We start from the raw sequence: 72,089 nt of genomic DNA, 5'->3' as shown, positions 1-72,089 counted from the left end.
GTTGCCAGGGGTTCCTATCTTATACCCAAGGAAGGGGTTGGACAAACTCTAGGGACCCACCTATGGGAGGGTGAGGAAAGAGGGGTGGCTACACCCATTTCCTTTGTCCAGTTTCGTGCCAGAGCAGGAGCTGGTAGCTCCTGCAACCGGTTTGAGCTGGACTATGCACAGGGACACCAAATGTGCCCCCAGTGCTGAACTTCAAAGCACTCTTGGAGTGCACCCATCCAGCCCCAATACACTAAAGCCTGTCTGGGAGGTGGTGACACCTCCCTGTGACAGGAAACCTATTGTCCAGGCCTCCCCTGCCGGAGTTTTGTCCAGCAGCAGGAGGGCAGACTCTTGTCTGTGGCTGGCAGCATCCATTTTGTGATGCCAGGGCTCTGTTAGCTGGTACAGGGTATACCAGTGCTGTCATGTCTCTCCTTCTAGAAGGGTGGGATCATACTCCCACACCAGTTACCGGTGTGGGGGTATGATTCCAAGGTGTTTGACACCAAAACGACATGTTTCCGTGCAGCCATCCCAAAGTTAGCATTTACCGTTTGGTTGTAATGCACTTAAGAGTATATGGTTTGGCTGCATCACAAACAACCCCGGAATAAAGGTTCCGAAGGCTGCAGAGGGGCTCTGCTCACGCATGCGAACCCTCTCACACAAAACCCAGCACCCTGCCTTCAGGATTAGTAAGGCCTGCCATAGGGGTGACTGATAGGTTTATATGTGCAGTGATATGGAGAGATATAGGGAACCTATATCTCAGTAAGGGGTTTATGCACCACCTTACCCTGGCTGCAGTAGCAGTCCTGTGGTGTCATTTTGGAAGGCTTGCCCTGGGACTTATAAGGGTACCCCAGAATCCAATCTAGAGTGTACCTAAAGTACTTGTGTAGGAGAGTAGGATCTGCACCTTATGTTGCCCCCACTTTTTTTCTGATGTTTACACTGGGATCTGGCTATAGACTGGCTGGGACCCTGCTAATCAGGGCTCCAGCCTCTCTGTTCTCTCTAAACAACTTGGAGTGCATATTAGGTGCACTAGTGATTGGATACTGTTGTACCTTATGAGCCCCTAGTACATGGTACCTTAGGTACCAAGGGCATAGGTACTTCACAGGCCTACCAGGGGTTGAAGCATGTATTATGCCACCCTTGGGAAGCAGACTAAATCTGACACCACAGGCCTGCTACTGCAGCCTGGGTGAGGTAGTGTTAGCACTCCTCACTGAGATATAGGTTCACTATATCTCACCTGCACACACATTTAAACCTATCAGTCACCCCTAAGGCAGGCCCTACCAATCCTGAGGGCAGGGTGCTTTGTTTCCATGTGAGGGGGTGCCTCTGCCTGTGAAGGGCCCCTCTGCAGCTCTCAGAGTCTATTCTCTGGGGCTGTTTGTGAATGCGGTCAAGCCATATACTCTTAAGTGCATTATAACCTCGCGGTAAATTCTAACTCTGGGATGGCTGCATCAAAACATGTTGTGTTTGGTGTCAAACGCTTTGAAATCATACCCCCACACCAGTAACTGGTGTGGGAGTATGACCCCACCCTTCTAGAGGGATAGACATGTACCTACTGTGGAAACACGGTAGAATCCTGAAGAGCCCTGGCATCACAAAATGGATGCCACCAGTCACAGACACTGGGCTGCCCTCCTGCTGACGACCGAAACTCGCACTGGAGGAGGCTCAACAATAGGCATCCTGTCACAGGGAGGTGTGGTCACCTCCCAGACATGGTTTAGTGTATTGGGGCTGGGTGGGTGCACTCCTAGAGTGCTTTGAAGTCCTGCACTGGGGGAGCAGTAGGCTCCTCTGTGCATATGCCAGTTCAAACCGGCTCAGGGGCTACCTGCCCCTGCTCTGGCGCAAAACTGGACAAAGGAAAGTGGGTGTAACCACCCACTCCCCTGACCCTCCCATAGGTGGGGCCATAGAGCTAGTCCCTCCCTTCCTTCTAGTATAAGTTAGGGAACCCTTGCCATTGCAAACTAGATATCCCTGGACGACGCTCTGAAGAAGAATCCTGGACCTTCCATGTTCCACTACCTCTGGAAGACTGAAGACTCTCCCTTGGAGTCAAGGAGTTACTCCCCTGCTTGGCAGGCACCAAACTTTCCAATCAACAGTCGCAAACTTTCCCGCTCCCGCCGGAGTTCGAAGTCCCTGCATCCTAGGAAGAGGATTTCCTGACTTCTCTAAGGCCATCGTGAGTCCCCAGCGACGCTGAGGCAAGTGGACCCCACGAGTGACGAGAAACCGCAATCCCTGGGTACCGTGCACTATTTTCGAGTGCAACCCCTTCACGGCGTTCTATGAACTTGTGCTTTGGGCCACGTGTGGTCCAAGCCTCCAGCAGGATTTCCACTGAAGATCAGAGGCCTACCCCGTCCCGAGTGACCGTGGGCCCCTGTTGAGCGAATCCTCCCGAGGCGTCTTCGCGACCCCTTGCCGGTTGGCTTGTGGGTCCCCAGAAGACTTTTCTACAAAACCAAAGGGCTCCCCTGGTTGCTCCAGGCCTGTCCGGACTTACCTTCGCTGGGTGAGTCCCTCAGACCTTGCTGGTCTGCACCGCTGACTTTTTTACACTTTCCACGCCACTTGCTGTTGCCAAGGCTTGTTGGCTCCAATCTGGTCGCCGACACCGCAGTAAGCTGCAGACTTCGTAGGACACGCCAAATCCAGCTCCTGATCATCGTCTACGCCTCCTGGACCGCATGGCTGAAGAGTCAAGACAGCGGTGATCACCTGAAATCACCCGACGACTGTGGGCATCCAGCTTCCTTGCCCCGGGTCACTGCCAAGTGACTTTGAACACTGTCCCCTCTGCTTTCAGGTCTTCCTTCTTCTGAATCCAGGCTTGGATTCCACCGGACACTTCTCCTGTCTTCACAAGCAGCAAGTCTTCTTTGGCTCCCATTGAAAACGACGCCGCGACCCGACACCAAAAGACACCTATGCACGCGGATTCCCTGGGTGAGGTAACTCCGGCACTACGGTGCTCCTGTGTGTGTTGGCTCTAGAACTACTTACCCTGTAAGTGACTTGCTTGTACACTCTCCCAAAGTATCCTAAAACTCTAAATTTCCGATCGCGACTTGCTCCATTGAAGTCAATTGGGATCCACGGTTGCGTTCTCACACTGCATGCGTCTCCTGTGGGTCCTTTACTTACCTGCCTTGGGCAGATTAGTGAGGCCCCAGCACTTGTGAAGGCCCTAGGCCATGTCCCCTTGCAAGTCGTTATCTCTAAGTCTCTTTTTCAGTATATGGTCTGGTATGCCCCTAGGGCCCCAGCCATATTTGTGCTTAACTTGTGGGGAAATGTTGATTTGTGCATATGTCCTTGACTTCTAATCTCATAAAGAGATTAGTAGAGTGTGTCTAGTAACAAATACATATATATTTTATATATATACCTGTGTGGTGTCCTTTCAGTTAGTAATTCAAGAGATTATAAGGTAAAACAAGCTGCTTTACATTCCTCTAAAGACTTAGCCTGAAGGCTGCTCTCCACAGCTACCACTAGGATAGCTTTCTTTAAAAGGTTGTCTTAAACCTATCTACCATAAGAGTCGAATTGTACTGGTGCAAGGTGTCTACTTTAACTAGTGAACAGCATATACCAGGCCAACTTCTCACAACTTGTAATCAATTTAAGGGAGAAAGCAGATAGGCTGGGGTCCTAAATAGCAGGATCCCAGCCAAACTAAGTCGAAAACCAGCAAAACACCAGGAAAAAAGTGGGGGCAACCATGCAGTCAGATTCCACCTTCCTACAAGCTCCACCTAGTTACCACCCTCTAGCTAGCTTCCTTCCACTGACTAACAGATATATGTCCTTTGTGAACCACAAGTGAGCCTTTACCTGCCTCCCGTAGGCCTCCCACCAATTACAGATACAAGAACAATTACCTCCAGATTATCTAGCAACCTGTAGAGAAATCCTTGAACAATTACAGGCAAGCTCCTTGTAAATTCCAGAAAGACCACTTAACAACAGGTAAGTGTTCATCAATTATACAGCAACTATACAGCGCTCACCACCAACTGACTCAAGTCTCCCTACTAACATCAGATAAGCCCTGTACCAACTACAATCAGGTCCCCGCCAACTACTAGTGAGCCCCACCACCACCTACAAGTAATACCCCACAGCTATCTTAAAGCCTACACAAACCAAACGTTAAGCCCCCCCACTACAGATTCCTTTCTACCACCTACAAGTAACTCTATGCTCACAACAGGTGAGCTTTCATTACAACAGAACTACAGATAATACCCACCAACTACAGGTAAAAACCCCTAACCAATTCCAGGTAATAGCATATGCTTTTCAGTTTTCACCCAGGAAGCATGACCGTCCTTGAAGCAGGACCCAAAGGGGACATCAGAACTTGTTCAGGATCTACTAGTTCTGAACCTATCTTTTTCTGTCCATGAAGGTGAAGGGCACCGACCTCAATCTGGACACGGAGCCCCGCTACAGACTGGTTGGGGGCAACCTGGTGATCGAGAGCCCAATGAAAGCCACTGACACGGGCACCAACACCAAGGACACTGTGCTCAGCAGAGAAGCCATCTTCCGCTTTGTCTGTAAGTATCCTGCGTTTAAAGGGTGGCTGGGCACGGGCTCTCATGAGAGGCCAGGGCACTAGTGGCATCTTGATATAGGTATCAGTACTGTTCACTGTCAGATGTTAGTAGCCAGTCATGTTCACAGGCCCAGGTATCAACAGTGGCTACTGAGCACAGGCTTAGATATCAGCAGCGGGTGCTGTGTACAAGTCCTGATGTGAGTAACGGGTATTGTGCAGAGTCTAAGATAGCAGTAACAGGTACTGTTTACAAGTCTACAAATCACTATTGGATACTATTCACTTGTCCAAGTATCAGTAGTAAGTACAACTCACGTGCCCAAAGACCAGTAGGGAGTACTATTCACAGATCAGGGTATAAGCAGTGGGTAGTATGCGATATCAGCAGCAGTTGCTGTCAGATATCAGCAGCGGTCAATGTTCACTATCAGGTATCAGCAGTGGGTACTGTCCACAGGGCCTGGTATCAGCAGTGGGTACATATAAACCACTCTGCCACTTCTTCAGGCTGCTTCTAGGTCAGAATCAATGGCATACTTCCTGGAACTAAATATAGGAGCTTATTCTGCGCTGCCAACGCGTCACTTTTTTTATACTACAGTGCCACAGGCCTCTCAATCATCTCTATGAGGTGACGCAAAGCCACCCTGTGTGCATTGCCTTACTCTGCATCAAAGAGGCGTTCCATAGGAGTTGCGGTGGGTGTTCCCATGCAACGCACATGGATTTTGATGCTACCCCAGATTTACAAAATCCCATAAACCTGGCGTAGTGCCAAAACCTTACACCTCCCCAGAGCAGGCGTAATGAGGATAAATGTTTACATTTCTCCTTGTTTTTTCCTCTTTCCATGTGAGCTGCATTTTGCAGCACACATAGAACGAGGAAAACGCCTCCATGGATTGTTTTAGTGCAGGAAAATCCCCTTCCTGCATATGTGCCCGGCACTGGCTGAAAGGGCAGGAATGCACCGTATCTCGTAAATACAGTGCGTTCCTGCCCTTTTAAATTGGCGTAGGGCAGCGCAGCAAAAAGACTTGCTGCACTGCCCTACGACCTACTTTAATGTCAGTGGATGATTTATAAGGTGCAAATTCAACTTTCTCACTCTCCGTCACATGTGCAAATATGCTAAAATGAACTAATAAAGTGCAAAGGATTGTAGATCTATGCCTGCAAATACAATTGCAGTCAAAGTACCACAATCTAAAGTGCTGCTCAAAGAGAAGACACATTCTCTTTAACCCAGCATAAGATGACATCGATGTGGTGCCTCAACTGGGTACCTAAACTCACTACTAATATGTTTTGCTTGGCCGATGCTCTTAATTTTGCTATAATGCTTCATCAGTGCCTGTGTTTTACAATCCGCTTTGACCAGTTATTACTTCTATCTTACAACACAGCAATCTTGCTTGGTGTTTTAGTTCAGGGCACTATCCTTCTAATATAGTACTGTAAAGTAGGGTAACCAAGAAAAACAAGACCAGGCGAGCCCCCTAGATTTAATGGACAAAATAAATTCATTAAGTAAGCGGGTGAATAACTTTTTAAGCAGCATAGGTATAAGAGAGTTCAACATTTCTTCAGAGTCAGATCGGAGGCATAGGGACATAGCAGCCTTCCAGTGTCTTATATTATATTTCTTAAAAGGGGGACGAAGGTCAAGCTCCCAGTCTGGCATGAAGATAGTACAGAGCAGCACAAAATGCAGAACAGTTTCATCGCCTCCTTGCTTGCATTTGCAGGTGGTAGAACGTACACTTTTATTCTGCCAGTTTTTAGTGGAAGCCATTACTCGCAAAGTAACTGTCCCGAACCTTATATACAGTGATCTTTTTATTCCTGGAAATAATAGGTCCAAATATTTCTTGAATGTGGGGACGGTTTAATTTCCCGAAATCGCATCATTACATTGCCTCCCTTATTGGCTTTCTGATATGACCAGGTTCTGGAGTAGTCCAAAACTCAGTACTCTCTATTTTGGTTGAAGTGTTTGCAATGCGTTTGAACCAAGGCAGTTTGCATGAGTTGTTGCTTTGCCAGATTTCACACAAATATTTGAGTTACATTGCTATCTCAGGTTGAGTCTAAATTCAACACAAGCTCATTATCTGCCGCTTTTATGTGTTGTTACCTACATTTCTTATCCTGTAAGCTGCCAGGTCGAGTGTTTCTGCGTGAGGGTCCTGGAAGAGGAGAATGCATTGATGGTGAAAGGTACTATTCACTGAACATAAAAGTGTGTTTAGTAGTTACTGGTAAACACCAGAATGCAAGCCCTGAACTGTGTCCAACACCCCACCACCTTTAACAGAAAATGGCTTAGTGAATTCTATCCTGAACTGCGCTGCTCGTAATTACAAAATAGTCGTAAATGCCCCATGGAATGATACTACTAGGTGAGCATAAGTGACATCTTATATCATATATTATATGTCATTTAACAGAAAGTTTACAGTAGACAGGCTTGATGATTTTGGGGCCTACCAGTTCCTACATTCCATGTTCCCGTCGCCACACTATATGTTTTCAACTCTCTCTCGTGATTTCAGATCTGCAGGAGTTCTCATCCGAGGAGCGTGGAGCAGTCAAGGCCACGGAGGGTTGGGGGGCGGTGATCCACTGCCACCCACCACCACATTACCCAGGTGAGATAGGATTGCTGAATTTGTTTCTTGTTAGCTCTCAGCAGCGTTGCCTTACCGGGTTCCTTGCCAAGTATTCCAAATAGATCCCACTCCTGACACCAATTTTAGAATTGCTACTGTTACTCAGCAGCTCTCGGTGCTCAGCCTGTATTTTCAGAAGGGAAGACGAAACTACATACCCTGAAACAAGATTGAGACAAGCTCACTGCTCAGAGGGGCAGTTGCTTCTATAGGTCACTGGGCCTTCTGACTCAGATTAAAACTCTCTGCAGATGAGCCGAAGGAGCTTATGCACCAGTGTGCTAATGGGAGACTCTTTCACCTCACATTCATTCCTATGGTGCACCATGTAACCTCTGCTGTCCTCTGGACTTCCTTCCAAAGTGGCTGCACTAAAATGATTTCTAGCTCAGTTTAGAGTGGTGATTACCGTGCAAAGTTATATTCGTCTAGGACCCTCAGTCCTTGAAACTTTTACTGTTCACCTGGAGGGTGGGGAAGACCATACAGAATAGGTCGACCATGTTACATATAGAGCATATGAGACAGAGAACTGAAGGCATGTGATTTATAGTCAGAGGTAAAATTTCCACCCCAGTCATGTGTGATTTCAGGCATCTATGACCTGGTAGGTATTGGGATTTGACTAGGTGTTTACTAATTCTCACAGAGCACTTTGGAAGATAAGTACTTCAGGGTAAATGCACACATGCACCCATGGGGTACAGCGTTTTATTTATTTGGGTGCTTTGTCTCCCAGATGAATTTTGATAATATGAACGTGTTGAACACAGATTGGTTAAACATGGAGACCACCAGATTAGCTGATAGTTAGAGTGTCAAGAGTCTTTGGGGGAGGGAATGTTCGACGGCCCTCTGATTGGTGGTGTAAGTTTCCGCAGAAGAAAGCAAGTTACAGTCAAGAAGCTTTTGATATCCATTCTCAGAACACCAATCATTGGGGCTTTTTTAAAACTTCAAAACGGTTTTCGATACGAGCAGTGATGAAGGCTTAATTGCCACATAAAAGGAATTGTGCTTAACTGTACATGGTTTGGCGTGTTCTTGTGTTTGCGTGCATTTATGCGTGTATGTGTGTGTGTGCATGCGTGTGTATTTTGTATGCATGCATGTGTGTTTGTGCAGGTGTGTCAGCACTACACCTAGCAACACCTGTCTTGTAACTGTTGTTTCTGTTACTGTTATGTTCTGCTAAAAGGGCTTAAATAGCCCAAACAACTCACTCCCGAAGGAGTATCTCGGCACTAAGGTGGAACTAAGAGAGCAGTAGGCAGATCTTCAGAAAAGCCACGTTTTCAGTAATTTTTTAAACCTTTCAAAATCAGAGCAAGATCAAATATAAAGAGGAATACTGTTCCAGTGAAAGGGGAATAAAGAGGAAAACGAATGACTTTCGTATCTGGAGGTTTGGCTGCAGAGAGGATTTAAAAGAGCTTAATCCTTAGACCTCAGATTTCTGCTCGGACAGTACCAGAAACGTCTGGCTCGTAGGTAGGAGGGGCTGTTCCACAGGAGCGATTTGTGGGACAGACATGAGCTTAAACAAATTATACTTTCTGATTGGTAGCAAATGAAGTGTTCTTAAGGTAGGTACAGAGGGGGAGCCGGGCGGAAGTTTTCATAATAATGGAGCCGCAGTATTTTGTACCACCTATAGTTGAGAGAGGAGCGTCTCATTGGCCGCCACCAAAAGTGTATTCCCACAGTCCAAGCTGTTTGTAATGAGGGCCTAGATCAGTGTTTTTCCTGGAACTCATTGGCAGCCAAGGAAACACTTTTTTAAACAAACACAAAGTGCTTAAACAGGTACCATAAACAGAGGTAACCTGTTCCTTTGTGGAAAGATAGCCTATTAGCCACTTTAAAGCCCAACTTTTTTTTACCACACTCGTGGGATACGGTACTGGACCTAATTTTTTCGGTCACCAATATTCTGATCAGAATTCTTGCCCTTTCCCAAACAGGAGAAGTCGAGTATTTCCTTCATTCAGTTGTAGGCAGTTGAAACTCATCCAAGCGGCCACCTTTCCCATATAGTCAATAAATCTAACTTTAAGAAGTCTCAGGATCTTGCCTAATTGAAATTAACAATTGGGTGTCATCCGCATAGGATATTATTTTGAAACGACATGCCTTAACAATCTTTGCAAGAAGGTTCACGAAAATATTAAAAGAGCAGAGAACTCATTGAAGAGCCCTTAGGAACCACCTATTTTCCTCGCTGTCCATGATGTACCTGTGTTGTATGTTAGTAGAGCTTTGAGAATACATTTTGATTGTAATAAGGCAAAAGAAAGGGTCCTGTGTAGCACGACGATTTGCAAGACCAGTGCATTCTTCAAGGGGAAAAGAATAGCGTAGGGTTCCAGGGGTTGAGGGTTGGAGCAGCGCAGGGTCCCAGGAGACAGGGAGAGGGCGTAGTATCAAAGGGGTGACGCGCAGGGTAAGGGGTCAGGATTAGTTTAGGTTCATGGCAGCAGGAAGCAGCACAGGGACCAAAGAGGGTAGGGGACAGCGTAGGGCTCAAAGGGAAGGGGGACAGCACAGGGGCCACAGTATCTCTTTGACCAAATGAAATCCACCAGTCCTATCAGATAACAGTGATCAAGTGCGAACAGAGCAAGTGCAAGCTTACCGCATGGAAGGCCGCAGGGTGGGTCGCTGATGGAGCAACCATCCTGACTTCATCAGAAGTGAATCTTACATAATGACGTTTATCTTAGGAGCTGCTTGTTTGAATTCTTCTATAGATGGCCTGCACTAAGAGACGATCACGTGGGAAGTACCTACTAAATAATGATACTAATGATTATAATAATCATCTTCATCATAATTCTAATGGTAGGGAGATCAGTGCAGAGTTGAAGCAGGGAGCACCATATGGTCCCATAAGGTGTGGCACCGGTTACAGGGAAGTGGCAGATGCAGCTTCGGGGAAGGAGAGAGGGACTGAAAAGGTAAATCCTGCACCAGGTCTGAAGGGTAGTAGTAGTGCAGGGTGCAGATGGAAAGTAGTGCATTGTCTGAGACAAGTAGTGGAAGGTTCAAATGGGGAAGCAAAGAAGGGTCTGGGGAGTAAGCAGCACAGGGCCCAGAGGGGGTACAGCATACCGATGGGGGAAGAGCGCAGCTCAGGTTTTGAGGAATGTGCACACTGCCCAGCGGGAAGTGCAGGACCTTTTCCACCATTAGGCAGGTGCATGATGGAATCATAGGTGATGAGGGTACAGTTGAAGGGCAAAGATGCAAAGGAATAGGGCAAGGGAGTGCATGAGCAGGCTGGACGCTAATGAGAAATGTGCAGTCTGGACCCAGGACTCTGGTAGTAGGACTGAGGGTGAATAGAGAGCAGTGCTTTAGGCCAGGACAAAAACTGAGTGCACGTGGAGAGAACGAGGAGACCAGAGTCATCGGCTGGGCCCAGGCAGCAGTAGCAACAGCTGAAAGGGAGGAATATGATGGGAGTGCTGGACAAGCAAGAGGGCGCCCGGCAAATCACCCACAGCAAGAAAGGAACCAAGGTGTGTGAATACAACTCATGCAAGCAAGCTGGCAAACCAGAGTCAACAAGCATTGGCAATGCCAAAAGGTCTAGCTAATAACTGAAAGTGCCTCTTCAGCGACTGGTGAATTTAGGTATCCACTACCTGATCCTACATGTATTCTCACTCCTTGTACTCATGCATTCATTGACTCGCCCACAGTCTTGGTCTTATATTCATCTATTCACCCACAGTAAAACACATAAAAACTCAAAACACATTTGGTCAGGTGCGGTTGGTTCAGGCAAGAGCGGGGAGGCGGGGCGGAGGGGAAGTTGACAGATGATGGAATAGGGAAAATAAAATAAAAAAAGAAATAAAACCGAATGGGGGTTGGGAGCACACTGCCTCACAGTCCCAGCACAGTTCACTCCTTTGCATCCTGGTAAATGCAATACACAGTTCAAACATACTTCAAATTTAGCTGGAGTTTTTCACCAAAGTTGGTGCAGACATTGCTGTACATCTCTAGACACGTGTTTCTGGGTTGAGCCCGTCATCAGTAGAGAGCAGCAGTATTAGAGAGCAGGGGTTGCTGGAAATGCTGCCAAGTTCCTCTCAGGTCACAGTACCACTCACAGGCACACAGGTGCATCTACAAAGCTCCTCAGCTTGCGGGCTCAAGGGAGCCTTTTAAACAGAATGGGGGTTGGGAGCACACTCCCTCACAGTCCCAGCACAGTTCACCACTTTGCATCCTGGTAAATGCAGAAATAAAACCACTTGCCTTGCGCTCACCGCATCGTAAGCGGTTTTATTCATTTTTTAATTTTATTTTCCCTATTCCATCATCTGTCGACTTCACCCACCCCATCCCGCCCAGCCCCACCACCCCACCATTCTTACCTGAACAGGCCACGCCTGATATGGAAGATGAATAAAAAAATATGAAAAAAAATGCTACTACATAAACGTGACATGCATGTGCCTGCAATAAAAAATAGATAAAACATTAAAAATAGCAATGAGCTACCATCTGGGATGACTTTGTGTATAGTGACTACCTGCTGTACTAAGCCAAAATGGCTACCATGCCAAATCCAAAATGACAGTGGCTGTGCAGGATGAGGTGCATTGCAGATGAAATGAGGGGCAAAAATGAGCGGCCCAATGCCACTGTATGATGAGCTGCTGGGGTACAAAAAAACAAATAAATGAAAATAAGAAAAGGAAAGACAAAAAGCGGTCCGTATAAGAAGCGGAAAGGCAAATGCGATGAAGTACCATATCTGCCAGCCCCCATTTTGCCCACTGCATTTTGAGACGGTGGACCCTCAGTATTTCCGACAGTGTGCCCCACTAGCTGCGCCATTGGAAAAAGTACTCCTATGGCCCGATGGAGCATGGGCTGTCAGATTAAGAACAGCAGACTGCCATGCTATTTAGAGCAGACAGTGTGGTGTCCTTTTTTTCTGTTCATCACCGCCAGGAAGAACCTGCATGTCAAGAGCAGAAAAGCAAATAATGACTGCCGCACCTTGGTAGAAAACTCCCAGATTGTGAGGGATATTATTTATTTGTTTTTCAAAAACAAACACCTTCTTTGGGAGTTTGTTTTTGAAAAAAAAGACGTTTGGTGCGCAGCCACCTAAAGAAAGGTGACCATGCAACAAAATTTAGTGCCTTCATGTGAGCTGCCATGCAGCGTCTCCTGTGAATGCACAGAGAACACCGCGGGACCAGTGGTGATCCCTAAATAGGGTGGTCCTCTGGCCATCAGGATAGCAACATAATGTCCCATAATGTCCTCCATCACCCTGAAGGACAGCAGCTAAAATCCAATTGTTAAAATCAGGTTCTAAGACTCCATGTTACAAAGGACCTGCATATGGCTTTAACATGTGTACGATCAATCCACCCATAAAGCCCTATTATCTTTAACCAGGACCACTGGAATTATGCGACAGGGGAGTTCCAAATTATGCGGCAGGTGTGAGTAAGTTATACAGCAAGAAAAGGCAAATTATGTGGCGTATTGTGGCACATTGTGTGATAGTATTACTACAGTATTTAGTCATTTTTACACTTGTTAACTCTGTCTGGGTATTGGTTGCACCTCGTTAATACCAACTCAACACCCAAATATAGCAGTAAGCAACAGAAATATGACCAGTCAAACTTTGGAAAGGTCCTTTCACTGTGCTGTAGCATGTGTTGCTGTGCTTTTAGTAACTTTTGAGCTGTTTGAGCTAGAAACAATTATTATGTTAAAATCTGCAGATTATGCAGCAGAAGATGGATTCGTTGGCAAATGCTGCAAATCTATACGTTATTGAGTTACTGACACATTCATTTTTTTTGTTTAATTCTGTGAACAATGTAATGCCGCACAGTCACATAATTCCAGTGGCTCCATTTTTAAAACGTTTTTGACAAGAAATAAGCCAAGCCTTTTTAATGACCTTTCCTAATAAACAGTTCAGGCCTGTAGCATCTGGCATAACTTTACTCAATGAATAAATCAGGCCTATGGCCTTTGTCAATGGGTTGTTAAAATAACCAACTCGGGCCTACTGTATTAAGCAGAAGCTTTCCTGCTAGGCAACCATCAGCCAGACAGTTAGTAAATTACTAATACGCACAAAATTACAAAACAGTGGATATGACCGCCTAAAACGGCCTAACAAGGATCATCATAATGCAAATGTTCTACCCTAAGAATTTGTCAGAGGGGGTAACCAACACCAAAAACATTGCCTGTCACGGATATCTTTCAGATTTCATGTGACAAAATGCAGCGTGATAGCAATCTACCCTGAAAAGCCTACTGACTTTAACATGTATTTTACACTATAAATGAGAGAGCCCTACTGCCCGTATTGTAACTTTACACACTAAACAGATCAGATGTATGGCATCTGACTAAACTTTCCCAAATGAACCAATCAGGTCCAAAGCAGACACCAAACCTTACTCCATCCATGGGTTTTCACCACCTGCCTAGAAGCTGGCGCACCAAGACATCAGCCTCTGAGAGGGTGATATGGCTAGGACAGCACCACTGTCCCCCTAAAGAGCAGCTCTCAAACATGCAGGGCATGGTGGCATGGAAGCAGGCTAATCTATCTCTTTGGCCACTGGCTATGCCATACGCCCAGCCCACATGCTAGAATTCAGCTGGCGGTCACTCCCAGGCTTCTGAGCTAGAAGACAACATAGGGTTTGACTTATGCTGTAGCATGTGAGGAACATAGGCTCTGCGCAGTTAATAGAATGAGGATAAATTCATTTCTGGCTTTTACAGACACCTGATGCGGCTTAAGACACAACCCGCTATTGTTTATCCTTGACTCGTCTCCCCACCTCACCACCTACTCCATTCCTGGTTGAGGCTGGTGAATAACATTTTCCACTTTGAATAAAACTAAGGTCCCCCGTTTCAAGTATAATGTATGTGAATGACATACTGGGGTACAGACAATCAGGGAGACTAGGGCATCCCTGATCTTAAGGTGGACCTACTCTATAATCACACTTATGTTGTGAGGTTTACCAGTCACTGTGACCAGGCCAACAGGTTGTGGCCCAGGAATGTGGACCCCAATGAACATGAGTCCACCAGGTAGGTGAGCGTCTCTCTTGGCTGCCTCCATGGTACTTATCGACTCTCTGAGAGCTGCCAGTACCTGGAAGACTGCAGAGGGCTCCCTGGTCCAGTACAATGTGTTGGAATAAAGTTTAATGAATGCAGGGCTCTGCCATTTACAAATCCAGGCTGCCGTAGGCGGGGCCAGACTTCCAGCCATGAATCCACGTTTGTAGAAACAAACCAGCTGCGTTGAGTCAGAGTGAGGCAAACTGAATCCATGCCATCTACCATCGATCTCCAGGGCGGGCACTGAAGAATCAAATCAGTCGCCCTGGTCAGAGCATTCCATCCTCTCCTGGCAGATCACCCACGCCTTATGTGCCTCCAAGCAAAGCTATTTAATTTTCTTACTGAGCAGCCCCGACAGAACTAAAGAAACAGCCTTGAACTAAATGCAAATTTTTGGGCAAGATAATTATAGTAACAAAGGAAATGCTGCCAGGCATGGGTGCTGGAAAACTAACCTATCTGTCTACGTAACTTTCGCTTTCATGTCTCATATACAGCACTGTTCCTACAGCGAGTTGTATTTAAATATCTGATGAGGTCAGAGCCCTTAAGTAGGAGATTGCAGACTCTCCCCTTGATATAAACACAACGGTGCTTTTCAATTACTCCTAACACCCAGGAACCATCCAAACACCACGTCTTCAAATGGAATTGGACAGGATAGTAGGGGCACTGGATGCATAGAATAACGCACTGCTGTCTGAGAATCAAGACAAGGATTTCGACGGCCCAGTGGACAATCTGCTCTGTTACTGCGCCTTTTATTGCTTAGAGCGGTGGTCACCACTGTGGGTTGCAACTCCTGCTCTCATGGGTGTCGATTCATAAAAATGCCAGGGGGTAGCAGAAGTGACATTACATATCATTTGACCTTAATGACATCACACCATATGAGCCATGAACCTGATTTTTGTCAGGAAAGCATGTCACGTGTCCCTAAGATCACAACAATTAATATCACTGAAGTTCCATAATAACTGCATGATTAGCATAACAGTATAACACGGATAAATGTCTATTTTACACACCACCTACCTTATGGTGTAGACTTTATCTAGGGCACAGTGCTTGCCTTGAATTGTAGTGAGTGAGCAAAGCAAGTAAGCCAGATCTCTTCCAGGGGGTATCTCCTCCACCGAGAACATTTTTAAGAGAATGGGATGAAATTATGCATTTTAATGCACAATTTACAAATACATTTGTTAAAATTCTATAGGCGCTGAAAGGGCACTCATTAAATATTCAAATCTTGGAGGGCGCTAGAGGGCGCACGGCAAGATGGCCGCACTGTAGTGCAGCTCCGCCGGCCATCCTAACTATCCTTTGAATATCCTGCTCCCTAACAGGCATCTGAACCCCAAACTGAGAGGCAGTGTTGCTGACATCACTGAGCTGCGGCACGGAGATGAAATCTGGTCCAGCGAGTTGTACGCGCTGTTTTTGGCCACCCGACTGGAGCAGGGAACGTTGGGGCCCTGCTAAAATGGCGGCGCCGGAATCAGTGTAAGCGAAGACATCTGCTCACCGATTTGCTTCAATCCCGGATCGCGATCTACACAACTGCTGCGGTAGTGGGGATTCCCGGAGTATTATGCTGACTGGGTGTGACGTGTGCCCGAAAGCGGTAGGAGTTTGCGGACATTGCTGCCGGCCCGGCTGCGTGGGCGCGCACTACAATCTGCCCCAACAACTCCGACACATTGCGCCATTAAGGGAACTCGCGCCTGCCTACGGGCGCGGGCTGGGACCATTCCTGCTGCCGCTTGCCACATTGTGGGCGCTACGGAGTCGAGCCGCCCCATCCGTCGACCGGCAAGGCCCTGGCGCCGCGTCCCCCCTGTCTCGGGTTGGGGCATGGGTGCGCGCTGAGACCTTGCGGAACATCACAGGGGGTGGACGGCTGAGTGCCATCTACGAAGCAGTGAGTAAATATATGTTGAGAGTGAGGCTGATTTGGGGGACTGCCTCTGGGCTGCACGCGGTGGCAGAGTGCGTTTGGGTGCTACTAATGGCTTCGGATCCCCACGTGTGAGGCCCATATCGTCTGCGCCACGCTACCTAACTGAGATTGAATGCAGTGTAGTTAAACGTGTGGCAATTGCTGGACACTCCCCTTGAATATTGTGCACACACGTGGCACGTCTGCAGTGTTTGGATTGCACCTGGTTCATTCCTTGCTATTTACCACTCGCCCTTTGAGACCATAGCACGAAGTGGGATTCTGGTGTTGTACATGTGGGCTGGGTCGCTGCACTCAACTACAATGGGTAAGCCAGACAAGAACCAACCACGGCTCAACTTTGAACTGCGCAAAACTGGCAGACCGGGGCAGTCTGTGGCCTCCGACTCGGAGCTCGATACTGCTGGTGAGCAGCCAACTGCATTGGAAAAGACACTCGTCGCCATACAGGCCAGCCTGCAATCTATAGACGGCAAAATTGAAGCTCTGAATGGTCGCATGGATACTATATCTGCCAAGTTAGACAGGCATGTGGTTCGCATAGGTGAGGCGGAGCAGCGAATATCCAGCACCGAAGATGGACTGCAGCAGGTCCCCACAAAGATCTCAGACATGACAAAGATCCTGGCAGTAATCCAAGCCAAAAATGAGGACTTGGAAGCGCGTTCACGACGCAACAACGTGCACATTTTGGGGCTGCCAAAATCCACAAACATGGGCAGACTGGAGACCTATGTAAAGCAGATGTTGCGCGAAGTATGTGGCGTCGATAATCTATCCCCCATGTTGGTAGTGGAGAGGGCCCACTGCTCATTGGCCTCTCACCCACCTCCTGGCACTCCGCCCCGGCCGATAATAGCACGCCTGCTCAATTATTGAGACTGGGATGCGGTTCTACGTATCTCTCGACAAAAAGGCACCATCCCATACCAGGGCAACACCATATCTTTTTATCTGGACTTCACAGCCAATGTTCAATTTGCGCGCAAGGAATTCCAAGCGGTGAAAAAACTCCTAGCGAACGAAAACATCCAATACGCCATGTTGTATCCGGCCCGCCTACGTGTGGGAGTGGACGACAAGGCCCGGATATTTGACAGTCCCAAACATGCCATGGAGTAAGCTAAGTCGCTATGCCGCAAGAAGAAACCTCCATCAGATGCGTCGGACACCGAGGACTGATCACGAAGGATCCAGTGTGCTAATTTGGCACGCTCATGTGACTGGTAAATGCGGTGAGCAGGTATATTACCGGTGGTGGGCCAAGGTCCTATTGACATAAGGGCTCCACTGTGAAGTTGATAGCTTATTGTTTCTCTCCCACTACCTTGAATGTATGAGAAAGAGGAGTGTATAACTCACCACGTATGGTGACGACTGCTGGTTAATCTGCTATGCCGTTCTCACAAAGGGGTGTCTTTCACATACTACAATTATATCAGGGATTTTTTATTGTGAAGCGGCCACCTCCCTAGGTCAACAGGGAGTTACTGTGCCACAGTGTCCCCTAATGGGTATTCCCCACCACAAGTTTGAATCTGTTCTTTATGGGGGTTTTGTTAACATTTGGGGCTATGGCGTTGGCATATTGGGGCTGCTAACGTGGGAGGGGGCGGGGGTTAGTAGGATTTTTATTGGGGAATTGTTTTTTGTGATTGCAGCTTTATATGCTTTGATCATGAACACATTTCAGATCTGTAGTGTCCTTGGCGCCGATGGTTGATAAATATAAGTGCCTAACTTGGAACATTAGGGAGCTTAACGCTCCCAAGAAAATTCGCCAGGTTTTAGCATACCTAGACAGACACCAGGTACAGATCTCTCCTACAGGAGACACATCTTACTAAATCCTCTGAAGTTAGGATAGCGGCGAAATGGGCAGGTCACAAGGTAGCATCGTCATATTCTTCATATGCACGGGGGGTTATTATACTCTTTAAAAGAGGATTGCTTTTTACACCTATTAAAACGCACACTGACGATGAAGGTCGGTGTGCCATGATCCATGGGAAACTAGGGGTATCATTGATCAGGGTCATCAACATATATGGTCCCATACTAGATGATCCGCAGGTCTTTCATCGTATGCTCAATGTCTTACGTTCCTGGCCAGATGCTGCCATTTTATGGGGAGGGGATTTTAACACACATTGGACCCAGCTAAAGATAAGTCGAATCCACAGGGAGCAAGCACCATGAAAGTCTCTCAGTGTATACGGGATGCGATGTTGGAGCTAGGGCTAGTGGATACTTGGAGGGTGCGCAATGAAGACGCCAGAACTGGTACACATATCACACCAGCACACAATAGCTGGTCCCGATTAGATTACTGGCTCTTGAGTGACGGATATTGTTCCCCTACCGCGCACCCTATCAGACCACAACCCGGTAAAATTGTCTTTAAGTATTCCCACCACTGTACATAGGCCATTTACCTGGCGCTTTAGAGCTGAAGCCTTACTGGACCCTATTTATAATGATACCATACGGAAAGCTATAACACAATATTTTGAAATAAATGTTGGGACGGTTGACTCTGCCTCCTCTCTGTGGGAGGCCTTCAAGGTCACAGTGCGAGGGGTTTGTATAAGCACCACCGCAGGCATACTACGAGACATACGGGGCAACTCTCCAAAATAGAAACCACACTGACAGACTTAGAACACGCCTACACGAAGGATCCCGATACCGACACGTTGGCACGCATTCAGGTGCTGGAATACAATGCATTGGCAGAATCCGAGACCCGCTACTTATCGCGTCAACATATTGCGAGGGCCTATGGGGAAGGAGGTCGGCCTGGTAGACAACTGGCCAATCGAATTAAATTCTGAACTTAACACCAGCATATTGCCAAAATAGTACACTCATATGGGGGGAACATTACCCGCCCCACGGGATAGCGGAACAATTCAGATCCTGCTATGGGGACTTATATGCGTCGCGAGGGCGCATGGACGAGGACGCTCTCGGAGACTACCTCTCAGTCATTGCATGTGCATGGTTGGCAGATGGCCATTGCGAGTATTTGAGCCAACCAATTGATGAAACCGACATTAAAGAGGCGATCCGATCCCTACCAAATAAAAAAGCCCCGGGACCGGACGGACTCACGGCTGAGTTCTATAAGGAGTATGCAGACCTTTTAACGCCTTACCTTTTAGAGGTGTATGCAGAAGCCCACGACACTGGCATATTACCACCATCTTTGCGACAAGCCCTAATCATTACTTTACTGAAAAAAGACCCCTGTCGCTCATTAACTTAGATGCTAAAATACTCGCTAAAATTCTGGCCACCTAACTCCAACCACTAATGTCCTGCCTGGTCCTACCGGATCAATCCGCTTCAACCCGGAGCGCTCCACTTCTCATAACCTGAGGACTTTGTTCGCCATGTTCCACATTCTAAATCCAGATCTCCCAGCGGTCATGTTGGATGCAGCTAAGGCATTCGACTCCATAGAATGGCGCTTTATGTTTTTTATCTTGAGGCACATGGGGTTTCCATACATTTTCATACGCTGGATACAGTTGCTATACAACGATCCATCAGCGAGAGTCCGAGTGGGTTTTTTTTACGTCCGAGCCATTTAGCATCCACAGAGGCACACGACAGGGATGTCCACTTTCGCCGCCTTTGTTTGCCATCGTCTTAGAACCACTGGCTTGTTTAATTCGCCAGCGTCACAGGGCATGAGCCCTCAATTTCAACCATCGTCCTGTTGGCATATCCCTATATGCGGATGACAGGGTGCTCTTTATTCGTGAACCACATACGTATTTGTCCCCTGTTCTGCGTGAATATATCTGGTTTGGCTTATTTTCTGGGCTTCAGATAAACTGGGACAAGTCAGTCATTATCCCGTTGACATCCAACACTGCACCCCCACAGATGGAATACCCGCTTTTATATGGTCCACCGATACTGTGAAATATTTGGGAGTATGGGTCCATCGTGGCCCGGAGATAGTGATACGGGAAAATTATGGCACAGCTTGTGCTGCCCTTGAACTTCAAGTTGAGAGATGGGCCGCACTACCACTCTCCTTAGCTGACCGTATCGCCATCATTAAAATGATTGTATTGCCATGGTTCCTCTACTTGTTTAATGATATTCCAATCTGGCTACCGGCACAACTCTTTCGCACTCTTCGTTCCCACTTAATTCAGCTTATATGGAATGGAAAACTAGCTCGAATAGGTTGGTACACACTTACCCTGGACTACGCACAAGGAGGGTTTTGCGCACCCGATTTCTACCTTTACTTTCTGTGTGTGCAGGCACAGTATGCCTACTACTGGTATCACCCACAAGCTTTTACACGACACGTCGCAGTAGAGGACAGTGACGCGCCTCCTGTTCCACTGACTGGTATCCTTACACATGTACACAGAGGTATGCCCAAGACAGAGATAAACACAGTGGCTACCACCATAGCTGCTTGGCAATCGATAGGCAAATAGGCGCAGAAACTCGCGCTTTATGCCCCGGCCATGCCGATAGCACACCATGCATCACTTTCAGTTATGCAGGAGACAGGAGCAATCCGCTCGCTGCGAGAGGTGGGATTCAGACATATGCATGATCTTTTCCTCACGACTGAAGACTTGCAATACATAACAAATCAAACGCCCTTATTTCGTTTCACCATCCACCGCTTGAAACTTGCACTTCAAAAGTATTATGAGACATATCCCATGGAACCACCTACTTTGCAATCTCTACAATTTCTGCTGGTGGCACCTTCGAGGCAGAGACTAGTAACCAAATTATATAAACTGGTACGAGCTGAAACAGTGCATCGAGAAGATCGCAGTTTGAGGCGTTGGAACACTGCACTAGACATCCCGTTGACCTCATCAGAGTGGGAACACATCTGCACATTAACAGGCAAATTAATCCCCAATGGCAACCTAAGGATAATTCATTTCAAATACATACATCAGATGTGTCACACACCGTCCAAATTGTACAGAATAGGCCTGCGAGATACAAGTAACTGCAAACGTTGTGGTGCACAGGATGCAGGTTTCTGGCATTTGGCATGGCAGAGTAATCTTGTCTCAAAATACTGGGAAGCGTTATTAACTGTTTACGGGTTATGTCCCGCCAGATTCTACAATTTACACCGGTTGTATGTTTGCTGTGCTGTGTACCTCAAATTAAGGGCACCATAGGGAAATTCTTGAGAATCGCTCTGTTGCTAGCAAAATGGCGGGTAGCACCGATGTGAGACAGTTCACTGGCCACCCGAAGTGATCATTGGATGAAAGATATGGTGTATTGCAAAGAAACACTTGAACTGTATGCTGAAGAACTCCCTTCTTCATCTAAGCCCAAGGACATTTGGGAGCCATTACGGCAATATCTACTAACAAAAGATCAAAGTGACACCAGATCTGATGGTTGAAGAATAGACTGTTGCAACAGGTAATTACCACTTCACAATGTGTAAGTGATAATGGCCTTTTAATATCAATGCAAGTCCACAATGTAGTAGCAATCACACTTGTTTGCTGTTGTTATTGTTGTTGTTGACCAAAGCCATCCTGCGTGGCGGTCCTATACACTATTGCTGCTTGAAAATCAATAAAGAAAATAAAAAAAATCACATCTTTTCATGGTTTCCCAGAAGTTTTTCAAAATGTGGTATGGTTGCCCCCTAGTGCCAACAATCACCTCCATTGTGCCAGGGCCAGCATTTTGTCATGGATGCCCCAATATTCCATGAGTGCTCCCTTATATGAAAAAAAATTAAAATATGCCAGTGCCCAAATTTTGCAATTTATGCCAACCATTTACCGCATGTGAACCTTATGTTAAAATTGCTTCAGTATATCAGGGCCACCATTTTGTCATGGTTGCCACCCTCCCATATGCCTAGATGTCATCAAAATGCCTGGGGGTAGAGGCAGATGCCACAAATCACCTCCATTGTGCCACTGGTGTGACATTCAGAGAATTTCCTCAAATATGCCAGTATTTTGCCTTGTGTGCCCTATATGCCCTATATGCCATGAATTACCTCTAATATGCCTGTACCAGTATTTTACCATTGCTTCCCTTTATGCCAAGATTTACCAGTATTTCGTCGCAGGTGTTGTGTCATGCTAAAAACTGCTGCAGGTATGCCAGTGTTTTGCCCAGGGTATCTCTATAAGACAATAATTAATTTCAGTATGCCAGGGCCAACAACAAACTTGCAGCCATCATATATCATTCTTGCTCACACTCATTCGCTCACTCGGAGTCGCCATCACTCATTCTTTTCACTCAGATCTTTTACACCCCCTTGCACTTATTATTATTGATTCTCACTCACTTGCATTCATTCTTAGTGCCCGATTACGTTGCAGTAAGGAATGGCTCCGACCCTCGGTCGTAGCCATCCTTACCGCATCATAATCTCCTGTTTGTAATAATTTCCAACCGAACCATTTTGATGGAGTCGGTCAGAAATTATTACAAACAGGAGTTCTGAATGGCTGACGACGGACTCGGAGAGCCGGTCTGCCATTCGGAAGGCCTTCAGCAATCCCTCGGCCGGTTCTTTCCGCTGAGGGATTACGATGGCAGTCTCCCACTGCCTTTCTGTGCCGGCATTTCCGACACAGAAAGGCATTGGGAAACTGTCTTTGGGGCCCCCAGCAGGGCCCCCATAGGTGCAAGGCTGCCGAATGGCTGGCCTACGGGGCACCTATGGTGCCCCCTTGTTGATGATCCCTGCACCCCGTGGCAGACACCTTGAGGTGCCTGCCACGGGGTGCAGGGATGACCTGCACCCCTGGTCATTCAGTTCCATTTCCAGAGCAATGTTGGACGGACTCCGGTCCGTCCGACCTCGCAATCGGGCCCTTAATCTCACTCATTCTCACTCATTCTTACTGACACTTCATTCCCAGGTTTATTAACGCACTGTTTGTGTGCCACTTCTGTGAAGCAAACTCGGCGCTAAGTGTTAGGGTGGGATTTATTATCCGAAGCAAATCATAATTTGCACTGGATGGCATCCCAAAGTAACATAAAATTGCACTATGCGCTGCTTTGTGTTATTATGCGTCAAGAGGTGTTCCATGGGTGGTACATGGGCATTCTCCTGCAACCACCAATGGCTTTTGATGCAAAGCCCGATCTATAAACATTAGTACACATGAATTTCCACCAAATTCTTGGATCTCTGACAGAATATTGATTCCAACAATATCGAGGGACATAAATATCGAGTAAAAAAAAATTGATTACAAAAATATTGCTTCCCTATACTTATAATGGTAGGTACTAAAATGTTTTTAAAATGTATCGTTTTACACTAATATTGGTTAATAACACTCAAATATCATTTATTAATATAGTACATCTTATATATTTTTATATATCACATTAATATAGTGCAGATTAAATAAATGTATCATTTAATACTATGTATAAATATATACTTATATAAACATACACACAAAGATATATGTGTATATATTTATATAGACATATATAACACTATTATAAATATATATTTATTTACTATAATAAGCATATATATATATATATATATATATATATATATATATATATCCACACACACACACACTCAATAATAAATAAATTAACAAATCAAATGCAAAATATTAAATAGATTACAAAATTAAACCAAAATAAAAAAATACTAAAAAACACAAAATTATACAAAAACAGACTTGTACAAATATTAAATTATTAACCAAATAAACGAATAATATGATATATATGTTAAAAAAATATGAAAATCTGCAAATAATACATACACTATACACACTCTAGTCTGTGCAAAGGAAGGGAAAGCGTTGGACTCAAGAAGGGTAACATGTACTATTCCCACTTCAGTCTGCGCAACAGTAGGCAAATCACTGTACTCCGGAGGGGTAAAATTTAGTATTCCCACTCTAATTTGTGCAACAATAGGGAAAGTGTTGGAATTCACGGGGTAAAATTTACTATTCCTGCTCCAGTCTGTACAACAGTAGGGAAAGCATTGGACTCCGGAGGGGTAAAATGTACTATTCCCTCTCCAGTCTGTGCAAACGTAGGGAAATTGTTGGACTCCAGGAGGATAACATGTATTACTCATATTCCAGTCTGTGCAACAGAAGGGTAAATGTTGAACTACAGATGGGTGACATTTACTATTCCCACTCCAGTCTGTGTAACAGTAGGGAAAGTACTTCAATTCAAATGCATAACATATGTGAAACATAACTGTATTAATTCAATCCAAATATCAAACTCTTAATATAAACTTTATTAATTAACCCAAAAAATTATATATAAAAAACAAATACACAACATAATTACTAACCAATTTAATAAATAATTATAAATTAATACAAATTTGCCTTTATTTCTTACATAACTTTCCACACTAATCCGCCACAAACCTAGCAGTCCACACTTAAAATATAACAAAAATAAAAAAAGTAACACAATTAACATAATTAATAGCTAAATAAATATGAACTAATTAATTTTAATTAATCAATTAAGAATTATTAATTAATCAATTATTAACTTTCCACCTTACACCTCAACAAACCCACCCACACCTACCAAATCATTTTAAAAATATTATTACAATATGTATATAATTAATCAATTTAATAATTATTAATCCATTAATAATTATTAATTATTACAAAATTAATTCCCCACCCTATATCCCAACAAACCTAGCAACCAGCTACGATAATATAAATTACTATTATAATTAAATTAAAAATAATAAATCTTTCCAATGATATCATTGCACAGTAGATCCCTGCTTGGGGATCACCACAGGAGAGCATTCCCCAAGTAGGGATCCACCCACTAGACACCAGGGATGGAGGGAGCGGCCCCTTAGGCAAGGGCTTGTCCTCCCCAAGCACATTTGATAGCTACAGTCTTTCTCTCCCACATGGGAGGCATATGGTGGTGATTACCCCATATCTGCCCCCGGGTTGGTAGAAATCCCACTAGACACCAAGGCTCAATTAAAAAAGATATAGAAGTGGTGCCTGCCCATTACGGGCATGGCCATACCCCCATCACCCAACAAAATATGCTGGCAATCTTTCTGCCGCCCATGGGGGTCAGATGGAGATGATTACCCCCAATCTGCCCACTCCCCAGGGGATAGAAAGCCCACTAGATACCAGGGCTTAATTAGAAAATCTATATAGAAGCAAGGGGTGCCCATCATGGGCATAGGCATGCCCCCACCTTCATCATAATATATTGGCAGTCTTCCTGCCCCCCTGGGAGTCTGATGGGGTGATTACTCCCAACCTGCCCACCTGGTGGTGGAAGAAAGCCCAGTAGACACCAGGGATATATAAAAGAAAATATAGGGGTGGTGACTGTCAATCATGTGCATTGCCATGGCCCCACCACACCCAAAGAAATGCTGGCAGTCATTCTGCCCTCCTTGGGGGCAGATAGGGGTGATTACCCCTAATCTGCCCCCAGAGAGTCCACTAGATACAGGGACATATTAAAAAAAATTGGGGAGTGGCTGCCTATCATGGCAATGCCATGCACCCCAAATAAAATATGCTGGCAGTCTTTCTGACCCCCAAGGGGGCAGATGAGGGTGATCCCCCCCAGTCTGCCCCCGGGGAGCAGAAAGCCCACTAGACACCAAGGCTTAATTAAACAAAAAAAGAAAATAGGGGTGGGAACTGCTCATCATGGGCATGGTGATGCCCCCACCCTTCAACAAATTATGCTGGCAGTCTTCCTGCCCCCCTACGAGGCAGATGGGGGTTATTATCCCCAATCTGCCCCCCCCCCCCCCCCCAGGTGGCGTAAAGCCCATTGAACACTTTATGCAAAACAAAACTACATATATGCTAAGACTACACAAAAAGGGAAAAAAAGGAAAAAAGATCCATACTGGGATTTTCAATTCCCTACTCTTAATTAAGGCTTATGGTTTTATGGTATTTATTTTTTTACATTTCTATCTGTATTTATCCATATTTATTTTTCGCAAATATTGTCTGTAGTTGTCCATATTTATCTTTAGTTTTGTGAAAAAAATAAGCTGAATCTAACATTTTCCACACTTATTTAACCAATGAATGCACACTCATGCTTGAATGCCTGACACGTTTAAATAATACGAAGACCCACAGATGATAAATCAATGGACTTATATGAAAATAGGCAAATTTCAGTATCAACCTTGTGCTTATCTACTGCTGTTTGAGCCTCTTTACAAAAATTAATTTTTTTAGCCCTCTTACCTGTCAATGCGCACAGCTATTGGACTGGCAGTCAGGACTGATCGCGTTGAGAATCACTCAGAAAACAACCCACATTGCATTTTTATCCACATTTAAAAATAAACACAGGCCGCAAATATATTTTCTGCTTTATTTATCTGTAAAAATCTGGAAAACAGGGAGCCTTACTCATTATTTTTTTTTGCAAATCTATTTTTTTTTTTTTTCATTTTTTTTTTGTCCTCATCTGCCACTTTTTCACCCTTTCATTCTTTGTAGCACCCTAGGGTGTATTCATCTCATTTATGAAGAAAAATTCTTGCTTACTAGAAGGCAAAGGGATAAAGGTTGTGGCAGCATAGCCCCTTCCAAAAGCAAATTTTCTCCAAGAGATTCAAAGCAGCTTAATCATAGGACCTTTGCTTAACATCCTAACGAAAAAAAATATTCCCCGTTTTAAATAACTTATATCCCTACCCATCACCCATAGTGCCTCAAAAATAAGGTCCAAAATCCATGCTTCTTTTTATAAAGTCCTGCCATGTCCAATTTGCCTATAGCTCTCATAGCTCTAATCCAAAACAGATCAGTCGGAGGATCAGGAGAAACCCAAAGTTTACAAATTTCCCTACGGGCCAACAAAATAGCATAAAAAACCAACTTCGTAGCATCATCCAGGCCCTTACCTTGTAAGTCCAGTCTTCCTGTAATAATCGCTTCAGGGCTTACCTTAATACTTCGCTTTAGCACCACTGACAAGCAATTACCTACAGCATCCCAGATGACCTTGATAGCCGGGCAGGTAACAAACATATGAATATCATCCTCATTTAGGCTGTTGCATTTAGGACATCTTACATTTCCGCCGTCTTTGAATTTAGCCAGCCTCTTTGGAGACCAGTAAGCCCTGTGGAGAGTGAACAATTGATTCCTTCTTAAATTAGCAGACTTAACCACCTTATATAGAATCAACATAGTTACTTGCCATTGTTCTTCTGTCGCGATCCTCAGCAAGCACTCTCCCCACAGGGTCTCTGGCAGTTGAAAAAGGCCATCCTCCATCTCAATGATAGCCCAGTACCACAACGCCACCTCTTTCTTCATATTGACGTCTATTGCCAATTTTTACTCAAAGTCATTGTGACACCCAATCAGATGTTCTTTCCCAACTGCCCAGCTTTGAATCTGAAGATATTTAAATTTAGAAAACATTGCACCCCAATATGACTCGCAGACAGGCCACGGAAGTAGACTTCCATCTACAAATAGCTCGCCCCATTTCTGAGGGCCTACCGATTTTAATGCATTTGCCAGTGCGTCTTCAGTCCAACTTGGGGCGCGCGGAGTTTCCCATATTGGTGCTCCAGCACTGAAATATGGAATTTTTGTCGCCCTCCTGACCCGATACCAAACCATAGCAAATCTATTTTATTGTTTTTATAGTTTTGATACAGATAGTACCTGCATGCAAGCAGTAGTGGGCTTAATGGATATATGATCCTAGTGGTCTAATAAATCACGCACGTTATTAACTATCCATTGTGGCTTCCCTCTACATGTGTTAACATACAGCTAGGATAATATCAACAGAATGTGCAGTTTGCTAGGTGGTATTGATGGAATAGAAAGAGAAGGCAAAACATAGATTGCATAAACTTACAAAAGAAATATACAAAAACATATGTAACTGTTGTTCAGCCCTTAACACCCTAGTGAAATATGTGTGTTGCTCTCTCCCCGCTGGTGGTTACCTGTCACCTTGCCCCTATCTGGATCTTGTGCTAACACGCTTGTACAAGCAGGTTGTGGTTTATCAGTTAAAAGTAACGCGGTGTACCCCTTGCCCAGACTCCTAACGGCGTCCGTGTTCCACCAGTTGCAGGTCAGGGGAGTCTCCACCCTCCGTGTCCACATTTAATTGCAGCACGGTATAGATAGTGTCACAGCATGTCGCAATGGGGATCCTGCGCGGTCCCAATGTTTCCTCGCGTCTAATGGCGATGCTCTCCGCCTTAGCCCATGTGAGCATTGAGTTCCGCCATGCCATTATGTTGGGGGGGGGGAGGGGGTCAGATGCTTTCCATTTCTTAGTGATTAGCCTTTTGGCTACTATCAGCCCCAAATCTAGCAACCTCTAGCTAACTTTTGTGGTGGGAGTTCTATGGAATTTATGTAACAGGTAGGTCGACCAGCCATGCGATAGCATTTGATCAGTACAGGCTCGCAATGGTGCAGCCATGTAACAGGGTGCCTTACTCATAATACAAAAGGCAAAACTACAACTCCCAGAATGCACAGTGCAGTTGGTTAGCAGCAAGGTCTAGTTGAAGGTGTAACATGTGACAGGGTCCCCTTGTCTGCTCTGACTCATTGTGCATAATTTCTTTCCTTTAGTTAGCTATACCATTTTACCAGGCCCCAATTCACAAACGTTGCTCTTAATACATGCTCAACTGGTTGAGGCTTGCATTCAGCAAACACGAGGTTAACGGTTTGCAGGTCACTTTGCAAACTGCTTTATACTTCAGACATCGTGTCCACTTAGGGTGACCGGATGCCCCGGTTTTCAGTGAACTGTCCCGGCACATTTCTTCATTTTGAATAAATGTCCCGGGTTTTGGAACATAGGTCATGTAATTGCAATTGTAAGGAGAATTAGAAGGTGTGCTCTCCTTAAATGAGAACTTCAGAAGAATGGAAAAATTAAGCAATTTATTCAGTTTTTTTCAGGCAACAGAAGGGGAGTCGGTGGTGATAAGGGCAGGGGGTATAGGGTTGAGGCCGTGCCATCGATAATGTAAAGCTACATTTACTTATCATCAGTGCTTTAAATGGGCCGGTACTGTCCGGTACGGAGTACCAACAATTTTTTAGGTCTCGCCTGGCGTGGGCTGCGCACATGCACAGTCTTGCTGGCGAGATTTAATGATTGTGGGTTTTTTCTGTAAAGGGCATTAAGCCCCGCCCCTCTTTTCCATTGGCTGGTGTCACCGTTTATGCTAAACGGTGGCCAGCCATTGGAAAAGAGCTGTTCCTGACGTTTTTGTTCGGCTTTTTGAGCCGTCCCATTTGGACGGGCTCGTCTGCCTTCCGTGCGTCGTGAAAGCTTTTCAAACACATGGCCCCATAAAGACAAGAAAGCTTTCACAAGGACGAAAGTGAAAGCAGACCGTGCTTGTTGGGGATCTGACATGTTGTCACGCGCTGAGCTGAGCGCAGAACTTCTGCTTTTCAAGCTCTCTCTCTCTTAGGGTCTGTGGAGCCCCAGTCACGAGGTGAGCGAGAGACACACGCATTGGGCAGCTGCAGCAGCGCTGACCCCGTGAGTCTGACTGGCTTGGAACTGCTTGTTTACTGCATTCCTGAGGCAGTCAGCAGGGAGAGAGAGCGCCTTTCGTTGCACGGACAGAGGGAAGCTGATAATACTTGCGAGTGGACAAACATGGCTGCTTCGTGGATGATACCGGCGTTGGTCTTCGCGGCTGTGTTTGCCGTGGTACTGGCGGACCCCGAACGAAAACCGAGGCCACTTGGGGCTCCTGGGTCTGTGAGCTTCGATGAGAGCGGTGTGCAGAAGGCACTGAGTTTCGCCATGAAAGAGTACAACAAAGCCAGCAATGACAAGTTCGCCTTCAAAGTCTCCGAAGTGGTCGAGGTCAAGAGGCAGGTCAGTGAGTCCGACAATTAGGGGAGCAGATGTAGCCTTAGGGCTAGAGCTGCCAACTTTGGAGCTGGGGCACAGGGTTCCAGTCATGGCCTTCGTTCAGCATCCTGTGATTCATTAATCTTCGCGTGTCTATCAAAAATGGATGTGTCTTTGTGTAATGTAACTTACATGTAAAGCGCTCCGATACCTTCGGATCGACTTTGCGCTATATAAATCTGCGGGGAAAATAATCTATTTAGGAAGGTGGGGGGTGTTCATTGCTCTTTGACTTCACAGCCTGTGAGCGCATTGTGAATATACACATCATTAGTTTAAAAAAGAGTTGCAGAATAAGATAGACTGCTGCATGCATGTATGATAGACTGTAGCAAAAAGTGTAAAACAAATTGTGTTTGAGTGCCAGTGCTTAACTTTTTTTGAAAAAATAGATCCTCATTAAAAGGACACATTGCAGAACTGGTAACACTTACAATAACGCTTGAAAGAATAACTCTTTCTCGCTATGAAGTTTCAAATGACTTTACTAATTAAAGTCTACACTGGCTCCCAAGCTGGATGACCAAATGCACGCATTTACGCTTTTCTTTAAATTAGGAATGTACCCTGGAGAGAAGGCTAGTTTCTTTAGCTGTCTCTCTCTATTTTCTCCTCCCTGTACAGGCGACCCCCTCCTTTCTTTTCATCTTGGGCAAATCAAGTCAGCATTAACAGTTTAGGACCAGTTGCTTTTTAAGCAACAAACAAAGACAAAGCCAACAAGACTTACCATATTGCCCTACTTTCTCAGTGCTGTGCAGCATTGTCAAAATGGGTTTTTGGCAATGCTGGGCAGCATCTGCCAAAAAAAGGCTCTATGATACGGCTGCGTCATTTTGCATGTGTCACCATACATGCCTGCACCAATGAAACGGCACTGGATTTTTTGGGGGGCGATGGAAGAAGGGGAATGGGTGGAGGTTAAAGCAACACAGCAGGAAGGGGTCAATACAGGGGCGGGGGAAAGCACACGACAGAGAGAGCAACATGGAATGGGGGGGGGGGGGGGGGAGCACACAGGAAGAGTTGAAAAAACCCATGCAGTCTCATAGCATGCTTAAATGAGAAGAAAAAAGTAGTTTCCTAAACCTGAGTAGATGAAGGGTACAAATCAGCCAGTCATAAGTATGGTAAAGGAGCTCTGCTCCAGAGTAGGGACAAACCCAAGAAGGATAATCAAACCATTGAATAAGAAGCAACCAAATCAGAGTGACAATAAAGGCAACCAATGGTAAGAAATAGGTGGGCATAGGCACAATGTATATATTTGGTGAACCCACAAAAGAAAGGCCTTTTATAACCATGCAGCTTGCTCTGTCCGACAGACCAGACCTAAAAACCAGGGGTAGTATTTTGTCAAAAGTAAAAAAAAAAAAATCAGAACGTTATTCTTCATAGATCCTGCCTGCTTCGACCTATGATTATTAGACCGATTGATAACCAAACTGAGACAAGCAATCTTTGCAAAATAAAGGTTCGTTCACCCAGCAAGGGTTCTTAGTTGGGCGCCTGGCTTCAAGGGAGGAACCTGGCTTAAAGTTAAGTTTAAAGTACTTTATTGTAATTTTGTCTGAGAAACCGACTGCCTGTATAGTAATCTTAGAGATGTCAAGTTATGTGCACTGCTAATTTTGCGTGTGCATTCTGTAAATTGTAGGTTTGTCTTTCACATTATAACTCAAGGACTACAATTTCCAGTCCGCATCCTGAGATACCCATACTCTTGACAAATTGAAACCTGCAGGCCTTGCCCAGTTTGATTCTCGGTGGCTGCATAGCCATTGTAGGGGAACATACATGCTCCCTCTCTGTAGGTGAAGAAAAGTAGACTACGATTTTTCCCCACTAACTGTTGATATTACTCGTCACTTGATTTCCTTCTTTCCCTACACATTTTACCTCTTCCATAAAATCTCTGCTTTTTGTGTTACCAGAAGCTGACGGGTACAGAGCAGCTGTAGAAGGCCTTACTGGGCAAGATCAGATTAGATCAGATTAACCTCTTGTAATTAGTATGTGAGTTTGTGTTTGTTAAGCTTAGGAGCTTTAGCACCATTAGAGGAAAACTACTGAAGTGCAGCCTTCAAGAAATGGACAAGTATTCTGGGGACTGCTACAAGCTCCAAGAAGGAATGGCAACAGGCCTCTGTGAGTGCAGAAGCTAGGGGAGGCAGCAGATCGGAAAGGTCATCTCCTGGAGCCCCGTGGAAATCCGTTTATTGTGCACCCCTGAACAGTTCCTCAAGATGTATTGCTAGACTCCAAGTGGAGATCTTGGTGAAAGCAGACTGTGGAAACCTAGAAGGACGTGGCTGTGCTTCCTAGAGTTAATTTTTTATTTTACGGAGTTTTATATAGCGAGAACTTGACCCGATATCGGGTATCAGAGCGCTTAACATAGCACCAGTTGCGTTACATGAGGACACATAGAATATTACACACTTATAAAGATTAAAAGGCAATAATAATTTTATAATTCAACATCATAAAATGTATTATAAATACATAAAATGTGAGCTAATCAGGCCATTGCAGCTAGAAATTTATTTTTATCTAATAGTTCTAAGGCTGCTAGACAGTTTCATATGCTTTATTTAAATAAATAAAAATGCCATTGATAGTTTGACCTGTTGCCAAAAACGTTGGGCAATCTCGCAGTAAATGGTAGGGAATTTCACATTAATTTGGCAAATACATCTTCTTTCATTACCTTCTATTTTTTTTTACACTTTTATTCTATTGGCTATGTCAATGCTTGTTTTTTTTTTTAGATGGAGAGTACGGCACTTCTCAGACACAAGCAGGTACTCTGGGAGAGAGCGAGGGAGAGAGCGTGTATGTGTGTGCGCGCGCACATACACATATATTTACAAGGCTGCGTAACAACTGGGACAGGCCAGATATAAAAGTAAGACTAAAGCCGTTAGTCCTACTTTTATTTCTGGCGTGTACCGGTTTGGTTCTCAAAATCTGGTCACCCTATGTCCACTGTCAGCTGTGGTGACAGTCTGTGAGGTCTCTGGCTGGGCAACCCCCACCGCCTTTCTAAATGCAAAATCTGTGGGAAACTGTGTCCCCTACGCCCCCGCAGAGCCCCGCACGCGGTCTCTGCACACCTTTCAGTATCCAGTAGACACGTGTAACGTGCTAAGACAACAAAATGTCAATTTTTTATATGCCTGGTAATGTTAATGTTGCCTTTTGGTGGATTCCAAGTTTGTTTATCTCTGGAAAATGAAAACAGCCTTTCAGCGCCACATAGGTAAAACAAGCATTTACAATGCAATGGTCTCGGCAATATTATAGGTAGAGCTATTGGTATTGCTCATTATTTTTTATATCATTTTTGTATCCCTAAATAAATGGCATTGTCATTTCTGACAAGAGCGAGCTCTAATGACAGTTCCATTAGTCAACGCAAACTGCGATTTATCCGACTGATGCCAAGTTCAGCACAAAACATTAAACTGGCATTCGCTGTGAAGCTTTGCCAGGATGCCAAGGAAAGTATCTTTTTTTCTGACAACGATTACTCTTGTCTGGTGAATAGCTGGAAATGAGGGCCCTGCAGGTGTTTACAACACGGTGCATGGGAGTTGTGGCTGAAGGCAGCGCCAGTTTCTCTTAGTGTCTGTCAGGGGCAAAAAGGTGCTCAGAATACGTGCTCATCCAATCCTTGGCCTCTTTAGAAAGCGCACAGAGCCATGATCGCGTATGCCAGTCGCAGTTGCGATTCTATGAAAATGTGTGGGTAGGGTGGTACTCTATGGGAATTTTAGTGAACATGTTTATGCCACGATCATGATTATATAGACCTTGCCCGTTTCAAGGACCGTCACTTATTTTTAAAGCACTTAAAGCCCCGGCGACCCGGAGTACCACTGTTTGCACTAGTACCTACTACCATGTGTCTGAGATGCAGCGGGGCTCTTTAAGGAGGACAGTGCAGGAGGAGGGTGGACTCGGGGCAGGAGGAGCGCGGACTGGGGAGGGGGCAGGAGGAGAGCGGGCGGGAATCGGAGGCTCGTGTGCACGGAAGGAACAAATATGTACTCACTTCACAGCTCGATGTGTTCTCCGGAGCAACCAGGTGAGGGAGGGTCACATGGGAGCGGCTGTTTACCGCCTCCGGACATGAATAGACCAGGCCCCCCTGAACCCACACAGGGGGGGGGGGGAGGGGCGGGCAGGATCGATAGGGCTGGCCCCCAAAAGGGGGGGGGGAGAGAGAGAAGAGTCTTCAACGGGTCTGTGCTGCTCAGGAGGTTTAGAGCAAGGACGAACAAACAGGCAAAATGCCTTAACTAAACGCACAGCAGCACGAAGATCCTCACGGCCCGAAAGTAAACACACGGCTGACTTTGACACGGCTGACTTTGCTAAAGTCGAGTGGAAAAAGAGCAAGGAGGAACAAACAGGCGAAATGCCTTAACTATACGCACAACAGCACAAAGATCCTCACGGCCAGAGGACAACAATAAAATGGCGGATGGAAGAATCGTAACTTTTTCGGATTCGGGGGCGTGTTCCTGCTGTTCTAAAAGGGCGTGGCTAAAAAGTGGAAAGAACAGCAAGGAACACGCCCCCGAATCTGAAAAAGACGGAGCCTATTTGGAGGGACGGCTCTCTCCTCCAATAGCTGGCCTCCGTTTAGGAAGCCAGCCAATGGAGGAGAAGCTAAAAGAGAGGCGGGCTAAATAGCCACTCTAGAAAACATTAAATCTTCCGACTTCCGGTTCTGCCTTCGGCAGACCGGTAGTCCTCGACCTAAACAGAAAAGCACTTGGGTACAGTACAAACTGCTACATATTGAAAGCGTGACCTCGTGCACATTGCAGTCCGATTTTGCTGTTTCCCACGTCAGATGCTGACATAATGTTGCAGATACAAAGACAGCTATAGAAGAGTGAAGCCAATGATTTGCTTTATCACAGATAGCAAAGAAGCAGGGGGCAGTCCCTTGTCGACAAATTACATTAACGGTTTGCATGCCACGCTATTTGCAAGAAAAACGTTCCTTCGAGTTGCACTGGTCTTTGTCGAACTCTTTATTTGTGTAACTCGATGCCATGCGTTCTATAGAGTATAATAAGAGTAGTGGTCGAAGTAAGAAAACAAGCATTTACAATGCAATGGTCTCGGCATTGTTAAAGTTAGAGCTATTGGCATTGCTCATGACATTATTTTTGTTTATGTTTTTAAAACATTTAAAGAAACTGCATTGTTATTTACAATGATGTCAATAGCTTAATCACTCTCAAATGCGAGACCTATTGCATTTGCACCCACACACAGAGCCACACCCACAGAGCCACCCACCCACACAGAGCCACCCACACACACAGAGCCACCCACACACACAGAGCCACCCACACAGAGCAACCCACACACAAATAGAGGCACCCACAGAGCCACCTATAAACACAGTTACCCACACACAGCCAGAGCCACCACGCATAGAACCACCTACAAAAAAATCCACCCCCACAGAGCCACCCACACACAGAGCCACCCACACACACACACACACACAGCCACCCACACACACAGAGCCACCCACCCACACACAAACACACACACACACACACACACACAGACCTAAAAAGGAGGGGTGACTTCAAGGGCCAAGACAGATGTGAGGAGCGGAGCAAAGTCAGGGTGGAGCGGGGCATGTAGGGCCAAAGAATAGCGAAGGGCTGGAAGCCAAGGCGAGAACTTGGGACAAGAGACGAGGGTGGGGGGTTGAAGGACAGAAAGGTAGGGAGATATTAGGGGAAAGGGAGAAGAGCGGAACTCAGCCTATGATTGGCGCATGGCCAAAAGGCAGCAGTCCAGGGCTCAAAGAGAGGACAGCGTGCGGCTGTAATACGAAGAGAAGAGGCGCGAGCGAAAAAGGGGAGAGGGCAGAAGCAATAATGTGTATTGTATTGTAATTGCAATTAAATAGCGCTGACGACTTGACGAGGTGTTGAAGCGCTTTTACGGTGAGTAGCACGCTACTCCAGCACCCATTTGGATTAGTGTAGGAAATTACAAGAAAAAAAGAGCGAGGGTAAGAAATCCAGATATTTAGGGCAAGAGTGGCCGATAAGAGTAAAAGATGGTGTCTTTCAGGGAAAATTAGTGGAACATATCGAGTGAAAGAAGAGAAACTAGAGAAGGTACAAAGGAGGACCCACAAGGACTGGGGGGGTGGGGGGTAAAGGAGTTGGATGGGTCATGGAGCTGTAATTCGGAAGGTGTGGGGCAGTTAGAAATGGTGTTTAAAAGCTAGGCGCTTTGAATGCTGTTTGCGTTCATTGTTTCCACTGCCTCTGTACAGCACACACACACTCATTCGCTTTCTGCCTTCAGAAGAAGGGCCTCCGAGCTCAGAACATCCTATTCTAACCAGTTGTTTATCTGTCTGAGAACAGAGCGACTCCCTGCAGCATGTGCCAGGCGCAGACAAAAGAGCCGACTCAACACAGACAACACACGTGCACTACCCCCACGGGGCCCTGCGCTTTACACGTGTGTGGGGGGGACTGAGCTACCAGTGCCACTTTCCACACAGCGACTGACTTAACCAAGGAAGAAATCGCCCTTTCACCGCAGAGACTATTGGCACTGAACTACCCTATGAAGAACGTATTTAGGTTTCACGAATACATTAAACCTAGTGCATTGCCTGCCAGGCTGACTTACCATACCCATGACAGATGAACGCAGCAACAGTCATTTTAGATATCCAATTACCCCAGCATCATACTTCCCGTGACACTCTCCTCGGGGAAATGCATCCGTGTGCTCTTGGACTGGTTGCTTCTGCTCGGTACGGCTCGGCCTGACACCCACGCAGAGTAGCTTTCTTTTTTAACCCTAACTGCAGCAAGAATGACATATGGACCCCGAGTGCCAGGGGGAGGAGAGCGAACAGCGCCAGCCGGAGGCAGGAGCACCGAGGGAGCCGAGAGCAGGGGATGGGTCACTGCTTTAAAGACCGCGATCCCTTTGTTACTTGCAGTTCATAAATTGTGCTCCTTCTAATATGGCCTAGTGAGGCATGAAAGCCAGCCACCCTTCAGTACAAGCTGGAGAGTGATGCCGGAATACTGCACAGGGGTGCACAGCCCACACCCCACCGCACTCTACCAAGCCTTTCTCTGCTGCCCATCCCGCCAGCGCTCTGTAGCGACTGCAAGTTGGCGCTTTATAGAAATCACCGAAATAAATATGTAGACTTGACAGGAGTCCGGTGAGCACACTACGACTCCGGTGGGTGCGCAACGCCCGTTGGGTATGAGAGGGGTGCCCTTAATGTCAACCACACCATTATGTAAATGATAACAATTAATGGGTACAAGCAGTGTTTTAGAGCTATCACACATACGCGGGGCGTGCGTGCGTGGGTGGGGGTGGGGGGGGGGGGGAGTATTCGGTCTGGGTAAGGGATCTGAATCGGCAACGGAGCACATAACTACGGGAGGGCTACGGGTGTACGGGGGCACGGGTTGCAAGGGAGATCCGCCGAGTCTGGAAGGGGGGTTTCAATAGACCACAGGGGCTGCAAAAGGGTGAGGAGGAGGACGGAGCCTGGGTGGGTCTGTGGAGCGCTGGGACAGTACAAGAGCAACGAGGCCGCATGGGGTGCAATTGGAGGAGCCCAGAGTCTGTAGGGTGCGGGGCAGCGAGGTCAGCATGCCCGGCTCCAGGAATTGTTTTTTGGGAGGGCAAAGGATCAGGGCACAAGTCCTAAACAAGGGGGAAAGGCGTCCAAGGCACGGTGCGGATCCCTGCTCATCGAAGGGCAGCGCCGCCAACTATACTCACAACAGCACGAAGATCCTCACGGCCAGAGGACAGCAAAACAATGGCGGATGGAAGCTCCGAAACTTTTTCGGATTCGGGGGCGTGTTCCTGCTGTTCTAAAAGGGCGTGGCTAAAAAGTGGAAAGAACAGCAAGGAACACGCCCCCGAATCTGAAAAAGACGGAGCCTATTTGGAGGGACAGCTCTCTCCTCCAATGGCGGGCCTCCGTTTAGGAAGCCAGCCAATGGAGGAGAGGCAAAAAGAGAGGCGGGCTAAGGAGCCACTCTAGGAAACATTAAATCTCGACTTCCGGTTCTGCCTTCGGCAGACCGGTAGTCCTCGACCTAAAAAAATAGAGGAACTGTGGGCAGAGAATCAGAGGGCAGGAATAACCGGAGAATTGGGTCAGTGGGTGGAGTCAGATGTGTGCCCAGAAACAGCAAAACATCCCAATTTGTTTTGTATTTGTTTGGCATTCCACTGACCAGTTTACACCTTATTACGTTATTTCATTCAACCAATGTATATACATGTTTATTTAAGGTTTAATGCGAGGTATTGACATTAAAATACATTCACAAAGTGGGATATGTTTCCAATCACAGAATGCCCCAAATACGTTTAAAAGTGGAAGTACAAGCCATTTGTTTCTGAGCCATGCAGTTTCTGTCATCAGCACTTCTCCTCCCTTTTCCGCAAGAACAGTTCAAACATGAATGGCAAAATATTGTGGTTTGCTAACGTTTTCCACATAATTACGGCTCTACCATATTTGCCACATAATACATCATCTGCTGCATAATCTGACGATTTTCACCCAAAAAACTGTTTGTAGCTCAAACGGATTAAAAGTTACTAAAAAATGTGACTTGTGTTGCCGCAAAGTGGAGGGCCCTTTGTAAAGGTTAACTGATCACCTTTCTAACTGCTACATTTGCATGTTACACTGGTACTAATGAGGTAAAATCTTTGCAGAGACTGTTAGTATTTGTAAAAATGTAAAAATAATAAAGTATCAGAAAATGTATCGCATTAAGCTGCAGCCTTTTTTTGCTTCATAATTTAGTCAACACTGCAAAATAATTTTGTCCTCTATTGCTGTATAATTCCAGTGGCCCCAAATCAAGCAGCACATGTTAAAAGGGCTTGTGCATGAAGCAGAGACCGTAAAGTTTAGTGTGTGTGCAAATCCTGCATTGCCGATCCCTGGTGAGTTGCACTACTACTGCCATAACAAGGCCAATGGAGGTACCAATTGGTGAGGAGGAGTGGCCTTAAGGGTCCTGTGACCTCAGTGACAGAGTCACTGTCACTCTAGGGTGTGCTGTTTCGTAGGCCTACCCGCAAGACTGGAGGTAAACTTCAGGATGGATTGTGGTGGACTGACCTCAAGGTTAACCCACACTTGCCACCACTAGGCTCTACCTGCTGGTGCTAAGACACCAGGGCTTCTTAGGTTTTGCGGGGCCTTCTAAGGTCTAGCATAGGAATGTGCTCCCTCAGGAGAGTGGTCTGGTGGACTGGTCATGAAGGCTGAACCTGGTTCCCCAGTTCCAAATTCAGCAGCTCTGACCATAGTGCCACATCCTCTCCCCCACTGAACACCATACTGCCAAACTCGGAGGAACTTGCACTGCCTTCAGCTACAACTCAATCGTGCCCCTCTATAAACACCTGGATACGGCTCGATTCAAATTATGTACTATATGACGCCTGAGAGAAAAAGTAATAACATCCTGAAAAAAGCAAACACTCATAGGGAATGCAAGATCAAGTAAAGCATGTTAAATGTAGGCAGGAACAACATATTTTTCTTTCTTGCTGCTGATCGTGAGGAGGTGCAGCAGTACTGGAAAAACTGTTTGTGCTTTTGCCCGTGTCTTTGCCAACTGCTCGCCGGACCCGCTCCGCGGGTCCCGCTTCGCTGTCTGGGGATATTGACTTTGCCTGCACCAGGACTGGCGCTGAAACGTTGTGTTTTAGGAAAGGTGAGGGTCCAACTGGCTACAGGGCTGCGAGCGTATATACAGGGACTTCATCTCCCAGGAGCCCCTGCATGACCAATTAACACCACCTGGTCCGCTCTCCCTGCATGCCTGCCCCGCCCCCTAATCACGAAGGAGTAAAACCTGCCGCCTCCTGAGAGTCTGAGGGACATTCTTTCTTGCTGCTGATCGTGAGGAGGTGCAGCAGTACTGGAAAAACTGTTTGTGCTTTTGCCCGTGTCTTTGCCAACTGCTCGCCGGACCCGCTCCGCGGGTCCCGCTTCGCTGTCTGGGGATATTGACTTTGCCTGCACCAGGACTGGCGCTGAAACGTTGTGTTTTAGGAAAGGTGAGGGTCCAACAGGCTACAGGGCTGCGAGCGTATATACAGGGACTTCATCTCCCAGGAGCCCCTGCATGACCAATTAACACCACCTGGTCCGCTCTCCCTGCATGCCTGCCCCGCCCCCTAATCACTCTCTCCCTTCATAGCAAGCTGATCATTCCGCTGCGCGGGAGCGCCGCGGGAGCAGCCCGGGACAAGGGCGGGACCGTCTGAGGCCGTCCGAGGTCGACTGAGGCTGGGCAGGGCTATTCCCCTCACATCTGGTTCTTAAGTTGTTCATTTATTGTAGCCTAGGATTGTCACTAATCCGGTAATGGCATTACGCTCTGGGAAGGGAAGAATTGCTCAATTGCCAACCACGGGTGGGGTGGTCAGTGGAACAATGGACCAATTCCTAAAACGAGCAACAGTGATTTTAGAGAAAGAGATAGCTCTTACTGAGAAACGTCTGTCCCTAGATCTCAATACAGGGAAACGCTCATCATTAGGCCCTATTGGGTCTGTGATCTCCCCTGATCCCTCAAGATTACCCAACCCTATTACCCAGGAATCTCGTTCCTGCCTAAGCCCAACGATTTTGGTCGCGGACATTTCAGCGGATTGTTCTACCCCCAACGTTTCTCTACCCAGCATGATTTCTAGTAGCCTAGTCAGTCAGTAGAGTCCCAGCAAAAGGAAAAGAGGGGGTGGCCCGCAGAAGGGTGGAACTGCTAAAATGCCCAAAATCCCCAAGAAAACAGGGAACACATCGATCCTTGACGATACTACCCAGCCAACAAATCCAATTTTGGTCAAAAGAGGTCCAGCCCAATAGACCCCCATGAGTGGTGCTGGTGATGGTCCATCGGGCAAATTGGAAACCTTAATTAAATCCCTGATCTTACCCTTAGTGGAGAGAACAAGGTTGATTAATTTGAAATTAGACAAGCTGGAGAACCTTGTTTTGTCAAACACAGATTTACTGCACAAATTAGCAAAAGGAATGGATAACCCTAATGTATTGACTGCTAAATCCCAAAAAACAGGGACAGAAAATGGAATAGGTGCTTTAACGCCAGTCGTAAATGACATTCCTAATTCCCAAGAAGTACAACATAGTACGGAGATCCCCCATGTTGGCAAAACCACTACAGTTACCACACAGGCTAGAAACACTGGGGTGGGGGCGGTGTCTAAAACAAAGGTAGCACTGCAAGTTCGAGTCCCAGGCAGTAGGCCATCTGGGTATTCTCGGTTGGAGAAGGAGAAAAACAAGCAGCGACTGCCCTGTGTAAACCTTCCCCCAGAATCCACACCTTATACTATCATTCTGGTGGGAGTCCCTCCACTGGGGGAGGATAGACAAGAATCAGATAGAGAGCTAAAAAACAAAGTCATATTATGGCTTAATAAGAAAAGATCTCTCCCTCCCTTCTCTAATACTGAGATACTGTGTGTTAGAAGGGTGAACTGGGTGGGACAATGTCCAAAGGATTTAGAGGGTGACTGTATTATCGTGAATTTTAGGGACCCTTGGGTGGTTGATTTTATTCGTAGAGAGCCAAGATTTGGGAGGGAAGGAGACATACAATCTTTAGGTCTGGATTATTTCTACCCTCGCTCAACTAGTGGCTCTTCCTATTTACCCTTCAAACCATGTAGGAGAAGACACTCGGGGAGAAATCCTGTAGTCCAGATGGAGCGACACCTTTCTTTGTCCAACCGTTATGAGCCCCTTATAGGTCTCGAGGGGGTTGATTGACTTTCACTTAGGCAGGGCAAAAACAGTTGGCTGTTGAATCTTGAAGTGGCCTCTATGGGGATTGGTACTTCTGGGGGGGTAGTAGCCGACCCTGATGGTTTCATTTTAGGTGGCCTAGTGGAGTTGGTGACGGCGACAATGGAGGGTGTGCAAGGAAAAAGACAGTCTGCACTTCCAACCAGGATAACCATTGATAGAGATCCCTTGTTGGAGAGTGGTGGGTTATCGAGCAATTGTCTTCAGGCTATTGAATGTTCACAATCCCCTAGTATAAATACCCCGCTTAAAATAGTTTCCTGGAACATTGCGGGGTTGAAAAGCAAGGTAGGCCTAGGAGAGTGGGCTGATTTTGTGGACAACCATGACATTTTATTATTTCAGGAAACCTGGGCCCTTGATCCTATTTATAGACATGGGTATATCAATTTTTATAAACCTGCCCAGAGGAGTAGAATGGGCAGAGCTTCTGGGGGACTAACCATTTGGGTGAGGCAGTCACTTAGTTATAGGACCAATGAAGTGCTAGTGGATAATCCTGATATCCTCGGGATTATGCTGACGGGTCCCAATCTCCAGGAGATTTTTATTGTGAACATATATGCTCACGGACTCCCTGGGGGACGTAGTCCGTTGGTCATTAGAGAATTAGACCTCCTCCTTAATAATATCGGTAGGGATAAGTTCGTGATAGTGGCGGGGGATTTTAATTGTACCTTCGAACCGCTCCAATGTGAGGGAGCGGATATATTTGCTGAAGAAGATGTGCAATGGAATATCCCTTCCCTCGAACTAAAACCGATTAAGCGAGGGACAGAGGCAGTACTTCAATGGATGGGCTTGTGTCTTGAGTGGGGGTTGAGAGCGGTTAATGGCCGATCACATTCTGATAAAGAAGGCCGGGCCACATTTGATAATGGCACCAGTACTAGTTGAATTGATTATATTTTAATCGGTGTAGAGTACTGGGTGCTATTGGAGGACATGTCAATAATGGCTCGACCTGAGAGCAACCATAACCCGTTAGTGCTTGGTTTAAATCTAAAGGATTGCCTAAGGAGATCAAGTCCGACTGAGTGTGCAACCGCGGAGGCAATTTTAACAAACGATAGCAGAAGGCTTAGGTGGAGCAGGATAGTGGAGGATCCCTCAATATTAGATAGAATTTCATTGGAGGTCTCTTCCACCTTATCTGCCCTACAAGCACTGGCTGACCCGTCGGACCATCTATCGTATATAACTAGACAGCATGACAAGATTTTTGGTGTTTTAAAAAGTCTTTTTACTACAAGTTTTAAACATATAAATTTAAGGGTCCCAAAATCAGGGAAAAAATGGTATAATAATTCCTGTAGACAGGCACATACTCATCTGATCAAAGCCCTAAAATCCAGAGATGCAACAGAAATTAGGATGGCTAGGCTCGCGTATAAAAAGGCACAAAGAGAGTCAAGGAGAGAATGGGATGATCTGCATTGGCTGGACTTGTATGAAGCCAGTAAGTTAAAGGACCAGACCAAGTTTTGGCAGATAGTCAAATGGGGTAATAATCAGGACAGTCAGATCCCGACGAATTTTGTTTCTCCAGAAGTGTGGGTAGAATATTTTGAGCACCAGTTCAGGAGTAGTGAACCAGAAACTGTGTGTGGTTTATCTGTTTTTCCTTTAAGTGAACCACTGTTCTGTCAACCTATAGTTTTTGAGAACACAGATGCAGAGTTTGCACTGGGTTTGATCAAAGCAGGTAAAGCCCCGGGTATAGACTGTATCCCGGGCGACTTATTTAAATTTGATTTAATGAATTGGGTCCCTTACATCACCTTTATGGCTAATGCCATTGCAAGTGGTGCACAAATTCCGGATTCATGGCGTGGGGCAGAAATTTTACCTATATTTAAGAAGGGGGAACGCTCGGCCCCGGAAAATTATCGACCTATAAGTCTAATAGACTCAATACAGAAAGTTGTAGCTAGGATGGAGTTGGTTAAAATCCTTGAATGGATGGAGATCGAGAATATATTATCTCCTACGCAGGCAGGGTTTAGACCTAGCGTCAGTACAATTGATCAGGTGTTCAGATTCCTTCTTATTTATTGGAAGGTGGTGACATTGGGCGGAGGAATTATTTACGCAGCGTTTGTAGACTTAAAGTCTGCATTCGATCTCGTACCAAGAGAAAAGTTATGGGCTGCCCTAAGAAACATGGGAATGCCGCCAGCACTACTGGATATAATAATAAGATTACATGAGGCTAATTTCGCCCAGGTGAGATGGGGCAGGCAAGGACAGATAACAGAGGGGTTTCCAGTCACCCGCGGCGTTCGCCAGGGATGTGTCCTTGCACCGACACTGTTTCTGTTATTTATTAACAGGGTCGTGCAGTACTTTGTAGACACTCCTACTGATGCCCCTACTTTAGGTGGTACTAACTTTCCACTTCTCATCTTTGCGGATGATACCCTCATACTATCTAAGACTCAAAAGGGGCTCCAACTCGCCATAAATAAGTTTGAGGAGTTTTGTAAAGTCAACGACCTTCAAGTCAATGTCAGCAAAACAAAATTTATGGTGTTTACTAGAAATAAGCCACAGAAGGGTCATGTCAGGATGAATGACGTTGAACTAGAGCAGGTGGAAGTTATGACATATTTAGGGATCGTACTCGAAAACAAGTTAAGATGGAAACCACAGGTTGATGTCCTGTCTCTGAAGTTTGCCCAACTATCTGGTACTTTAATCAAGGAACAAAGAACCTCCATCACCAAAAGGATTGGCCCTGCGTTAAGAATTTATAATGCTAAAATAAGCTCAGCAATCCTATATGGTGCAGATCTTTGGGGCTCTTCAGACTTGTCTTCCCTGGTTAAAGTCCAAAATAAATTTTTACGTAATCTTATTGGCCTGCCCCAATCTAGTCCCTTGAAACCCCTGTTACTAGACTTGGGTTGCTACCCCATTGATGAAGTGGCACGGTTTAGATCCATTGCTCTGTGGAGAAGGATCTGGTCAACACCCGAACTCGCTATTTTTGCAAAGGAGATATTAGATGTTAGATCCATATTGGGATCTGCTAATATCCCCTGGTTTAGAAATGTGAGATCGATATTGGTAAATATGGGTTATGATCAGTTATGGTTGGATCCCGGCAATAGCATTTTTCCTTTAAAAAAGGACTTCAAAGAACAGTACTGGGCGTCCATACGTCACCAACATATAGTCCAGTCAGATCCTACTTCTCTTTCTGGTAGATTTCTGGAACACAAGGTTACTCCCTCTCTAGAGGAGTATTGGGATGCAATTACTAAGACCTGTGACAGAAAATTATACCATCAGTTTAGGGTGGGGTCACTTCCAGTGAAATCCTTTACAGCTACATGGCGTGGTCAGACGAATGAGTATTGCCCTTGGTGTAGGGACAAAAAAGAGTCCATAGGCCATGTGTTCTTTGTTTGTCCATCCTACTCAGCCCCTAGAAGAAAATGGCTTAACCCATTTGTAAAAATATGAAAGTCAGGAGGCACTATGGCTCTTAAGGACTAATACATCGACTCCAGTGGCCATAGCTGTTGCAAAATTTTTAGGTTGGACATGGATTATTAGAGCCAGACAACATTGTAATAGTGGCTAAATAGTCCTTGATATCAGTACATATTTCTAATACGTCTTTTACTGACAATTTAATTACTTTTTAATTCTATTTTACTGTGTATTACATGTTTAATTCCGCTTATTAGTGATGATTTGTCCTAAATTAACTCTTTCATGTATTTAATCTATCTTTACGACTTTTTTTAACATTATGATTATTTTGACATCTGGAGTTTTTAGTCATGTGTGGAATGTTTTACTGCATGTCTTTTATGATGAAATAATATCGAAATAAAGACGTATGAAATGAAATGAAATGAAATGAGTAAAGCATGTTAAATGTAGGCAGGAACAACATAGTTACCTTAATGCTAACATACTCATTATTCAGAAATCAATGAGTGTTTTTGCCTGAAAAGTTAAGGACGTTACTACAGGGCCCAGAAGGCACCGGTTTCATTGTTCATTGCTTATATCCTTACAAAACGTAAGCAGTATGGTTTTAAAAAAAACCACATCCCTGAACACAGAGCTGGGGTACACATTTTATACACTAAAATAAGGAAAACAGCTGATAAGGATCACATTAAATGTTTTCCACTCCAGCATCAACCAGGTATTGGAGTACCTCCAGCAATGGTGCACTTCCCCATCCAGGGAAAACCATGTTGTTCAAAGAAAGACGTGAAAACGAAAGTAGCTATTCACTGGCAAACTCTGTAAAGTGGCGCTTAATGTGTTTCGGAGTGAATAAAACCAATCTGGCCACTTTGCGACCACTCTGTCTTGCTTTATTTAGTTATTTTTTGTATTTTGAACTTTTTTTTTATCTCCGTCCCGATGCTGCACTTTGGAATAGAAAAATGTCAGAAAAAAGACATTTCCATCAAAAGGGTTTCTTTCTTTTTTGGATCCATTTCACAGGGGAAAGGTTGAAGGAAAGGAGAAGAAAGAGAGGGTAAGAGCCGTTTCTTGAAGTCACGGTTTTCAGCAAAAGTGAGGAGGAGCGAACAGAGACCTAAAGAGAGAGAATAAGAGGAAGAGAGAGAGAGTGGGGGCAGCTGACAGGCAGAACAGACACTGTCCTTTTCTTCCCTAGGCAAGAAGGTAAAGATAGAGTAATTTTTCTTCTGTGCCTACCCCGAACGTCCCAGCCTTATCTATAGGCCATGGCTATTTCTACCGCCCTGGGAGGCATTTTAAATAAAAAAGTAGAGGAACGGAATCTATTATATTGAAAAAGTAGAGGCACGCCATGCCGATCTCGCTCACTTAGACCACTGAAGGAGACCAGAGTACACAAAGCCCCTGTGGATGCTACGAGGTGTGCCTCTGACAGCACCTTAAGTTTTTAATGATCCAAGTGCAAAAAGAGCACAGGGGTGTACCAGAAAGTTCAGCTCGTTTTGAGCTAGAGAGCCCAGGAGGCCCTTGAGCTGAGCCAGAGCCAGGCACGTGGCTCGAGCCTTCAGGAGCTCGCCCACCTCTACCGTGTTAGTTAGTGGAGGTACGTTTGGGTGCCAGAATTGCCTGGCTTTTCCCCACTCATCGCTCAAATAAGGATCCAGCTACGCGTTGGGATGTATACTGACAGCACTAGAGAACGGCATGTACACAATGGCATACACCTAATGAGCGATGAAGTGGACAGCGACTGGACTAGGGAATAATACTTGCCCTAGTCTGCAGCTACCACACGGTCACATGACCCTAACAAATGTATTTCCTGGGAATTGGCTATTTGAGGTTCCATTCTGTTCTAATATGCCAGCACCTCAACATTTTTTTTATCAAGAGCTAACACGTTATAGGAGAACATTTAGATATATGTTGTACAATGAGCAGGTCATCCTCCCCAAGTCATGGCTGGCTAGAGAATTTGCATATATTGAACACATTTGCACATTGCCCGTGCAGTCTAGTAAGATTATAAAGGATAATTGAGCCAGCAATGCTCGTATATTCCATCTCCGAGAACATTATAGTTCACATTTTAATTGAATATTTAAATGTTTTGTAAAAAAAATGAAGCTGTACAAATACAAAGTTATATTTGAAAGAGTCCCACTGCATCTTCTTGTACTAATTCCTAATTTCTGTAACCTCCTTTATCACACGATACAAACAGAGACTGCAACCCTAGTGGGAAATGGCAAATTAGGTAGGGTTCAAGCTCTTACATTCCTTGGCCTCTCACTCAAGCAAATATTTCTGGGAGGTGAACGAATGATCAACGATTTGTGTCCATTAAATATTTGACCCCTTTGTTTAAAGTGGGGAAGCAGCAAGACTGCTGCAGTGATGATACTGGGGCACACACTTAGCCTACGAGCTAACTGAGCCTGACTCTGTTGCTAAGGTCTGCTCACTGTTACTCTCAAGGACCACTGGGTCTGGTCTGTTCTGACCCTTACCCACTGGAGCGAGATCCATAGACTTTTGACATCAAGGTGCAGTGTCTCCAGTCACTGTTGATTCCCTGCGGTCGCCAGCAATAACTGGCGGTGACCCTAATAACGAGTGAGTTCCGTCACTGCTGACCCCTGTGTTTGCTAGTGATTTCTGGTCACTGCTGACGATCTGTTGGTGAGCCTTGGTCAGTGAGGACCTTGGAAATTGCTGGTGATTTTTGTTCGTACTGAGAAGTGAGTTTTAGTTGCAGTTGGCCTGAAAGCCCTGGTGATCTGGTAATGATTGGCTCTATCCCTTTCCCTGGTGTTTCACATGAACTAAAAGTACTAAAAGGGGCTTGCCTCTTCCCTAAGTGACTGTTGCCCACTCTCTCGGCAGTGCTATTCTACCGATGGCTCCTGAATTAATTCCCTAAGTTTGTGCCTGTGAACGAGCACCGCTTTGTGTCACAGGTGACCGGTAACCTCTACATTGCCCAAGTGGAAGCTGCAGACCAAGGAGGCACGCCTGCTTTGCCACCAGCAACCTCGACTTCATGACCAAAAGCGTCTTCAGCACCTTCAGTACCTCCAACGTCATCGGCGACAGTGAGTCGGGGGGGATCCGTGGGGCATCGGGGAGGCTCAGAGTCCAGGTCAACATCTTCAGCAACAATGATTCAAATGCTGCCTTGATATCAATATTCGAACTCAACGTACAATGTGGTGGTGATTCAAGTGGTGCATTGATATCAAGGTATGGTCTCATGTTCTAATGCCAACGTCGACTGTGAGAGTTTAGATCAAGGTAAGGACTTGTGTTGTAGTGTCAATATCTCCAGCGACTGTGATTCAAGTGGTGCATTAATATCAAGGTATGGTCTCATGTTCTAATGTCAACATTGATGGTGAGGGTTTAGATCAAGGTAAGGACTTGTGTTTTAGTGTGAATGTCTCCAGCTTCTGTAATTCAGTTGGTGCATTAACAAAATTGTAAGGACTCATCTTTTAGAATGAATGGCGGCAGAGTGGGGATGTCTCAGTGGGATGAACCATTACAATAGTGGGTGCTCGGGATGCAGACTTAAGGACATCCGTGAAAGCGAGTCAAGGAATACCTCCTCAAATGTGGGGATTCAGAGTGTGGGGTCAACATCTTTTATGAATGTGCTTCAGGCGAGCATTGATATCAATTTAAGGACTTGTGTTCTGATGTCAATATCATGTGTTCATGCTTCAAGGTCGATAAAATAAATATCACTGAGTAGGGTAGCAATAAACATCTGTTAATTGTTTAAACAACGGGGTCCCTTCAGGGTGTACATGTGTTCTACAAAGATGCCTGTTATGTTCTTGAACTGAGCCAACTGGGAATGCTTACTTGAGGGGCAAAGGGGGATATGAGTTCCTAAATTGGAATGTTTTCAAATTTATTGATCAGGGGGGGGGGCTAGTTAAGGGATTCTGTACAGGTTGACAGCACAGAGGGGTGGAAGGAGTGCTGCCTGTACTTGTAGTAGGGGCGATGTCAGGTGTGTTGTATCAGTTTCAAGGTCAATGTTGTGGAGTATGGAATTTATTTTGCTGTTGAATTGAGTTGATAATGTTCGTGAATTTTCAGTGACATGGATCATCATGGGTGGTGAATTTGGGTCGGTGCAGTGTTTGACTGATTTCAATAATGCTCTGCTTTCATTTCTGAGTGATTGGGTTTCTAGCTCCTACATGCTCACTGAAGGGCAGTCGAGGAGGGATCCAGCAAAAGGAGTGGTTAGAGTCCTAGCATCTATATTCTCACAAGTGAGTCAGGAAGTGCTCCTGCGAACAGTGTGGAAATACTTTTATTTTATGAGGTTCCTATTTGAGAAGCTCAATCCAGAGGAGAGTTGTTGTACTTCCAGAAAGCAAAACAAACAAAAATAATACACAATTTGATATTACAAACCGTCGACACTTCAGGAATACTGAAACACATATGTTCCAAGAAACACCATAGGGAAGCAAGTGTGAGATTGCAATGATTGAGGGGCACCCAGGTAGAGTGTGGGCCAAATGACACGTGTCAAGCAGAGAAATACACGAATATATGTGGCATCCATTAGATGTTTCTTCAACGTTGAACTAACTAGTGGGAAGGAGGGAGCAGTGCAGAGATCCAAATGGAGGGCATTCCAGGCTACAGGTGCATTACTGGAGGCAGCACTTTCCATGGTGGATAGAAGTTCAGGCAAAGGGTCGCTTGTCCTCTCTGATGTCTTGCTCAGTCAGAACGGCTCAGTTTGGAGGTTAAATATGATGGGGATTCTGAGTACAAAGGCCTTGTGTTTGATACAGTCGGTCCTGAAGGTGCCACATGACTCCAAGGCTAGCCAGTTCAGAGTCATGATAAGACTAATGTGATCAAATCTCATTTTCCCAGCAATGAGACAAGCCACAGAGTGAAGGGTCGGTTTTAGAGATGTAAGTCTCTATTTAAGGATGCCCACGATGAGTGTGTTGCAATATTCAGTATGACTAATGGTTGAATCACGTGTTTTAGATCTGATCTGGGATGGAAAGTGCGGGCAGGCACATTTAGTAGTCATTTTGATATGCGTATTGAGGCTGAGTTTGGAGTCAAGAATAACATCTAGCGAATTCACTGATGAGATGGCTTTGTGGCAATGCTCATTGTCCCTAGTTTTTTAACCCACAGTGGTGGTAATCCACTGTTCGGTTATGAGGACAAAAAGATTAATTCCATTTTCTGTGCAGTAAGGTTCAGTTTCATGTGGCACATCATACTCTCTTTGCACTGTAATATGGTCTGGAGATTACGGGGTGCATTCCATCTTTACAAAGATGTTGGTGTCATCCGTATATTGCTGGTAGGAAAGTATGTGTTTCTGCAGCAATTCCACCAGTGGTTCAACAGCTAGGTTTGAGGACTGGAGTTAGTAGACCTCAAAGGGTGATGCGACGGCGCAGAAGCGTAGTTTGAAATCCTCACTAGTTGGATACAGTTTGAGAGGTATGAACAAAACCAGATCAGTACAGTACCATGGCATTTCAGCAGCTTTCAAGGAGTGATAGGAGGATGCCCTGGTCAATGGAGTCAAAAGCGGAGGACCACTCATGTGCGACTAGTAGGCAGGATTCGTTATTGTCAAGAATCTCGATAGAGAGAGAGAGAGAGAGAGAGAGAGAGAGAGAGTCATCCACTATCGTAAGAAGTCTGTTTACGGTGCTGTGGTTTGGTCTCAGACTGGAAGGTGCGCAAGGATGATTTTCTTGGTGATGTGATTGTTCAGTTGCAATGATATGAACATAGCCAGTTTTTGGTGAGAAATGGTAGTCTGGTGATAGGTCTAACATTCTGCTTTCAATGGGTCTGCATTTGCGTTTTTTATGAGAGGCCAATAATGTCCAATTTTAAGGGCATCTGGTACTGCTTGAAATGAGTCGTTAATGCATTGCACATAGTAGAGATCTAAGGTGTTTTTGAGTTTCTTGACTCTGAATGGCAGAATGGAATTATCTGCCTGGGAAGATGTAATGAGGGACAAAGAATTCCATTCACTCCAAAGTTTTCTGGACGTGAATGTGGGAAGAGGGAAGTTGAGAAACCATCTGGTACTAGAGAGGTGGTATAGCTATTCTCTCAGTGCAACAATGTTGTTGGCTAAGTATTTAGCAGATCTCCCATCTGGCGTTGGGTATTTGATGCATCAGAGAAGAGGACTGTTTTTGAAAATCAGGGCCAATTCCCAGGGACAGCGCTGTGCTGAGTTTAGTTTGTTTTAAGGCAATTCCTCCTAGTTTTAAAGAGGATATCTTTGTTCTGAAAATGTTAAGGCTTTGAGCAGAGCATACTGCACACATACACGGGCCTCCATGAGTATATCCTCTATGTACACTCACTTAGTTGCTCTTACCACGTCTTTGTTCATTGAGTTGTATGTATGTATTTGTACTTATATAGCGCACTTCTACCCAGGGGTCTCGTAGCGCTGTATTCATACCGCTGTGGAACCCTTCCTGGTTTTCCTGTGAGATGTCCACTCCTGGGCAACCCCAAGGTGAAGCCAGGCATCCTAGCGCTGTGGGGGCCGTTGTGGAGATTAAGCAAGCTATTGCCCAGAGTTGCACAGTGGGACCCATGATTAGAATAGGCACAGAGGCGAGAATTATCAGGTCTGGGGAAATTGAATGCAACAGCCACTGAGGCGGGAATTGAACCCTGGTCCCGGGCCAGACCTCTGCATCAGGGTCTGGCTGTAATTATCTGTGGGAGGGCTTCCTTGATTATTTATCCTAAACATTAAGGGTCCTAGATATTTAGGATGTCAATAAGAGTCTTATTATAGTTATGAGCAATAGATATGATATCTGGGATGTGGGTAGCGAAGTATCTGATGCTGTTAGCAACTCTTGGAAGGACAAGGTGTCGAGGTATTAAATCTCTTGTTGTTAGCTTTTATTTTTGGGAGAAACAGATGGAGGTAGGAAGTGGGGCAGATGAAAAGGTAGTAGTTACCAGTTTATGGGAAGAGAGTTCGATAATTGCCCAATTTGTCTTTGGCAATGAGGAGGGCTATGTGGGTGCTGGAAGTGGAATATTGGGAGAGCGCATAAACAGATAGGACAGCTTTAAGCTGGTTCATAGCTCTGTTATTGTGTTTATTCAATGGGAAGTTGAAGTTATGTTGGTTGAAAAGCTGGACTCTTATGAACTCAATGAGGTCTTCAACAGAAGACATATTGTTTCCACACACACGATAAATGAGACAAGGTACAGCCTTGTTAGAGGAGATGTTTATGGCGAGGCATTTGAATACTGGTGTATCTTGTGTCTCATTGAACTTGCAATCGAGATGATCTTTGTAGATGAATGCAACTCCTCCACAAGTTTAGAGTGTCTGTCTTTGCAGAAGATATTGTAACCTGGAAGAAGGTGTCCATGACAGGTTGCAAAGCTGAGCTGAACCAGGTACTCTGTGAGCTAAAAGTTTCAAATCTTTTGGGTGAAGAAAAGCTAGTAATATTAGCAGTGGTTGATCTGAAGTTCATTAGGGTACAGTTTGGTGATTTGAGTGGATCTATGTTGTGTTATGAGAGAAAAGGGTTATAGTGATGAGGATGCTTACACATGCTGATTTAGGGTTAACTCTGTGTTGTCTGCTCCTAAGAATGGGTAGTACTTGTTAAGCAGGGTATGGGGCAGATATAGGGAGGTTGGTGCCAGCATCAAAGAGGTTAATAGGACTATCATAGATAGGTTGGTGGCGGCATCTCAGATATGGGTACTGATAGCCGTGTTTTGAGGGGGTAAGGTAGATGAACTGTGGTCATAAGATTGGTTAAGTGAATTATTTGTCTTCCTACCCCACATATTTTGTTGGGTAGTGGATTGATTTAGATTTTACAGATTTATCTAGCTGAAGAATCAAGGCAGCTTGAGGACTGTTTGGAGAAGAGGTAGAGTTGTAAAAAGGCGAGGCGATTAAGTCATATCAAGCAAGAGGTGGGCAAATGAGTGTTGTTCAGTGTTAAGACCTCAGATGAGTCAAGAGAGACAATGGGAGGAAGGCTCAGAGAAATGAAAGTGCAGCCTTGTTGTTCACATTAATCTGAAGTGGGGCTACCCAGCTCAGAGTGGGGAACTAGAGCTCTAGCCTTATCCTTGACATGCTCACTCACTTTGAATAACGAAGAACCCAGCAATCGCTGTGGTTAAAGCATATTTTTGCCATGCTTACTGAATGTACAAAATACGCTCAATAGGTGCCAGCGTCATCACTCTCCCCCTTGGGTCCTAGCAGGTAATACCCGACAGTACGCCCCCAGCCTGAAAGTAAAGTTCCCAGCGGAGACCTATGCCCGGGCCGGGTAGACACTGACCCTGGAGTGTTTCGTTTTCGGCAAGTACATCTATGATATATGTCATTTCAACAATAGGAGTACATGTGCAGGTGGAGAACGAGCTTCTGAGCACCAACTCGTCCCAGGCCACTCAAAAAACGTTTTTTGAGCAGCAACTGATCTCAGGCCATCCAAGAAAAAAACAAGTCTTTCAGTGCCAATCTTTGAAACGTCTCTCAAACAGAATCAGTTTACAAGCATAAACTACAGGCATCTTAATTTTTTTATTTGTGGCCTCACAAATTTCATCTTATAGCCCTGTGCCCATTTTTTCTGCAGGCATAAAGCGTTCACCTCACTCTCATTATATTGCATTGATAAAGATGTAGAACTGAAAAACTGATCTGCTTAATATATACTGCCAATAATAATGTAATATAAATCTTTTACATATTATATGAATTGATAGACATAAAAGTGATGATGCAATGAATGAACAAAGAGACAAATCAGTGTGCGGCGTGCACTACAGCAGTAATCTGTATTGTTCCTGCATATGGGGTGTATGTGTCCGTGGAACCACATACGACTGAGAAGTTTGCTTGCGGTGCACTTCTGCTCCCAGTTTTGCAGGCTAAGGAAAAGAGGCACAGTAAAATAAAGTGATTTGCCAAGGATCGCACAGCTGAGAGTTCAGGACAGGTCTGTTGGCTCCACAGTCTGCACATTACCGCATCTCCTCCTGTCTTTGTTAATGTGTACAATATTTAATGCAATCTTCTTTTATTAAAACAAACTTATAGTATTCTGCTTCAGAGGTCGGTATGAAGTAGATCCCATATCTACTTTGAAGGCTGATCGCAGCACAGTATGCTATGGGCTGTGTATAGAATTATGCGTATGGAAAAATACTGTGGGGCTTATATATAAGCCCATTGCGCTGCTGGTGCGTCACTTTTATTGGAGCACCGGCAGCGCAATGGGCTTCCCCATGTTTACAAGGACTCGTAAAGTCCCCTTCTGTGACTTTTCATGGCCTTGTAAATATGTTTCCCTTTCACACAAAACTCTGTGTGAAAGGGGCTTTCCATGGGTGTTGCTCTGACTGTTCACATGCAACATCCATGGAACTTGACGCATTCCCAGATTTACAACATTTTGTAAACCTGGGAATGTATTAGAATCCTATCCCTCCCCAGAGAAGGCGTAAGGAGACACAATGAGGAGAAATACTTTTATTTCTCCTCATTTTTAGGTCTCGCCTAGCTATTGCGTTTACGCAATCGCTATGCGAGACACTAGTAAGAGGGGCATTTCAAAGTGCTCCCAAAAGTGGATTGCATGGCGAGCACGCGCACAATCACGTGCATCGTGCCGCCATGCAATCCGTTTGGGGAAGTGCTTCAGCCCACTGGCGCGTGCACGTGTAGCCACAGCCTCGGCATCATACTTCAAAGGGTCCGCTCCCCCGCCTGGAATGCGCTTCCCCGCCCCCGCCACAGCAAGCCGAGTGATTGTTTCCTCATGGCGCCTCCCACAACTGTCCCTCCCCCATCACAGGGCTAGTCTCACGTACGCATTGCCATCTATCGATTACAACACATACACTTCACACACACTAATAGCAAACACATTCTTACCTTCCAGCACCTCCACTGCTCACTAGTGTCTGCATGCTTTCACGATCCTTTCGCCTCTCTGCTACCAACGGGAATATGCAACGCAAAAACAAAATACACGTTAGCAGATTCAATATTAAACACAGTGCTAACTTATCCAACTATATTTACCAAAACAATTAATACATACCATTTTCCTTTACCATTTTTACATTTTTCGCAAACTGCCTTATATATTAATACGAAACACACACCAGCAACATACCAACACACAATAATAGGACAGCTGGAAATATAACGTATTACGCACCACACAACAACAAAGAATACATTCACTACATTACAACACATACACTAATACTCTTACCTAACACTACATCCACTCCGCTCTACTCTCTGCTCCCGAACGCGCTCCAGCCAGCTCTTCAATTACGTACGTTACAAACAAGCGCATTCTTAACAACAGCACTTTCGAAAGACACCGGCACACTTTTTATTACACAGCATAAAAAACAGCCACAACATTAAAGAAAACAAAAAAACAGGAAATATTGAATTTAAGATTCATTTATATTTTTTACATATTCGGAACAACACCTTAAAGGAAAATAAAATGTTAGTTTTATTTTTCAAAGGGATACATATTACATCACTAGAAACACACCAAATACTCTTACCTGCCACTACATCCACTCCTCTCTACTCTCTGCTCCCGTACACTGCACTATATAAAACATACACTACATATACCACAAAATGGAACACAATTGCACGCCACAGATTTACACTGCACTAAATGCAACACACACTCCACACAATACACTCAGCACCACATATTTATATGCTACATAATTACAATGCACACAATACGACAAACCCACAAAACAATAACACTCAATGCCATATAATTACACATCACAAAATTACACTGCACTAATTGCAAGATACTCTTAATACCAGTAAATGCCACCTACTTACATGTGACATAATTACCCTACACTCAATGCAACATACAATCCAAATAGCACTCAGTTCCACATAATTACACTGAGCTCAATGCAACATACACTCCAAAAACAACTCAATGCCACATAATTACACGCAACATAACACTGCGCTCAAGGCAACATACACTGCAAATCACACTCAGTGCAAAATATTTACACGCCACATAATTACACTGCACTCAATGCAACATACACTGCAAATGCCACTTACTGCCACAGAATTACACGCCACATATTTACACTCCACTGAATTCAACATACACCCCAAATACCACTCAGAGCCACATAATTACATGCCACATAACTACAATGCACTCAATACAACAGACACTCCAAAAATCAATCAGTGCCACATAGTTACACACCACATAATTACACAGCGCTCAATGCCACATACACTTCAAATACCACTCAGCGCCACATAATTACACACCACATAATTACACTACACTCAATGCCACATGCACTCCAAATACCACTCAGTGCCAATTAATTACAATGCAAACAATGCAAGATACACTCAAAATAACACTCAATGCCACATAATTACACGCCACTAAAATAAACATACACTCCACACAAAACCACTCAGCGCCACATAATTATATTCTACATAATTACACTCTATCTATCGCTCTCACTCTCTATCTATCTTATCTATCTATCTATCTTATCGATCTATTTTATCTATCGGACTATTGCACTCTTATCTATCTATCTATCGCATCACCACAGCACCACTTAGCACCACCACAGCATCACTCAAGGGCACCACTACATCACTATGCGCTACCACAGCATCAATTAACGCCACAGCATCACTCGACACCACCACAGTATCAATCTGTACAACCATTCAACAACAACTGGCTCTAATATGTTCTCTCAATATTTAGGCTTTATTACAAATGGCACAAAAAAATGATAATATTTAAGTTCTGTTCTTGGAAATACAATACGCAATTAAATACACTTAACATAATCTTCACAAGAGTTATTAACAAAAGTTTAAACGATTGCCATTATAATTTACATTAACTTTTATTTAAGTATTAATTATTTGCAAAAATTAAAAGCCATTGTTATTTGTAATATCAATACATCTAAGTCACGTAAATACAACACATATTGCATTACAAATGCTATAGGTGTCACATTTGCAACAGTTAAAACTATTGACATTGTACATGAGAAAGCTAGTAATTTCAATATTTTCAATACCAACACATAAATAAAAAAATAGTCAATTTACAATACAAAAAGCTCAAACTTTCCTAATGCGAGAGCTATTGCATTGCAAATGCTTGTTTCCTCTTTCTATGCGTGCTGGAAAATGCCTTTATTGACTGTTTTTGTACAGGAAGGTATCTTGAGAGGGATGATTGTTTTGTGCAGGAAGGATGCCTTTTTGCACAAAACAATCATCCCCTCAGAGCAGACACCCTTGCAAAATGAAGCAAGGGTGTCTGCGTTGGCACACGGCTACTATTTAAGCGCCGGCACAACAGGGAAGAATGACAGGAATGCGCCCCATCTTCTAAATACGGCGCATTCCTGCCCTTTTATTTTGAAGCATGACAGTGCAGCAAGAAGGCTTGCTGCACTGCTGTGCATCAAAATATTGTAAATTATACCCCTTTGAGGTTTTAGAAGCACCTGAAAGAAATTATGTCAGCTATCATTTTAAATGAACTTTTTAACATGATATATTTACTGTAAAATTATTCATTTTATTCTTTTTCATTCGTATAGAACTACATTGAGCTCAACATATCAACCTACAAAAGTATTGCTTCCACAATAACCAATACCACCACATTGTCATGGCAAGCAAGCATTTATAGGGAAATATCAATTTGCAATTCTTAACTTACCTTCACGATGTAGTGATAGCTGATATTCTGCATTCAATATTTTTGTAGGTCGATAATTCGACCACAATATGGTGGCCCTCCTGTTTTTCTGTCAAAGGAGTAATTAGAATGAAAAATATTTAATTGATTGACCAAGCACACAAAATACATGAGATATCCACCGATAACACCATAAGCCCCTGCCACGTGGAAAGAGGACAACATTATAAAGAATGAAAGCTCCCCAAATACAAAAGATTACAAACTGACTTATTTTTGGTAATTCGAGGCAAGGCCATCAAGGTAGGTGGTATTAAAACTTATGCCCCATAAATGTTACTCAATTCAGTGATAGAATTGCAGGTATTTATTAGAGACACTGAGAAATGTTGAAAAATATATATTTTGCATTTTATAGCGTCATCATATTTTTCCAAGGCGCTTGTTGCCTGATTTGCATTTTTATATTACTCGGCTCGTGCTTTGGCGCTTAGAGCCTAGCCAGATCAATGGATCAACTCTCACCCAAGACTGTCCATGCCCTCCCTGGAAATTTTACGCCCTAGATCAAAATTCTAAAGCAGGTTGAATCAATGTCATAAAACCTGTGCACATAGAGAGAGTCCTGATTGATAGTCAGTATCGGGGAACTTCGTGATGATAAGACATCCTGGATTTCCACAGACAGTCACGGTTTTTCGTGGTCTATCCCAACTTCCAAACAATTTTAATTAAAACTCATAGAAGTCCTAGCTTTGGGGAGAGGGCTGTGAGCATGCACATTAGATTTAAAATAGAGAACAGGCTTACAATTTCTATGGCCCTGTTCTGTGACATCACAACGGTGATCAAAGTTAATTGTTGACAGTTCTTTTAAAGACTCTCCTGCTGTGCTGCAATGTCTTCGTTATTGCACAGCAGATTGTAAAGAGGGACACAACAGCATCTAAGAAGACTCTCGGCGGAAACCCAAGCTTTCCCATTAGCTTCTATATAACTTGTGGGGAAGACGGAGAGGTCCTATATAATGAAAACACTTGTTTGCACTATTTTATTTTGAAGTGTAAGAAAAATTGGTAAAACTTAAAAGCTGTATCACGTTTTAAATAGAGACTCTGTTATGTTTTCTTTTTAGTTCCATACTGTAGCAAAGACAAAATATTTCTATAGACCTTTCTGCATCTCTCCCCCACCTTCCCTTCTGCTTCGTGGGCACATATGTACTCTTATCAATTCATGGTTTTATAATTTGCTTTCTGGCACTTTCAGTTGTGTTTATACATTTATAGATGGAAAACCATAAGTCCCAGAATGCATTCAGACTGAATGAGCTACTCGTGGGGCAACTTGAGATCTTTGCAATGTCTTAATTTGGCTAGGTGAAGCTTAGTGGAATGGAACAAAGAGTACAGTCTCTAAAACACTGATCTTGTTTGTCTTGCTAACATATAAGGGCATATTTACAAGGAAATGGCGGAGCGTAGAGCTGCGGCGAAATCTGTAGCACCACGTTACACCATTTCCAAAACGATAGGGATTCGCTGTAATTACAACAATATAGCGCACCACTGTGTTTTCCTTAGTACTGGCGCTAAAAATAGCTGCCTAGAGCCAGCACAAACACCCTTGTGCCATAGTGCAGGAGTGCCTGAGTTGCAGGGAATTATTGTTTATGTGCAGGAAGGTGCCCCTTCCTGCACATAAACAATCATTAAATAATAACTATTTGTTACTTCTATGTGTGCTTCATTCTGCAGCACAAACAGAAGTAACAAATCATCATGATTTAATGATTATGGGCAGGAATGTCAGTGGCGGCTAGCACAGATCAGGGGTGGCAGGGCAGAGGGTGAATGGCAGAGAGGAAGAGGGGGTAAAGAAAAAAATAATAAACTTACTGCCTCTTTGCGTCTCTCCCGGCACAGGACCTGGAACAGAGCACCCAGGGTCCCCAAAGCCAATCACAACGCTGCAATGCAGCATTGTCATTGTTCTGAGCGCCGTGGTTCGGCGCTCAGACGGGGACTGTAAGCCTCGGCATGTTCTCCACCCAGGCTGTAATGCAGCCTGGGTGGAGAACATGTAAAGTGTGCATGACGGTTTGGCCGGCTCAAGACAGCCAGCCAAACATTCATGCGAACTTACTGAGTGCCCCCCACTCCTCACCCTGCTCTGAGAGCAGGGCAGCCTCGCCCCGCCGCGCCCACAAACCTGCTGCAGAAGGGAAAAAATAAAATATGTTAATAACAACTAGTTACTTCATTTTTTTTTTCTTTGTTCACACTGCTGAAAAGCAGTGAGGCAACGCTCCTCCACCTTAGAGGAGGAGCCGCCACTGAGCAAGAGACACCCTCCTGCACATAAATAATCCTTAATTGCGTTTTGCTCTTTCTGTGTGTGCTGCAGAATGCAGCACATAAAAAAAAAGCAAAAACGAAGAGAAATAAATATTCCTCCTCGTTGTGCCCTATAATGCCTGCTAGTGCAAGGCATTACAAAATAGGTCGCACACTGCTCGTCATACCAGCAAATAGCCCCATAGAACTCTGGATAATGTAGTGGCAGTGGTGAGTACGCCTATGCCACGAGTATGTCACTATTATGCCATCCCTGGACACGTGTTTCGAGGTAATTGCCTCTCGTCAGCAGGGAGCAGGTAAGTATGTGGGGTGCCGAATAGACTGCCAAAATATCAAAGGTATAGTACCTCTCACGGCGCGCAGGTGTGGAACCAAGGCTCGTCAGCCCAAGTCGCTCGAGAGAGCTTAAATGCAAATACAAAATAGGTCGCACACTGCTCGTCATACCAGCAAATAGCCCCATAGAACTCTGGATAATGTAGTGGCAGCGGTGAGTACGCCTATGCCACGAGTATGTCACTATTATGCCATCCCTGGACACGTGTTTCGAGGTAATTGCCTCTCGTCAGCAGGGAGCAGGTAAGTATGTGGGGTGCCGAATAGACTGCCAAAATATCAAAGGTATAGTACCTCTCACGGCGCGCAGGTGCGGAACCAAGGCTCGTCAGCCCAAGTCGCTCGAGAGAGCTTAAATGCAAATACAAAATAGGTCGCACACTGCTCGTCATACCAGAAAATAGCCCCATAGAACTCTGGATAATGTAGTGGCAGCGGTGAGTACGCCTATGCCACGAGTATGTCACTATTATGCCATCCCTGGACACGTGTTTCGAGGTAATTGCCTCTCAGCAGGGAGCAGGTAAGTATGTGGGGTGCCGAATAGACTGCCAAAATATCAAAGGTATAGTACCTCTCATGGCGCGCAGGTGCGGAACCAAGGCTCGTCAGCCCAAGTCGCTCGAGAGAGCTTAAATGCAAATACAAAATAGGTCGCACACTGCTCGTCATACCAGCAAATATCCCCATAGAACTCTGGATAATGTAGTGGCAGCGGTGAGTACGCCTATGCCACGAGTATGTCACTATTATGCCATCCCTGGACACGTGTTTCGAGGTAATTGCCTCTCGTCAGCAGGGAGCAGGTAAGTATGTGGGGTGCCGAATAGACTGCCAAAATATCAAAGGTATAGTACTTCTCACGGTGCAAGGCATTAGTTTTTGGTGCTGCCTCAGTGTAAATCTGGGGTAGCATCAAAAAAGCAATGGGTGTTGCGGTGGAACAAAATTGAAAACAAAGGTTCTCCCTAAATAACTTAAGGCCCCAGAGGAGGGAGAGGACAATGAAGAAAGGGAGTAACTTACCTCTGAACCAGCCTATATATTTAAGTAATTGATCTATTTAGATTCCACATTGCCGAAACAACATGCCAACTGTCACTTCAAATTTTATAACTGTCTTGATAGAAACATTATTAGTCCTTTGTGATTTTTAAATCAAAGAAATTTTTTATTTTTGATTAGAATCAAGCGAAAAATATTTTTTTCTTTTTTTGAATACACTTACACTTTTAGTGCAAACATGTCACATGGTTGATATGATAAAGAAATATTAATAACATCCTAGACATTAAAGACATAGAATACTATGACATCCTAGACAGAAGAGTAAACATTTACTAATCATTCATTCAAAAAGGAAAATTTTTAATTACTAAAGAAAACCATGGGGAAAGGGAAAACACCGGACCCTTGGATTGGTCAACTTTGATCAGATTGACAGGCTGGAAGTTTGGCAATCTTCAAATCACTGTGATGGAAACAAGATCGCGGTCAACGCGCGTTTCAGTGGGAGACCACCTTCTTCAGGACCGACTGTTATTAGTTAAAAATTGAAATATATACAAGGGAAGTCTGGATGTCTGCAGAGAAGACAAAAGAAATGGCATTGGCAAGTTGATAGGGAATGCATTTAATTTCACAAGGAGAGTACTTCCTTAAATTAATGAATAATACTTAATGAGCTTTAAATTCCTAGAGTGCCATAAAAGCTCTGCGAGATTACTCGAGTAAAGTTGTTTAAAGCATGCAGGAGAGGGTGACAAAAACCTCAGTCCAACTATTATGAAAGCCCATTGATGTTATTAGGGTGAAGGTTGAAGAGGTGTGTTAACAAAAGATGAAAAGTGTGTAAAGGTTTGTTGTAACCTGCACCATGAGTGAAAAATGATGTGAGCGGCTACCTTGTGTGTCAAGGAATGGAATGCACATGGTGCGCTGTGGAGTCCATCTGTACAAGTTGATACAGTAGTATCAAATTCTAAGAGAAAAAATATATATCAATATCATTGATATTGTTTACTTTGAAACTTTACTAGATGTACGATTGGTGGGAGCCATCCTACCTGAGAGCAGCTACCGTTCAAGAAATTATTCACAAGCGACGATTTATTATTTATATATCCAAGGTTCGTTCTGTAATACCAGTCGCAAGGGATTCAACTGTGAAAGAGATATTGTGGAGCTTTTTAGACTTATAGAAATGTAATGCAGAGTAATACGGTATAATGTGTACCAAGAATTAGGTTACCTTTTCTGGGCGTGTGGCTATACATCAAAGGTTAGACCAGAGTCCGATATCTGATATTCATATTATCTCTACAATGATTTCTTTATCTTCTTTGTCTGTGGGGCTGATGAGTCCCAAATTGTCTATAAAGAAAATGGAGATATATTTATCGTACTGATGAGGGTGTCCTGATATCATATTTGTTAAATGTATAGTGATTTTAGGTGACAAGATTAACAAAAAGGAAAAGAGCAAGACCTTTTGATTGAGATTTTCTGCTTAGGGGATGGAGTTACAAAGGGTGTGTCCTTTGTAAATCTCATGCGTTAAACGCTTACTATCGCAACAGACAGGTAGGATCTCTTGATACCTGGGGTACTGGTGGAGCTCTGATCAGCGAAATGTGGGTGCCTAGCCTAGCACAGTGATTGGCTGACCCCGTGTTATCAGCGCTTTTCTTCTGCTGTGGGTCCCTTATAGATCTAATACGTAAAGCGCTTACTAAAGCTAGGGGGTCAAATAGAATTTACAGGTACAAATTAGATTGCTGATTGGTCATGCTGCAGAGCATATTTATATGTGTTTACCCAAAATGATGTCCTCTAGGTAAAAGCAAAATATTTGTTAGAAGAAGGATTCTACGAAGCACCCTGATCCAAAGGGAAACTACTAAAATTCCTATGGCAGCGAAGAGCCGTGTCTAATCTATAAATTTAAATAGGACTTGATAGGCAAGCGTATATGCCAGATAGCTAGAGCATGAGATAGCATGATATTTAAAAATGAATTGGAGCTACACCAAAAATAAATTTCCCCGTTGGAGGGTGGTGGAACATACCTCTTATAGTCGTAGTCTCGCCGGAAAACGAACCAGGAAAGCAACCGGAGAAGCAGAGTGTGATCCAAACACACTATATCGTGATCCTGTTCTCGCGAGGTTACAGGAAGGCCAAGTTCTGTTCTAGTGTATGTTCGTATATTTGAGCGCCATCTTTGAGGAGAGTTAAATCTAATGCCTTTCTAGGTGGTCAGAGAGGCAAATTCTACTGAGATAAAATAGTATATTAGAGAAGGGTGAAAAACCAGCAATCATGATGGTAACCGTGTGAGAACAGAGTATAAAGCTGTAGGGATAAAGGTTAAATGCTTGTTTAGATGATGACGCGCCATCTAGGGGGGAGTTGAAAGTCGTTTACGATCTAAGTTGAAGAGTATTTTGAAATGGTGATAGAGTATTTTCGGTTGGTGTTAGAAACGCCATGTTCTAAGTTCGTTGCATAGTCATGTATTTAAGCGCCATCTTTGAGTCGCTGTAATCTAATACCATGGTGATATCGTATTTTGGAATGGTGTTAAACACGCCATATTCTGACTTCTGTGCATAATCATGTATTTAGGCGCCATCTTTGAGTAGAAAGGGATCTAATAACATTACAGGGAAACGTGCCATGTCTAGTGCTGTAGAAATTTGGAGTAGATGCGTATTCATATATTTGTGCGCCTTCTAAGATAGTAAGTATATTAGAAGGATAAATTCAAGATGACCACATCTATATGAAGAAAAAATGGCCAGGAAGTATTGGAATGGATAGTAGTGTCTAACTTTTAGCATCTAATGTAGGAGAGGACACCGGTTTAAGGGTGTGAGCAGGAATGAAACTAGCAGTCTATCTACAGATTTATCAGATTTGTTAGGTTGCCCTGTATTAGATATTCTAAGTAGTTAGTATTGCTGCTGTAGAACAGGATGGCCTGTTGAGGGGGCCTGTGGGGCAATGGTCTGTGGTAACAGTAAAAGGCATTAGTGGAAGTGTAAATATTACACATACAGGGGATTGCTAATTTCGAAAATACTACAGGACATCCTGAGTGTGGTCAATGCCTGGTCGCCGATGGCAAATTAGAGGTATGAGATAGTGGATCAGATCCAAAAGGATGTGATTAAGTAATGATCCAAGTTATCTCCTCATTCAGGCCACTGCGAACTGTGTCACAATGGAAAATCCAGAAAGTCTCTCTGTTTTTCCGCACCTTACTGATTTCTTGTCCTGGTCTATGAGTTATTTTTTCAAGGATTAGCCATTTCAGATCATGTTCCGCATGGTTGTGGTCTAGGAAATGTTTTACCATGGGTGCTTGTTCTTTTCTGGTTCTAATGGCCGATTTGTGCTCTGAGAGCCTAGTTCGAAATTCACGGCCAGTTTCGCCTATATAGCCCAAGCCACAGGGGCAGTGAATCATGTAGATTATGTTGTTACTTCTACAGTTAGTGTGGCTTTTCAGCCGACCACTTTTTGTGCCATATGTCCATATTTCCGTTGTAATTGCTGAAGGGCATGCATGGCATGTGCCACATCTGTGGTTTCCTAAGATCTGTGGTAGGTTGTCAATGGTATTCTGTACCGCAAAGATGTTTTTTTGCTTCATTCTACTGTGGACAAGTTTGTCTCGCAGATTGGCATTTCTTCTAAAGGCCAATATGGGTTTCTCAAGAGCTTTGCAGCTTTCATTGATGTTAAGGATTTTCCAGTTTTTATTTAGTATTTGTTGTAGTTTCTGATTATAGCATGTGTGGTTAACCACACATACTAGTCGTTCCTTAGGCTTTTTTTCATTGCCTGAGATAAGGGTGTCCCGATTGTAGTATTTAGCTCTTCTCATAGATTGCTTAATGAGGCGTTTGGGATAGCCTCTAAGTATGAGTCTTTTTTTCAATTCTTCCGCATGTATGTTGTAATCTTGTGTGTTCGTGCTGGAGCAGAGTTTTCTATTGAAAATTTATTGAGATTTAAACTCCAGTTTATGTTTATATGTCATAATTAAAATTACTGATAATTAATTATTAATCTTGTTAAAGTTTCTGATTAACCAACATTACTGATGAAAGAAATTACACGCGGGAATGCATTTATGTTGCCTATTAATACGTGAACTAAGTTGGTGAGCAAATTAATAAAATAAGTGTTGCTAAAGTGCTATTTGTAATGTGTTTGCGCTTTGAAATAATACGCTTTTAATGCTTCTTTATGTTGCAGATAGCTAGGTAATTACATACACATAAGGGTATTAGTGGGAATTAACACTGTATAATCATTACGATGTGGTAATGTTGTTTTGTGTTTCTTTTAATTAAGATGGTCCGTTTTGGCCTAATCCAAGATGGCCGATATTTACAGCCTGCATTCGAGTAGTTGAAATAGTGACTGAAAGACGAGAGGCCTCGCTGAACATGGTTGGAAACCACCTGACCTCGGCCTCCGATTGTATTGAAAGTTTCCGTGAGGACAGCAGTTCCAGGCTTGCTGCCAGCTGCCCTTGGAGAAGAATAAAAGCCACAATGAACTCTGATAAACTTGCGGTGGCTTCACTATGATTCCGAGGAAGAGCATTCATGGATGTAACTTTTTAAGTTTGAGCTTCCTTCTTCCGTGTTTTTATTTTTGAGATTTTCGAGAGCGGAGGTTTTCTAAATGTTGCAAATCAACATCCTTTCCTGCTCGCTCTGCTCAATGGCTCAACGGACGTTTAGAGTTTGTTTGTTACTTTCATTTTGCAAGTTTCAGTATAAATATTGTTAGACAAGAGAGGGTCTGAGGCCACTTCTTCTTGAACCTATGCTCGAGAGGATCAACGCTGATTGAGAGGACGGCGACTCGGGAGACTTTACTGAGAGACCTGTCCTGACCCAAATCCTGACATTTAGCTAGAATAGGTAATTATGAGAATAATGTTTTTGCTATTGATTGACTTTCATTTGAACTAATTTAGATAAAAGATAACCTTTGTTTGAATTCCAGTGTCGGGTGGTTATTTCTTTGTCATTTATTGAGTTCCAAATGTATTTCCAATGTTTAAAATCATGACTCAAGACAGATCTTTTAGGTCGCATTGACCTCGCTTTAGATGCAGATTGTTTAGGATTTCTCTCGTATATTCAGTGTGAATAGAGTAATAGAATGAATGTTAGTGTGATGGGCCCTAGTGTATGATGAGTGTATGTGTGTATGACTGTGGAATTACTCTGTCCGTGGAAGTAGGGAGAATTCATATGCTCCGATCTGCAGCATTCGTACAATTCCGCCTGATTCTGAGAAACTCACCAAAAGGGATGGAATCCTTTTGACAAGAAGGGTGGAAACTAGCATGTTGCAAAATTGTATTCTTTGCAGTAGGTTTGCGATAGAGGCTAACCTCAATGTTCTCATTGCCACTTTTAATGTTGCGGTGGAACACCCATTGCACGCCCCTTTCTCGCAGTAAGCTGCATGAAAAGGTACTATCTTAACAAAGGGGCGCCAAGCCACAAAAAGTAGCTTAAGGCCAAAGTTCCTGTGGCGCAATGCCCTTGTAAATATGACCCATAGTTTTTCTCATAGCTTTGTGAGATGTGCCAGTGTAGTCCTTCTATGGCAGTCATTACAGTTATGGTGACCAGACTGCCTTGATTTGCTGGGACATCCCTTTATTTCACGGTCTATTTCAGCATATTCCAGTACATTTGCCATGTCAGAGTTTTCAGAGACAGTTGACTAAAAGTTTCATTTAATTCCGCATAGTGCCATATTGTCTATCTTTCAATTGTTTTCAGCCTTATCAACTATGCCCTTCTGTGCCCCTCAGTCGTTGCAAATTTATAATTCTACCTTTGCGCTTTTGCACTGTTCCGGTTTGTAGGTTTTCATAAACTAATAACTCTAGTAACCTGCTATGATCCTAGCTTTCTGAACGTGGTCGCTGAAAGACTTGCATAGTTCTTTTATCTAGGGTTGCCCCTTCGCTGTTTTTTTTTCTCCAGAATGACCGATATTTGAAAGTTTGAGCCGGTACAAAAATTAGGAAAATCACCTGAGGGCAATATTTTTTTCAGGATATACTTTACGCTGTAAACATAAGAAAACACTTTAAAATGTGTCATACATTTGCCTCCATGATCACTGACTGATAAAATAAACAAAGCCAGAAAAGCCATGCTAAAATGAATACAGAGGATTTTATATAAAGTTCCATTTAGGTATCTTGCCACGGCTTTGCAGAATCTTAAAACAGTGAAGAAATTGCCTATATTGTTTCATGTCAAACTCCCGCAAACCATCCCTCTGAAACACCTTACTACAGAGACGCAGAACAACCATTAAATAAATGCGTAGGATTAAAGCCTCAAAACCCGACATTTTGAAGGAGTTTTTGCTTACATTACATTTGCGACCCGCATTAAGTTCCTCGAACAGCAGAATGTCCGCTAACGTCATCTCTATGGCGCTCCTAGAGTGCGTGAAACGTGCAAACGGCTGGCAGTTGTGCTTGTGCGCGAGAGATACTGGGACGTTACGCTACTTTACAAAGTGATTTCGGTACTCCTGGTTCTCAGAGACTCTGCGTTCTTGACTCGTGAGGTGCTGGTGCCACCCGGTGGCAGGGGCAGACATTACTTGTGAAACCTTGAGTATGTATGTAATTCCAACCTGTGTCCTATCAACTTTTGCGTCACTGTTAATTTACTAGTAGTGCCACTGGGATATTGTGAAAGTGGGGTGTTCGGATATTTGATTAAACAACTACTGCCTAAACCACGAATTCCTTAACCACGAAGGCAACGAGAGCAATGACAAACCACTACATTTTTTACCACGAGTTCCTAAATCACGAAGAAAACCACCTCGTGACTGGCCAATAGATGGCACTATTGTAATAACAATACTTCTGAGTGTGAAGCAAAATGACCAACTGAGAAGAACCAATGAGAAGAAGGCAGCTGATGATAAACTTCAGGGAAGGACAAGCTAGTCTCCAGGAAAAAAGGAGGAAAAAGAGAAGAATAGGAAGTCTGCCGGTAAGAACGTTAAAAAAACGTATCCTGCATCCATAACATCGTTTAATTAGTCTAAAACATCCTGGACTATCCACGCAGTACACACGTTTGCACAGTGTTTGTAAACTAATGGAATACCTCAAGTTTGATCAGAGCTGGCGATTCAGCATAATTGTTTTAAATTAGAGAAGTTCCTATTCAACTGCACCCATCTGTTGCTGTTGAAAAAGACAAAAATGTAATCAACTGCATGTGACCCAACTCAAACACCTTAGCATACCAAATGCATGGTAACCGCGTACCTGTGAGCCTGCTCCTTTTGACTACTCCCAAACCGATGGGATCATTCCACTGTACCGACTGACAGAAACTTCTCTTTCCGTCCGATTAAGTGCATCATATGAACGGCGTCTTCCTCGTGTAAACACAGAAAATGGACTAACAAACCACAAAATCGCCTAAATACATATAACGGCCATCTTAAGATAGTGTAAATACAATTCAGGCACAGCTTATTCCCCAATGCGTGTGACCACACATAGCCACTACATGACCCCGAAGCCCAAAGTTCATTGGATGATGCATGGGAAATTGCCAGGTGACGGGAGTGTACCCAGTCACCACACATCATCCTCATCTTCCACCGTGGCAGATACATGCCACGCATTACCAAGCTGGCAGGATGAAGGCTGGCTGCTTCCCCGCGCACATTGGGGCCCAAATTCCTGGTAATAGAAGTGCCGAGGCCATGCCAGGGGCGAAGATTGTGTCAGGTCAGGAGGAGCGGAGTGGAGGGGAGAGACTCGTGGTTTAGGAAAGTCGTGGTTTAGAATTGTCGTTATTAAGGATCGGTCGTTGTTCAGGATTCGTTGTTCAGGTAAGTCATTATAAAAACTTCGTTGTTAAGGATGTTTCCCGTTTTCTACAGATGCTCATTTGGGTAACGCAAAGTATCATGTCCTTCATTTTTCATCACCATGAGATGTTAACATTACAACTGAGGTTTAAAAAAGCTACAGGTGAAAGCAAGACGCTTAGCCCATATTTAAGTTATTGTTTATTCTTAGAAATAGGAACATAAAAACACAATTTCGAAGTAGGAAATGACAGGCATCTTGTTGCGCACAGAGGATGTATTGTGTGGTGTGGAGCGGTCTAGTCTGCGACGCACACTGCGTGTGACGTCAGCGGACTTCCGGGGGCGGCCATTTTAGGATCGGCATTAGCGCGCCGATTTCAACGAGATCGGAGCTCCGAGCCGGCGCTTCCGTAGTACATGTAATTACGTAATAAACCCCTGTTACCTCCGCAGCAACGAGTGGTCTCCTCATTTGCATAGGCATATTGTGTGGTGACCCAATACATTACAATGGCGACCAGGAGGTGAGAGAGCCCAGCGCTGCTTCCAGGAACCACGTGGGGGACTGTTAGACCTGTCAGCCCTTTGGGTGGTCCCTCCTCATCATTATTTATTTTGTCCCACTCTTGCCTCAAACCCTGTTTGAATTTTTCCTTTTTGGGAACCACCAGACTTTTTAGTGTTGCTGCAGATTCAGGGAGCCATTTTAGCTACCCCTGAAACTTCTGTCTGAGGGCCTGGAGCACAAAATGGTGGCCACCTGTGACATCACCAGCATCCACTGGAACCTGCTAGCACCTTCCAGAACATTCCAGAACCCTGTGACAGTTGGAGGCGGTTTAGAATGTTGGGAAGCTAAGACAGAGAGTTGGCAGTTGGAGCTGGCAGTTGGCACCTGACTGGTGAAGAGTGAGCAGCAGAAACCTGAAGGAGGAAGGAGTGAGGCAGCAGGGGTGGAAACTTGTGCCTGGAGTGGGGTCCATAAACCCACCCTTGATACTAGTCCCTACTGACTGAGCCCAGCCTGGAGCCCTGTGTGGGAAGAAGTCAGAAACACCATCCTAAGGACCTGGACAGCAGGAACAGGCCTTAGAAACAGAGAACAGCAAGATCCTGACCTGGAAACTGGTTTCCCTGGAGTCCGACGTCGAGTAGCCTGAGACCTGGAGCCCGAGGTGGAGAAGCGGCGCTGACTGGAAAAGCAGACGTCGTACCCGGAGCCGCCAGAGGTCGAGAGAGGGCGCCGTCAGAGGTCGTGAGGAATACCAGAGGTCGAGGAGGAAGTCACCGGAGGTCGAGTGAGCGGCGTCATCGGAGGAGTGAAGTCCGCCCTCTGGAGTCGTCGGAGACCGAGGTGAGGTGTACCGGAGGTCGGGAGTGAGGATCGCACTCCGGAGTCGCCGGAACCTGTGAGAATCGTGCCGGAGGTCGGGAGTGGAGGTCGCACTCCGGAGTCGCCGGAAACCTAAGGAGAGGAGCACCGGAGGTCGGGAGTGAGGATCGCACTCCGGAGCCGCCGGAAGTCGACATCGAGTCAAGGCCGGCCGACGTCATCGAAGTTGAGGTCGCCATCGGACCGGCGCCGCCCGAGGTCGACATCGAGTAAAGACTGCCCGACGCCATCGAATCGGAGGTCGAGACCGGAGCCGCCTACCGGCGTCGTCAAAGAACTGACATTGTGCCGAGGCCGCCGACATCGAACTGGAACCGCCTCACGGCGTCGACACGACTCCAGCGGCGTCGGAGCATCAGAAAAAGGGCAGTAAGTGGAGTAGAGGGCGCCTAAGGCCCTGTGGAGACCTGAGAGACTGCTCTAAGGGGCTAGGGAGGTGCTGGAACCAACCTGACTGTGCCAGGGGTGAGCTGGGACTAATCTAGAGAAGTTGTGTGGAGGGAGAGAGCCAGGTCTCTGGTATTCCCCCCTTGATCTACCTCAGTTTAGGCCTCAGCCTTGTCCAAGCCAGGGAGTAGACACCCCCAAGCCTTCCACATCCCCACAAGCTGTGCCTGGGCCAAATCAGCCCTTA

This window comes from Triturus cristatus, chromosome 1_1, assembly GCF_964204655.1.
Source record: "Triturus cristatus chromosome 1_1, aTriCri1.1, whole genome shotgun sequence".
Classification (NCBI taxonomy): Eukaryota; Metazoa; Chordata; class Amphibia; order Caudata; family Salamandridae; genus Triturus; species Triturus cristatus.
The sequence above is the reverse complement of the archived record's forward strand: the minus strand, read 5'-3'. Positions refer to the sequence as shown.